Raw genomic sequence first — 72,089 nt, forward strand, 5'->3', positions numbered from 1 at the left:
TCATCAGATAAAGGAAAATTTCTTCGAAACCAACCTCGTCGAAATTCTTAGCAAGGATCCTACCAAAAGTCATGGCTTGAATCAACTTCTGAAAAAGGTGGATCTACTTCTGGTTTCGAAAGAAGTCTCAGAGGTGATTGTTTTGCTGGGTTCTCTGATCGAACAACTTCAATCAAACATTCTTCGACGTCGCAATGTTGAGGAACAACTTACTACGAAGGTGGCTTCTCATAGTTCATCTTGGAAAGCCGCTACCGATGCGTCGAAGAAAGGTGATGCTCTCAAGCTTAAACGCTCAGAGAAACAAAAAGAGTATGATGAATGTGAGCGGAATATCCAATCCTGGAAACAGGAAATTGTCCAGCTTGAAGAAAAGATAAAGGAGGCCGAATCTCGTAAGGCAACCATTCAACAGTCCAATGAGCAGGAATTGACTGAAATTGCACGTTTAGGAATCCAGCATTTCGAAGCTGCACGAAAACTAGTTCCCGAAATTGACGAACTGAAGAAACAACGGGCCTTGATTGAACTTCGCATGTCTTCCTGGGAGATTCAGTATTCAAAGATAAAAGACACTCTTCCTAGAGATTTTAATTAGTCCTTTCGAATCTTGTAATGACTTTTCTGTAATGCGCATTGATTTATCTTGTAATCGAATTCCACCAGGAATATATCTATGTAGACCTTTTGTTTTCCAGTTTACATACTCCATTCCATTTTGCAATGATCATGTGTAACACTTTAGCAATTCTTCAAATCTTGCCAAAATATATTTAATTGTCACAGTAATCTTAATAAATGCAAGCACGTGACCTGACTATCCTTCGCACTCCTTTTAGTCTAGACTTGACGTTTCCACTCCCTTAGGCGTAACCATCATTTAAGTGTTGACGTCACTTCCTCCAAAATGTCTCTTTTAAGACGTGCGTGCACCAATTTCTCATGATTACATTTCAACTTCCCAGGGCGGGAAACGGCGGAAGCCATAACTCCTCTTTGGAATACCAAACGCAGTCTAATCAATCATTAAAATTAAACCGTTCCTCTATTGCCCCAGGTTTATATAAAGGATTAACATCACACTTCTTCTTTCACACTTGCTTGAAACCTTTTGCTCAGAACTTTGTTTCTCTTCCTCCGTTTTCTCAAAAAACACAGAGTCTTAAAAAGAACAATCTTTTCAACCTTTCCTTCTTCACATGGCGCAACCTCTTACTTACAACAAAATCAGAGCTTGCATAAAAAAGGAGTTCAAACTCTCTGAAGAAGAGTTTGATGAAAACTTCATCAGCATCAGTGCTCTCTTTGCCAATCAAGAACTCGATTTCTATTATGAAATCTTGGAGGGACCTGTTTATCCCAACATGCTAGCAGATTTCTGGATGTTTGCGTCTCTACGCATAGATCCAGAGGGCAGAACTACTATAGTTTCTGAGCTTCGACATGCCCAAATCAGAATCACTCCTTCCACCATCTCTAACTTGATGAGATGTAACAACTCTGGTGAAACCTTTGATGATAACAGCTTCAACATGACGACTCACCTCCTTTTGAGGACTCTCATGGACAACGATCCTTACAGTTCCAAAGTCATCAGGGTTTGGCATCAACTGCTCGTGGGTAACTTTCAACCACGAAACCATGACCAAAACAACATTATGGTGGAGGACTTGGAGTTTATCCTCTGTGCCCTTCGTGGGAAGAAAATCAACTTCCCCTTAATGATTTTCAAAGGGCTTGTCGAAGCCGTTTCCATGGCTGCTGCTCGTCAAGGGGTTGTGACCTGTCTTCCATATGGAAGGCTCTTGTCTTACATATTCCTTAAAAAGGGGATAGTGAGAAGGATGCGCAACTCTGGATCCATGAACATGTTCGAGGCAGAGAGCTTGCCCCTGTTGCCCCTAGAAGGCTTAGACCAAAGAATCAACTAGGAGGTGGTTTAGTTTAGGTTTTTATTTGCTTTAGTTTTTTGTAACCTTCCATGTTTTGGAAATCAAACCTCCTGTTATGAATGTACTCTTCTCTTAATATTAATGGAAGATGTTTTGAAGTTTCTTTGCCTTCTTCTTTTATTCGCTATACATGTTTGTGTGAACACACAGAGCCATTTTGGTGTTAGTTTAACAATTTTGGCTTACGTAGTATACCTTAATATCTACGTTTTTGTAATCTTTACTTCATGCATGCTTGGTTTGTATCTCTTTAGATACTTCCCGTTTACTCTTAGGATCCTGCGATCTTCTGCTAACTCTTCTATCTCGTAAGCGTTATTCGAAAATACTTTCAAGATTCGAAAGGGTCCCTCCTAGTGTGGGGACCATTTACCAAGTGCTTGATTCTTTCGATCTATAAGTAAAATAACTTTCCAAACTAAGTCATTATTGATAAACGTTTTACCTTTCACCTTTTTGTTGTATGCTCTGGATACTCTTTCTTTTTGTCTTTTTATCATCTCCAATGCTCGAAGTCTGTCTTCGTCCAAATCGACTAATTCATTCATCATCAACTCCCAATACATGTTAGGAGGGATTTCTGCAAATATATCTCAACTGGGAGTACTGCGTCATGTCCAAATGTCAATTGGAAAGGCGTAGTATTTGTAGCTTCTTTTGGAGATGTTCGACAAGCCCAAAGCGCTTGGTCTAAGGTTTTGTGCCAACTCTTAGGCTTTTTTCCCACATGTTTCTTTATGAGACCGATTATTATTTTGTTTGCTGCTTCGACTTGTCCATTTGCCTGAGCATAGTAAGGTGTAGAGGTGAACAACTTGAAACCCATTTCTTTGGCGAAGTCTTGCATTTTCCGCCCAGTGAACACTGATCCTTGATCTGTGGTTATACTTTCTGGGATCCCAAATCTGTATATGATGTGTTTTTGAATAAACTCAATCACAGCCTCTTGGTCCACATTCGCTAGTGGTATCGCTTCGACCCATTTTGTGAAGTAGTCTATTCCTACTAGTATGTATCTTTGACCCTTAGAGGATTTAGGGTGAATTTCTCCAATTAAGTCTAGTGCCCAACCTCTGAAAGGCCATGGTTTTATTATTGGACTTAACTCATTTGCTGGAGCGTGTTGAATACCTGCATGTTCTTGACATTCTTGACACCCTTTTGCGAATTCTATGCAATCTTTTAACATAGAAGGCCAATACATTCCATATCTAAACAAAAGCCATTTCATTTTGTGCCCTGCTTGATGTGCCCCACATGCTCCACTGTGTACATTTGAGAGAGCCAAATATGCTTCTGCTTCACCCAAGCATTTTAACAAGACCCCTTCAGGAGTTTTCTTGAACAATTCGTTCCCCATCAGGAAATATGACAAGGCTCTATATTTCACCTTTCTATCCGTGTCTGTCGAAGGATCTTTTAGATAGTTCACAATTGGACTCCTCCAATCTGTGTCTGCTAAGGAGTCTATATTTAACACTTCGAATTCTTCTTTGCTGGCAAAGCCTAATTGTGAATTCTCCAGGTCACTTGGGGAAAGTTTGGTAGCCATTGCTTTTCCTCTGACTTCGATCAGTTCTTCTAATTTTTCTTTCGATACCTTATATCCTGAGGCTAACTGTGCCAAATCATTTGCTTCTTGATTCTTGGTCCTCGAAACGTGATTTAACTCCACATATTCGAATTTTTTAAGCAGCCTATTTGCTATGACAAAGTACATGATCAAGTTTTCTTTGATGCATTTGTACTCCTTTGTTAGTTGCTTAATCACTAGTTCGGAGTCTCCTTTAATTTCGACTCTGGTTGCCCCCAATTCTAACAAAGCTTCAAGTCCAGCAATCAGTGCTTCATATTCAGCTTCGTTGTTGGAGCATAGAGGACCTTCAATCTTGTACTTGAGCTTTGTTGGAATTCCATCAGGAGAAATTATCAATATTCCAACACCAGTTCCCTCTCTATGAGTCGAACCATCGAAGTATAGCTTCCAAGGCTTCAAATCTACATATTGTTGAGGGTTCTCAACTACTGCATGGTCAACAATGAAATCTGATACAATCTGACCTTTCATTGCCTTGAGAGGTTGAAATATCAATGAGTACTCAGTAAGGGCTAAAGCCCATTTGCCAATTCGACTATGCAATATTGGCTTTGATAGCATATGTTTGATAACATCACAATGAGACGAAACATAAACATCAACTGGCTTTATATAATACTTGAGTTTGATACAAGAGAAATATAAACAAAGGCAGAGTTTTTCTATTGCGCTATACCTAGTCTCTGCATCATTGAGTACTATACTTAAATAATAAATGGCTCTTTTGATGCCATTTTCATCTTCTTGTGCTAACATACTGCCTATTGTATTATCTGAAGCTGAAATATACAGGCGCATGTGCTTCTTCCCATTTGGGGGAGACAAGATTGGTGGATGGATCAAGTATTGCTTGATTTTATCAAAAGCCTCTTGATGCTCAGCACGCCATTCGAATTTTCCTTCTCTGAGACGAAGTAGAGGGGAGAAAGCTTGCGTGCGTCCACTCAAATTAGAGATGAATCTTCTCAAGAAGTTTATCTTCCCCAGTAAGGACTGCAGTTCTTTCTTCGTGGATGGAGGCTTAGTTTCCATGATAGCCTTCGTTTTATTCTGGTTAATTTCTATTCCCTTTTTATGAACCACAAAGCCCAGGAAATCTCCAGCCTGCACAAAGAAAGCACATTTAAGGGGATTCATCTTTAAGCCATGTTTTCTCATTCTCTCGAATGATTGGCTTAGATGATCGAGATGATCGTAATCTGAGACAGATTTCACAACGATGTCATCTATGTATACTTGCATGAATGTTTCTATAAAATCATGAAATATAGAATTCATTGCTCTCTGATAGGTTGCCCCAGCATTCTTTAAACCGAAAGGCATTACAACCCACTCATAGGTGCCTATTGCCCCTGGGCAACGAAAAGCTGTTTTAGACACATCTTCTTCTGCAATGAAAATCTGATTATAACCAGAGTATCCATCCAACATACTTAGATATTCGAAGCCTGCAGCTAAATCTACTAACATTTCTGCCACAGGCATGGGATATTCATCCTTAGGAGTTGCTGCATTCAGATCACGAAAATCTATGCATACTCTTAATGAACCATTCTTTTTAATAACTGGTACAATATTAGCAATCCATTCGACATACCTTGTGGTTCTGATGAACTTACATCGTAGGAGTCTTTCGACCTCTGCTTTAATCTTCGAATGAATTTCTGGTGCGAACCTTCTAGGAGTTTGCTTGATGGGCTTTTTTCCTTCCTTTATGGGTAACTTTAATTCGACCAAATCGCGCCCTAAACCAAGCATCTCATCGTAATCCCATGCAAAGCAATCTTTGTTCTCCTTCAACAACGCGACCACTTTTGACTTCAGCGTTGGCGCTAGTTTCGCACTGACGTATGTTACCCTCTTTTGATCTCCATCTCCGAGATTTACTTCTTCGAGTGGATCTTGGGCTAACATTTTGATATTTGATCCCATTGGGTCCTTCTCGAAACCCAAAGGCTCTTCGTCGTAGATTGCATCCAATCTTTGACCTATCTCTTCTCCTGAAATCTCTTCGACTTGGATTGAATCTTCAGGCAGTTGAGGGATCATATATATCCCCAAATCTGGAGTTTCTTCCTTTTTTAGACCTTCATTAAACAACATGTTTGACACTTCGGCTTCGAGAGCCGTCTTTCTTTTATTCTCGGCTACGTAAGCCGAAATATTTTCGAAAAATGATTACTCAGACATCATCAACTTCGTCATCCCAGCCTGTTGGCCGTATCGTTGGATCATGCTCTATTGGTGCGGTATCTTCTGGGCCATCCATTATTTCTCTATTCCACTGAAATCCATTTGGGTGCAAAGATAAGTAATACAATGCATTCTTATTCGGGGTATATATATCTTCCGCAACATGGCAAGGCCCTATGTTTGCCAAGTTCCTATCAAAGTTAGTTTTATTAACCTGGTTAACTTCAGCCATGTAGTAACTTTGGTCTCCCTCAATATTCTCTACTATGCCATCTTCTCTCCAAATGGTTAACCTTTGATGCATTGTCGAAGGGACAGCAGCAACTCCATGGATCCATTCCCTTCCGAGCAAGAGGTTATAATTTGCTTTCGCTAGTATGACCATAAACATAGTTGGCCTTGTGACTGATCCCACCGTGAGATTTACTTGGACAACTCCCAAGGTTTGCCCTATTTTGCCTTCATAGTTAGACAAAACCATGTTATGTGGCCTTATATCAGTATCAAACATACCAATTCTTTTCAGCATGTATTAGGGCATTAGGTTCACTGCTGCCTCTCCATCTACCAGGACTTTATTGATTCCAACATTTTCAATCTTAGCCCTTATGTAGAGTGGCTTCAAATGGTTTCGCATACCTTCATCAGGCCTTTCGAAGAAGGCATTCTGCTCCTCAACTGCACCGTTGTTCAGCACATAGTAACACACAGGTCTGTGTTTTGCCATCTCTTCGACGTCAGCCTCCTCACAATCTTCAACTTCAGTTTCTTGATTAAACTCGTGAGGAAGTACAGATACAACATTGCAGTTTAGGTTTATAGATGATACTCCATCAGAGTCAAAATCATTTGTCATTCTATCATCTTCTTTCCAAAGGCTTGAATGCATCCTCTCCTCTTCTTTCTCGTTCTCAGAATCGAACAACTTGCGCTCCAACGGAGGTTTGCTTGTCTTTGCCCCCTGCATTGGGATTTGATTGCTACTTGTCTCTCCAGCCTCCCTTGGTTTGAACTCCCTTTGGGCTTTCTTCATCCTCTGATGCCTTCTCCATTGGGATCCAGACATAGGATTTTTCCCTTTGTAGTTTTCCAACCTGTACATCTCTCGATTGGAGGTCTAGAATTGCTTTCTATATGCCATTGCGGTTCTTCCTCCTTGGTCCCAACTTCGCCATTTGTTGGTTCTGGCACCAGCTTGCATCCATCTATCCCTGGGTATGTCTGCAGGAACCTTAAATGTGACCCTTCGAGTTCTAGGGTGTGGGCTGTCAGGCCTTCTCGATGGGGTTCGATCAACGTACCCAAACAGGTTAGGACGCAGTCCCTGGGTCTCCCGACCCATATAAAGATACACCCTTTCGAATGATCCTGCTAGCAGTTCGTCATAGACTGCACCACATCTAGGGCATAGTGCAACTTCAGAATTGTCGCTGTGACACCTGACCAAGAAACCAACCAAGCTTTCTTCAGACCTTGGGTACACTTTCAACAGCAGGTTTCCTCCTCTCCAAGGTTGCTCTAATCTTTCTTGCAAAGCCCTCTCGAAATTGGCCTGGATCCTCCGATTTGTCATAATTGAACATCTTGGGCACATCACCCTTTTTCCTCCATTCTTTATATGACAATTCCAAAGATAATCTTTCAAACTGTTTCCTCTTGGCGGAATCTCAAGGTTTGCTTTCTCCCACATCAACCATTTTTCTAGTTCTTCGATTTCAGATAAGGGACGTCTAGCATTGACCATGTTAACAACCGCCGGAGGAACTTCAGAAATCTGTATCTGCTGAAGCTTCACCGTGAGGTCTTCAGTGGCCTCACTTGTTTTTTATTTCGGATCTTCAGTCATTTCAGCATCGAAGGATCCTTCAACATCAGCACTGAGGATCGTATTGGAACTTAGGCTTTCAGTAGCCTGCTTTCCATCTGAAATTGTCTTTGATCCAGCAGCATGAATTTCAGATACTTCCACCATGTTGACATCAAATGGTTCACACAAGTTAGTGTCAGCCACGTTCAAAGGATCGGCGTCAACCTTCATAGGGTTCTTGCTTTTGTCAGCGAATTTCAAACGTCCATCCTTGATAGCATTTTGGATTAGATCCTTGAAAAGAAAACATTGTGAGGTTTTGTGGCCTAGGAAACCATGATATTTACAAAAACCTCTCTTCTTCCATTGTTCTAACGGAGGAATTTTAGAATTAGGAGGCACTATCATTTGGCCATCTTTTACTAGTAAATCAAATATTTCGTCACACTTAGTGACATCAAACGTATAAGTTTTCTTGGGAAATCTATCACTTTTATCATTATCTACTGGATTTCTTCCATTAGAAGGGGTGAGTAATTTGCAAGCATAGGGTGGCGCTTCTTTTAACTCGGCAAGATCTACTTCAACCTCTTCCATGTCGCATGAGTCTTTGAAAGGTTCTCCATCAACTTCGTCTGCTTCGACGTATGCTACTCTTTCCTTCTTATAACTCTTACTTGCTCTGGCCTTTTCTGCTTTTAACCGTTCGACTTGTCGAACACTATCTGCCAATTGGGCCATATCTCTCAGGTATTGAGTATCCAGTTTCTTTCGAATTGAATAATCTAGGCCACCTGCAGCCATTTCAACTAATTCATGCTCCGGGACAGTCGTGAAGCATCTTGATTTCAACAAACGGAACCTGTTTAAGTAATCGTCAATAGACTCCGAGAATTTCCTCTTGATGCTAGCCAATTCTTTCAAACTTATCTTGGTTTGACCCATGTAAAATTGTTCATGGAATAATCTCTCCAAGTGGGCCCATGCATCTATAGAATTTGGAGGTAAGGTAGTAAACCAAACAAACGCATTTTTTGTCAGCGAACTAGGGAAGTATTTAATCCTTAAATCCTCATTCCCTGCTAAGTCCCCGGCTTCTGTCAGATACCTGGCAATATGTTCCACCGTTGATTCATTTGTGTCCCCTGAAAACTTAGTAAATTTTGGCACTTTGGTGCCCCTAGGCAACTCTGTTTGCATGATATAATCCGCTATGGGAGATGTATAATTTGGACGTCGAAGTCCAGTACTGAGGCCATTATTGGCCATAACTCTCTCTATCATGGCAGTTAAGTTATTTTCTGTGGCTAGGTTTTCTCTCCTGACTCTCTGAACTACTTCGTCTGGGAGTTCATCCCTACCTACTACCCTTAATCTGGGCCTTTCCTCCTCAAACTCTTGTTGAGCTGGGATAGTTCTTCAGTTCGAAGCCTCTAGATCTATTACCCGATTCCTTTCGCCCGTTGTTGTTCTCTGTGGAGGAATTACGCCAGCAGTGGTTGCACCAGGCAGAGGCACTGCATTTTGGACACGTTCTAGAATGGGGTCTCCTTCTCGATAAGAGGATTGATTATTTCTCCGCTTGGGTTGTGGAACACCCATGAATTCTGCCATTCGATTCATTTGGGATGATATCTTTTGAAAAGTTTTCATATTCTCCCGATTAGTACTAGCAATATTTGTTGCTAAAGGATTTAAGATTGACGATAATTCTCTGGCCAGGGTTCCTAACATATCGTGATTACTTGCGTCCATCTCTTGTCGGAATGCTGCTTGATTACTTGTGGTAAAATTGGGTATTTGGGCAGAGAAGCTAGTATTTTGTGCGCTTCGACCTACTAAACCAACATTTGGCGAAAATGTCGCGGGGTTAGTTGTAGTGTATGTAGGTCCCGCTCCTCGTGTACCTATCATGTATGGATATGGCATTCCATATTGACTGTTTGGTCTCCATTCGAACGCAGATGATCCAGGGGAGAATAATTGGTTTGCAGCATTCGTCGAAGTAAGTTGCATCTCGCTTGCACTTGAGGATGGAGGTGCGGTAGTCGATACCGAAACTGGAATAGTCCCTGTCGTTGCTGTATTGTTTTCAGGTATAGCCTATGAATATGGGTCTCGATCCATTCGGACCTGATATGTTCTGCGCTCCTTGAGTATAAGTCGAAACATGCGTAGAATTTGCCGCTCCTGTTCCTGAACCTTGTGGGGGATCTTGATCTCCCCCCGCACTGGTCGTAACGACCATTTTCTTGTTGTACCTTCGTTTGGGAATCGGTTGTGCACTGTTTGTTAATTTACCGTTCCTAAGGTTCATACAAGGTCTTGATATTTTCTAGACAAAATAAAACAATCGATTAATAACAATCTGTTTGACACTGTCCCACTGGGCGTCCCAATTTGTTTACGGTGATTTCCGGTAAACAACCGCTAGTCTTCCAAACTATAATAAATATGATTTGGTTACTCGCAGGATCGACTAGATTGATCCTAGGACATAGTCAAATAGGTTGTTATTCATGATAGTTCGAATTATGTCTATGATTGGTGTGTCTCGAAATAAGAAGTACTTGATCAAATAAATAAAGATTAGCAATCACCTTGTTATACACGTAAATATAACATCAGCGAAAGGTAAGTTAAAGATAAAACATAAGACAAAACTGTAAAAGTGCAAGAACCTTAAAGTGCAAAAAAATAAAATGCTTCGAAGATAAATGACATGAAAATAAAGAGTGCAGGAATGTAAATGACAGAAAGTAAACGAAACGCTGTAATATCGAAAGATACTTGAATAAAGGAAAATACACATGTATTTAAGTTGGTGTTGGTGTCATACGTACATTTCTCAGCGAACTCTTTCTCTTAACACTTGATACTTGAGCAATATGTGAGTGATTTGTACAAAATGAACACCCGGAATCCTAACATTAAAACCCTTATTTATACTAGTTTCGACCCTAACGGTCCTACACTAATCTAACGCCACGTTGCCCACAGAAAATCCAGGGATGCCATCTGTCTTCGTGCGGTTACATAAACTGTTTCGAAATTCAAACCATCCCGCCTGAATTCTCCTTCGACGCGTGGCAACATAATTATAATCGAGAATGCCACGAAAACACGCTAAGCTTCAGTACTTTGCATATTTCGCAAAGACGTCTAAGTCTCAAAGACCATTCTTCTCGAATTTAGCTTCGGTGCTCACTATCTTTGTTTCAACTTAAACATCATTCTCGAAGCATGGCCATCAGTAGCCATTCTTTATCTTCAAAGATGGTCATCAGTAACCACCTCCTTCGAATTTCAGACCTTCGAAGGACATTTCTTCCCAAACGAAATCTTCAGCTAACAGAGATATGATTTTGTCAATATGCCACCATGAACACTTGAAAATGAAGAAGAACATGAAGAAAGTGAAGAAGTTATGAACCAAACTTGTTCAAATTTGAAAGATTTATTTCTTGCAGCCCATATAACTTGTTCAAAGCACCATAATCAGAAGATTACACTTGCTTTTGAGCTATAATTCAAGTGTTTAAGCCATTATCCAATTGATCATTCCATTAATGGCATAAAGATCACACTTCCATTTTGATAAAGATGCTTTATGCACAAAGTCCACTCTCCTTGAGCCACTACAATGTCTCTTCTGCACTACAAGCAATTTGAATCTCACAAGCAAGCCTCTAAGATCATATCAAAGTCCTTGCAAGTATGCTTAAAGCTTGTACCTCACCATTGAAACCATAACTTTCTCATTTCTTCACAAAGAAGCAACATGGTACAAAGTCACATGGGAGCTTCAAAATTCTAAACTTTTTCTTCCCACAAACCCTAATTCTTGCCTATAAATAGAGGGCATTGCTCATTGCATCAATTACACCAGAATTCTCCAAGTCATACCTCACTTGATCTGTAACACCATTTTCATAGCACATTAACCATAACTTTTTCAGGTTTAAGGTGAAATCGAATTTTGAGTTGCATGAACTTTCAAGCAAATCTAAGCATTGCAATAGCTTCCTGGTAGTTTGTTGAAGCTTTCTGAGTCCTTGAGGCATTCCCAGGTCCTCTGAATCACTCTCCAGACCTCCATTTTCAGAGGTATTTAATTCAACTTTGAGCTCCCACAAAAGGAGCTCAATTTATGTGCTTCTTGTTACCAAAATGCTCGTTTTTACATGTTAATTAATAGCCCTAACGTTTTAGGGATTTATTGTTAAAATTCATAGTTTAATTTTGAATCTTAGTTTTAGGGTTCTTCGTTTTTCTCCATGAATTCGTGCTTATCTTTAATTGTTAGTTTTAATAAGTCACGTGGTTGAATTCCTGATGAAATTTCAATGAATTTCCATGTTTACATTTTTGTAAACGGATGAGAAATGAAGGAGTTGGAAAATCAGCCATGGTTGATGTTCTTGTTATCTCCACGAAGAAGATGAAGATGGCCTTCGCGCCATTCTTCAGTTTAAAAAAAACAAGTTTAAAATAAAACAAATTAGAAGCGAGTGTTAAACGACTACATCGTTACAGCTCACTTGGTTCTCCTCTTGCCTCTTAAAGCGCCTATGACCCCCATGGTCTGGGGTTTGAATCCCCCTCGCCCCAGACCTTTTTCCTATTTTTTTTAGTTTTCAAACTCACTTGTTTTCATACAAAACCAATTGAATGCAATCTTTAGTCACTACATGCGCGTTGGCCCAGTGGTGTGTGTTTTATGTGGTAAGAGTAAGGTCCTGAGTTCAAGCCTTGGTGACCACAAAGTATTAATTTTTATCACTTGTTTATTTACTCTTTTCATTAAACCTAAAAAATTCATAAAAAATAGTAGAATTATTATTTTTAATCCCTTCTTTTTTGTGTGTTTTACTTTGAGTATTTTAATGGCGTGTTAAAAAATCACAAAAATATTTATTTTATCATCATTTTAAAATTAATCAAAAATAAGTCTTTTAATATATGAAAAATCTACAAAAATATGTTTCCTTTTGAATATTTTTCTAAAGTGACTTAGTATATTTTTGTGAATACTTGTTTAGGGTTAGGTTAGAATGTCATTGACATTCTCATGTACCCTTAGACCAATTCTCTTAAAGAATTTGGTATTTAACAATTAAAATCAATTAGGTCTAGGTATTTCATTAGAAACCCTAAATCAAAACCCTAATTTGAAAACGCTAATTTAAAAACCTTAGGTTTAAAACCCTAATCAAAAAATTTGCAACATGTTGATCTTTGTTTATCCATGTTTATTTGTGCTTGTACATACTTGTTGATTTTAATCCATGCTTTGTACTTAATTGTTATTTAAATATCATCTCTTATTTATTTTGCTTTGTAACCCCATGTTTAATCATCACATTAATAATTCATCCTTCATACATTCTTTGAATCCAATGGTTTAGATACATCATATCTTGCTTGTTAACACTCACTTATTTGTTCTTGTACATACATGAGGCATTTATTGTTAATTGTTTAAGCTTGATGTTTTATCCAAAGGATGGGAATGGTATTGACTAAATTGTCAAGGTACTCAAATTCTCTTCCAATCCCTTTTATTTTTGTGTCAAGTATTGTTAAAGCTTTTCACTTATTTATGGTTTAGTATTGTTAAAGCTTAGCCAAAACCATTTTGTTTTGAAACCTTGGTATTAAGAATAGAATTATTCCCGGTGAAACTATTCTTGATCCATTGATCTTCTTTTTTAAACCTTGGTGTTAAGAGATGAATTATCCCCGGTGAAACTTAACCCATTGACCTTGTATTTTAAAGCTTGGTCCTTCATTGATTTGTTTTAAAGTTTGTTAAGTATTTTAAAGCTTAACCTTTTAAAACTTATTAGGTATTTTAAAGCCTAATCCCTTTTCTAAAATTGTTAAGTATTTTAAAGCTTAACCTTTTAAACTTATTAGGTATTTTAAAGCCTAATCTTCTTTTAATCTTGTTAAGTATTTTAAAGCTTAACCCTCTTTTAAAGAAAAATTTGTGAGTATTTTAAAGCTCACACCCAAAAATATTTTGGCCACTTTGGCCCCCTTTTTTCCTTTTTTAAAAGAGGAACTACAGAAGCTCTGACTTCCCTATTGCACTTAAGGGATATGTAGGCCTAAGATGCGATATCTTATCGAGCTCACTTTCAAAAACTTCTCTTCCCATCCCCACCCTCTATTTCAAACAAATTTTTCACATAGGATTTTCACAAAAAAAGTTATTTATAAACAAAAGACAATAACATAAAAACAAAGAGGTTCCCATGGAGTACCATGGATATGAGGGGTGCTTAAAACCTCCCCCTTGTATAACAAACCCTTCGTAGCCAGAACTCTGATAAGTTTATTAGTTTTGATTTTAAAAACTTCTGTGGGTTTTATTCGCTCTTTCACCCATTCCTTTTTGAAAATAATAAAGCGCGGTGACGACTCTGTTTAAAATGAGCTAAGTCTTTCCCTGACTCTATTCTCACCAAATTCACCGCTACAGCTGCATGTCGCTGAGGTTTCTCTAAAATAGCGGCATTCCATTAAGCCTTGGAAATACAATTGTACTTAAATGTTATTCTATCGAATGAAATGGATATATGTTCATTTAAGAAATTATTATCTCTATTATTCTCATTTAGTACCTTTGATCCATGTACCACATTCTATTCCAATTCTATTAGAATTGCTACTTGAATCCTAAGATCATCCTCGGATCCTCTCATTGAATATCGAAATCCGGTTATAATTGGTATCATCGAGACTTTGAATCCGCGACCATAACTAGGAACCGATCTTTAGCTAAGCTTGAACAACGATTGACAAATGCTAAATCAGAGAGTCAATCGAGGTTCGACAACATAACTATCGGCTTGGATGAAATACATGCGATGATACAACAACTAGCTCAGTCATCTGCCAATTCCTCACCTCATGACGACTACCATCGAGAGGAGTAACACCCTCCGCACACTTCGTCAAACCCTTACTCCAATCATATCGCGAAGATTTATTTCCCTCAATTTGATGGCAAAATAGTGAAAGAATGGTTGTATCACAACGACCGCCATCAAGAGGAGCAACACACTCCAGCAAACCCATACTCCACTCGTATCACGAAGATTGATTTACATCGATTTGATGGGAATAGGGTGAAAGAATGGTTGTATCAATGTGAGCAATTCTTCTCTCTTGACAATACTTCCATTCACCTTGATGGTAGCACCCTTCAATGACGTCTCAACTATATATGTTCTAGATTTGACAATTACCCCACTTGGCAACAATACATCACCGACCTTATATATATATATATATATATATATATATATATATATATATATATATATATATATATATATATATATATATATATATATCACCAAGGTGTCAAACTTAGTAACATGATACCTTCGATAATTCTCTACCCTATGTTCGTATAAGAAAATCCGCAATTGATTGAAAGCTATTATTATATAGATCACGCCTATAAAATTTCAAATCAATCAAAAATCATTTAATATGTTAAAGAGAATGATAAAAATTAATGGTTTTCATGAAGTTTTGTAAGGTGTTAATTTTTATGCACCTGGTTGACATATCAAATGATTTTCGATTGATATAAAATTTTATAGATATAATCTAATGATAATAACTTTCAATCTAACGGTAAATTTTGTTATACGGATATGCGGTAAAATATTATCTGAGATGTCATGTTACTAAGTTTGACACCTTGGTGTCATTTGATCTTGATCATATGGTTAGATTGAAAATGTAGTAGCATTAATGTAGTAGCCTCATTAATGTAGTAGCATTCTCTCTCTTGATGAATCCAATGGTTAATATTTCTTCCTCTCATCTCTCATTTAAAAATGCTCTAACTTGATATGCTCCATATATATATATATATATATATATATATATATATATATATATATATATATATATATATATATATATATATATATATATATATATATATATATATATATATATATATATATATATATATATATATATATATATATATAGGAGCGGAGCTATGGCCAAGCGAGCCCGGACACGCGCCCGGGCTCAACCCCTCTTTTTGTTGTATACTTCTCATCTAATAGTTGATTTTTAGACAATATCGGGGGCAAAATTAGTAATTTTTAGACAAAATTAAGGGCAAAATTATTAAAAACAGGGTAAAAAATTTTTGGACAAAATCAAGGGCAAAATTTTTAGACAAAATTAAGGGTAAAATTAGTAGAAACAAGGTGTAAAATTAATAAAAACAAGGTGTAAATTTTTTGCCCGGACTTCCTAAAATTTCTGGCTCCGCCATATATATATATATATATATATATATATATATATATATATATATATATATATATATATATATATATATATATTGAGAATAAGTAAGTTATATGAGAATGTGAAAATGAACATTAAATCATTAATTATATTTTAAAAATATCTTTTAATCTCAACCATTAAATATAAATTCGAGGGTTAAATATATTTTTAGTCCCTATAACATTAGCAAAAATGAATTTTAGTCCCTATAAAAAAAAGTCGACTTTTAATATTTATAAAATTACTTTTGTACGCAGATTTAGTCCCTCTAGAGGAACTAAAACTGCGTGCAAAAGTAATTTTATAAGGACTAAAAGTCGATTTTTTTATAGGAATTAAAAGTCAAAATTGAAATATTTATAAGGACCAACAACATATGTAACCCTAAATTAGGTTGTTATTAAATTTTTAAATTTTTATATAACTTACTCATTCTAATTTCTTTTATAGGTGTAAATTTTTCAATAAGTAAAAAAAATATAAAAGTTAAAAAAATGTTAAAATCGCATTTTATGAGTCAAATTTATGCTAAAGTAAGTATGGTGAAATCATTTATTATTTTATGTCTGATGTTATTTATAATTTAAATAAAAAATAACTTTTTAAAAAATTTAATTTAGTTTATTATGACCTTATTTTAATAATTAGAAGAGAATCTCAAATTATTTGATACGCCAAATTAATGATTACATATATGATCACCACCTTTCTTGTCAATAAAAGTCACCTCAATGCAAAAGTTGATGAAACAAGAGTCAAATAGCTCAAAAGTATTGCCATTAAAACTAGGGATGACAACGGGTCGGACGTGAATTTCACACTACTCAAATCCGCACTTAAAATTGACATCAGAACTCAAACCCAAAAACTGTTCGAGTGACAAAATGATACCCACACCGACACCCGTTGAGTTCGGGTTTTTTTCATCCGAATCCGAACCCGTAACAAAAATACATAAAATACAATTTTCCTCCTATTTTTCAATATATATATATATATATATATATATATATATATATATATATATATATATATATATAAAAGCAGGTGTGATTTCGGATTTCGGGTGTGAGTTTCACACTACCCAAACCCGCACCCAAAAAATCAGGTAACACTCGAATCCGAACCCAAACTCAGTCAACTCAGATTCGAGTGCAGGTGGATCCCGCAGGTTTGTGTCTACTTGCCATCCATAATTGAAACCATTCACACTTGTCAATAATTAAGACCCACTTGATAAAAAACGTATGTTGCATATTCGATGCAAGCAGCTACAATTAAATTTGCTTACTCCCACGTTGAGCCAACCAATGTCTTGAAATAGCGGAGCTCAACAGAAAAATTGCTACTTGGTGTTGGAAACTACTCCTTCAACTGCAAGAACATTATTCCAACTCCAAGTACATCATGGCTTCCAATCTTATTAAAACCTTAACCTTTGTCATGGCAACTTTAGTTGCTTTCACACTTCAACTCTGCTACTTGTCACCCATAGATCCAGTTGTACTGGACATACCACCTGCTGCATCTTCATTTTCTTCAGCCAAAAACAACCAATTACAGGTCAATTTCTAATGGATACTTGTTGCATACTTTCATTATAATTTATATTTAACTGATTATTATTGTTTTCTGATATATTAGTTGTAATTTCTTGAACAGAATGTGATTAAACTTGGAGAAGGAATTATGAAGAGACCAGAGGATGTTTTAGTGGATAAGGAAGGTATTTTGTATACAGCTACAGAAGATGGTTGGATTAAGAGATTGGATAGGAATGGAAATTGGGAGAATTGGAAGCATATAGATAGCTCTACTTTGCTTGGAATCACAACATCAAAAGACGGTGGTCTCATTGTCTGTGATGCTACCACGGTAAGTACTGTATATATCTATTAAATTGCATGAAAAATATATATATTAATGGTGCATGCATGATTAAGAAACAAATAATTATATTTTGTAGGGTTTGCTGAAGGTTACAGAAGAAGATGGTTTCAGTGTTATCCTTTCACAAGTTAATGGTTCTCAATTACTGTGAGTTTTCAGACTAATAATTCATATTTGCATTTCTTTTAATTTCTGTTTTGTTTTGTTCTTTCAGCATTTTATTTTCATATAATAATTTCATATTTGCAAGTTACTATTCTTTGTCAACTTGGAAAAAGATGTCGATCACTTCCTCTAGTCCATGTGGACCAGCTCCATTATATCAATTAGTAACCAATAAATAGTTTGACACATGCATGATATTTATAACACTTCATGTGAAATCTCTTACAATAGAATTGAAAACATTGTAATTAATGAAGATATTAATTTATTACACATAATCATCGGTGTCTCAATAATAAATGATTATTTTGCAAATGAGTAAATGATATCACATTGAAAATTTAACTAACATTAACGTTACTTATATAGAATTGCACACATTATCTCATCAAGGAGCTTAAATAGGAGAGAGTGTCACATAAATGAATTTAGTGGTCCCTAATCTTAATGCTGCTTGACACATGTTCAAGTCTAAGACAAAATAGAGTGTTTCAACTACTATTAAGAAATTGTTTGAAAACACTAAGATAAATGTGTGTTTCACACTTCTTCTCTTTCACAACTCTAATGCTTCTAATTTCTTGCCACATTGTAATTGACTTTACCATTTAACTAGAACTCCTGAATTTTTTTTGACGAGGCTTGAGATAACTCTTCAATATAAATACCACCATTAGACAAACCACTTGATTAGAGATCTTAGCTTATTTCACTAAATTCCGCTTGACATTAGGTGTTGTCCTTCTCAGATATCCATTCATAAATTGATCTTCAAGCACATTTGATCACCACAACTTGATCTTCATAACTTGATCAACACAACTAGATTAACATAACTTGATATTCAAGTCTATTCACTTAATCGTTGTATCAGATGATCTCTAGGCTTCATCTTGATCAACATACGAAGAACTTCAAGCACCATCACTTGATCAAATTAGATGTCATCACAATATTCAAGTAGCATCACTTGACCATACTTTAATCTTCAAACACCATCAGTTTATCCACATATCAAATACCATCACTTGATTAAGATAAGACTTTCTATGCAAAAGCCTAATTAAAAAGTCTAAATTGTACGCGGAGGTACATTTGTATTGTTGAAGTTGCGTTGAAGTCTTACAATGCTTAGATTTTCAAATTGTTGAATGTTTGAATATGTGAGAACAATGTCACAATTCTACTATTGAGTTCACCACTTTTTAGCATCCTAACATATGGTTTTTCTAATTTTAATAATTGATCTAGGTTTACAGATGATGTAATAGAAGCATCAGATGGAAATATATATTTCAGTATTCCAAGTACCAAATTTGGTGTGCACAATTGGTTTCTCGATGTGCTTGAGGCGAGACCTAATGGACAAGTTCTAAAATACAATCCTATCTCAAATGAGACAACTATTGTCTTTGACAATTTAGCCTTTCCCAATGGTGTCGCACTATCTAAAGACGAAGATTATCTTCTAGTTTGTGAAACTTGGAAGTAAGTAACTTTCTAATGTATCATATTGCTACAACTTAATTTTTATCTTATTTTGTTTGATTTGTTTTCATGAATCAGATTTAGGTGTATAAGACATTGGTTAAAAGGAAATAACAAAGGAAAAACAGATATCTACATTGAGAATCTCCCCGGAGGACCTGATAACATTAATCTTGCCCCTGATGGCTCATTTTGGATCGCTCTACTTCAGGTAAATATATACACAGATGGAGAATTTTAAGAACACTCTCTTTTCAATGTACAATTCTATTAAGTATTTTAATTTTTTTTCATAATTTTTTACTTCTATAAGCTTGGAATATTTGGAACTAATAAGGCATAACAATGAATTGATGTTGTAGATGACTACTGAAAGGACGGGGTTTATGCACACCTCTAAGGTATTCAAGCACTTGTTAGCTTCATTTCCAAGGCTAATTAACATGTTTAATAGTGCAATTAAGTCTGCAATGGTGGTAAAAGTGGATACTGAAGGCAATATTATAAAAATGTTTGGTGATAATGATGGGAAGATTATTACTGGTGTAACTTCTGTTGTTGAGTTTGAAGACCATCTTTATTTAGGTAATATAAATACTGACTTTGTTGGAAAATTTCAATTGTCAAGTGCATAGATGGAACTAGTGAAGTAATTTATGCATTTATTGAATAAGGGGTGAATAATCTGCTTGCATGAGAAAACATCTTATAAGTTTTGGTATGTATGAGTTAGATGAAGCACATATATATTATGTAAATTTAGTAGTGAAAAATTATGTGTGTACTTTTGCGTGCGTAGATATTTGTTTTTTTGGTTATTTTGATGCTTTCCCAATATGTCTCGTATTGAAAAGAAGAGTTTGACAAAGAAAAAGAAGAAGGATTAATGAGCTCTCTCACAGGGATGGATCCAGACATTACATATTAGTGTGACTAAATCTAAAAGAAAGTATGAACTAAATTATATCGAAAATAAAAAATAATATTGTTTAATGAAATACATTTACAATGAAAGTCGTCTACTATTCGTTTCTTGAAAATGAGATAAAATAACATCATTGTTAATTGTTAGTGCTTTTATTGGTTGATTGGCATCTATGTTTGGCTAAAACATAATAGCAGTAAAACATAATATTAATGTGAATCTTGCAAGTTTAAAATAAACAAAACAGGTATAAGCAATATGTTAGATGGAATGTCATGACATCAACTCATGACATCGCGCCTGCAAAATTGGAAGGAAGATTCAGTTTGTACTTAACAGATACAGAATATTCTATGTGAATATTATGTAATCCTATGTGGCGCATATTTAAAGGTCAAAAGAATAATTGAAGAATCAGATCAGAAGATTGAAGATTCAGGAAGAATCAGATCAGAAGATTGAAGATTCAGCAGTTTCTAATTTAGGAAACTCATGATTGAAAGACCTTATTTGTAGCAAAATATTTTCTGCATATTTGTAACAGCAAAAGTGCTGCGATTTGTAAGCCCAAATCCAATTGGGATCAGGTTATAAATAGGAAACTTTTGTAACCTAGTTTGAGATAGAAAACCTGGTTTTAACGATGTAGTCATTAGGGTTTCTATAGGTAGACCACCAAGGTTGTGGGATGGCTGCCTTGTCCTTCTCAAAACCTGTTGGTTAGAGAAGTGATTGTCCTCACTCGAAACCTGTAGGTAAGAGTTGAATATTATAATCTTGATTGAAGCTGTGAAGCAAGATCAAGTATGTGTTCATTGTTAATTATGTAAATAGCTGTTGTAGGGTTGTAACTGTTAGGTATCACCAGGGAGTGAGCAGAGGTTTTCTTATCTTGGATGGATTTCTGAGATAAAGGTTGCATTAGGTAGTGACTAGGTAAACCAAAGGTTGTTTATCTGTAAACCAGAGGTTGGTTATATAAAATAGTACTATTGATAGTGGAATCTTCTTCCTGGCTTGGTAGCCCGCAGAGTAGGTAGTTAGACCGAACTGGGTTAACAATTAACTGTGTTATTTATCTTCTGCATTATTTGTTCAGTTATGAATGTTATGACTTTGTCTATAACATCAGGTTCAGAAGTGTTATTTATTCCTATACAGAACCATATAAAATTATAATCTGGTTATGTATGCTGAACATGTGTGATCCCAGGTCTCATTGACTCTTTTCTAAGAGAAATTAAATAATGGGGGATCATTATATTCTGCTTGTGCTACATGAATAATAGATCAGATGTCTTGACATCGGGATTGACATCCGAGTCTGTCATACCAGAATTTTCAATGGGTATCAGAGCAGGCATCCGGTCTATTTCTGGATGAGATCCATAAGGGATAAATTCTGGTTGTGGTAAAAGTAGAAGAGTGTTTGAACAAAGAATGTTCATATTGTATGGTCCCTTGAAGTGGAGGATGGACCTATATGATTAGACCAACCTGACCTAAGAGCTGTGATGCTGGAACGAGGAGTGTTAAGTCCAAGGACTTCATACGGGAGTGAAGAACTTGAATTTAAAAACAAATTCGACTGGTATCTATGAATAGAGATGAAGCTCATCAAAACCTTCATGCGGGAGTGAAGATATTGATAAGGTAACCTCTGTTGTTTATGAGTTTGACAAGTCAGGATTTTGGTTTAGTCAGTTGCTTGGTGCAGAAGCAAGCATTGTGCAAGGTTGAGTAGCAATCAATCTGTAGTTGTCATGCTTACTACTAACACTTAAAGTAAGCATTGTGTGAATTCTGTTGAAGTATGACTATTTTCCGCTGCATAGTCTCTGAGAAACCCTAGGGTTATCAAGGTTCAACAGAATGTATGGCAGGTATTGACAGCTATAATTAAAGTGTCAAAGATACTTGAGTATCCTCTCAAGTCCACTCATAATGGCATGGTTTATTAGAGCTGATGAATGTCAACTGATCAATGATATTCATAATTATCTGCAAGTGTGTACCTTGAAATCTTCAAGGTTGAGGTGTTCCTAGAAGGAGGAACAGATGTCCTATCTGATGTTGGGACATTAAGAACTGGTATGCAGCTACCAGCTGAAGAACAGATGTTCTGGTGCTAAACTAATGAAGTGTGAGAACATTGGTTTGGAACCTACTCCTGATCTGGAAGAGGAGACATCTGGCTAAGTTAATCAGGACACGATTAACATGTGCTCTGTTCCACTAAGAAAAACTCATGAAGGTATTCCTTTCTAATCCTCTATGTTGTACTTTTGAAGAGCCTATATCAGTAAGTTTCCTCTGATCAACGAAACCAGAAACCATAGAGCAGTTGTTGGAGCTGAATACTGTGTCTCAATCATAGTGAAATATGGTTAAGAATGTGTACTGCCCTAGTTGTTATCCAGAAAGGGTAGTATGATTTGAAATCAAGGAAGTCAGATGGATCTGACTAATTCAGTGTCATGCTATGACTAAGTCTGTTCCAGAAACCTAGCTGAGGGAATCTTCTCTATAGGTACAGACCATGGCATCCTTCATCTCAAAATCATAATTAAAGTCTGAAGAAAAGGTTATTGAGATGCTGGCTATTTTATCCCTTGATGTGTCTGGATATTGCTAATTATTGTATTATTCTGCTACTAACATGAGTGTTGTCAATTTGACATTAAAGATGTTAACCAAGAACCATGAAGGATGATGTCACATCTGATGTTACAACATCTCAAGATCTTCAGTTATTTTATTTATTTGCCAAGAACAGAAAGTATAAATGTGAAGAGGTAACCAGTCAGAATGACCTAGTGTGAGTAGCAAATTCTAACTAAAAAGCTGGTAAGTACTTTGAAGGGAGACTTAGTACTTATTAGGTTTAGAACCTGGATGCTGAGAAGAAGTTCTTTTAACCATGAGTTCTCAATTATCTTCACACATCAAAGAAGAAGGCAAGAGTCTCTGATGTGGGATACTGATTTTGTTAAATATCTTGATGGGAGCTAGATATTTACAAGATCTGTATAAAACAACTCAAACGTGTATATTGAAGATCAATTTATGGTTATACAATCATAGTTTCTTCTATTTCAAGTTACAGAATGTGGCAATCTGGATCTTGTGTAGCAAGCAAACTGAGGTTTCTAAACTTGGAATCTTTGGCAAATTCCAAATGAAGGAAACTTCAAGGACGAACATCGAAGATGTCCTAAAGTTGTATATCTCAGGGGAAGTAAAAGAGTATGAAGATCAGCAAAGACAATGTTTTTCTACTTCTATCCATTTGAAAAGTCTCTCAAAACTAATCTTGAAGAAAGAAGAACAAAGTCACACAAAAAGCTCAGAACATAACTCAAGTCATGTTTATTCTCAAAGACCAGCAAAGAATATTCTTTGCATTATCATCTGACGACATGAATTGATGGTGTGCATCACTTGTTCTAATCTAAGTGCATGATCCAACCTATGCACAAGTCCACCTGGTGCAGTTTGTTCTCAAATAAAATTTCTTGATTAAGACTTTGGGTAATGTTCAGGTATGTTGTTTAAATTGCTCAGGTTTATAGAGTCTTTTCGTTTTGTTTGAGTCCCTCATGTTCTTCTTTCAGATATGAGAAGTGTCTAGAGTCTAGGTTATGATTGTCTAATTGAGTCAATCATAGGGTTTAAGGGTAGTGTTCAGGCATTGTTAAGTCTGAGGTTATTCTTTACAACTGTTTGGTAAAGAATAAAGAGTCTTGTTTCAAGTCGTGAACACAATTCGTTTCTTGTGTTCCAAGTCCTCTATAGAGAAGTGTTATCTCTATGGGTAGTCAGAGTTTGTTTCAGTTCAGATGAACTTGTGTCTTAGGTATCAACATCACAAAGTACATATTTCCTGGTAGAAGGACTGGGAATATACAAAAGTTTGAAAAAGCAACATTATTGTCTAGAGTGGCAGTTTGGGCATAATGTGGATTAGAATGGGCAGGTTCTGATCTGGATGTAAGTAATATGTTCTGGCCATACATAAATACTTTCATGATGAAGACTTCACTTAGTGAAGATGACTATGAAGACCAAATTTTTATGATCAGATCAACACAGCTAAGGATAAAGGAGAATCTCTTCTGTTTAAGGAGTATGTAAATCAATATGTGAGATTGAAAAACACCTTATCAAGAAGGATTTCGAAGTGTCTTAAGCAGACCATGATCTGATTCAAACATGGTAGGGTTATGCTCAACAAAATTCAAGGAGTGGCAGTTCTGTTTGTTGAGATTGTGGCAACCTCTCTGTGTGTGATTCTAGTATCAAGAGGTCATTTGTTGATCGTTTCTGAAGGAGATAAGTTCCTAGCAAGGGTCTGTTGAAAAAAAAAGGATGAAATTTGTGAAGAATACTAGTAGTACAAATGTCAGACACAATGTTATGACATTCTACTTCTGGTGTAAGTATTTAGTGTGAGGAACAAATTTGCTATAATGAGTGTGTTCAGCAGGATTGTTGAACAGAGGGTGCGGCTCTTGAAGATATGAAGATGAGTCTTATATTTTCCATTCATCATTTCAAGCTATTCCGTTGGGGAAGCTCAAACTATCTCGGATAGGGGGAGTGACTTCTTTTGTCAATAAAAGTTCTTGGTTAAAAATACTTTTACATCATGAAGAAAATGTGATACTTTTGTCAATTATTTGAATGGTTCAAGTTAACCATGTACAACTGGTAACCACTATTCCTTCTCTATACTAATGAGGTAGCTGTGTGCTAACAGTCTCAAGGTGTCCAAAACAACAGAAGTCTATGTCTATGACTAGTGAGTAAGTAGGGAGTTTGTTAATTGGTCCAAATGATGCTTTGTCTTAATCTTTTACGGAATCTTGGGCTATGTGCCTGAAGGAAAGGAAAGTGACAATGTCTGACATAATGTCATGACATTTTTAAAGACATTGAATCTTCAAAGTCAAACAAGGAAATCTGAATTGAAGTTTATCTACACATCAGCGGTCGGTGTAAAGTTCATTCAATGACTATGCATGCACTGGTAATTCAAGATAACTCCTATAAAAATAACAGTCAAAAACTGCTTTGCAAAGAGTAATAGCTTTTGGAACTGTTTCCTAATTAACCATTTGACCATTGAACAAGACCAAAGACCATCGTTATTTACTATAATCTCCATTTGCTATATAATAGCATCTCCATGAATTGCAGAAATCAAACTCTCTCAAAATTTCGTTCGTGTGCGTTCTTGTGAGTCGAGTCTGGGTTTGGTATTGTGATGGGTTGCTATACCAAAACCATCTCAGAAAAAGAAAAATACGGGTTGGGGATGTTGATGGTCTCTACCATGGATTTTTCTGCAATAACAACAAAGATGTTCCTCTATATACAACCTTCAGTATAGGAATTATTTTCGTTGTGATTTGTGATCTGAGTTATGAACACAGTTGTGATTTTTGTTCTGAGTTACTAGGACTGGTGGACAATTTTCACTCAAGTCCTATCTCGAGGTCTATGCTAGGATTTGTTTTCTGGTACAAGACTAAGGAAGGGGTCTCTTATGCCACCATTGGTCCTCCAAGACGCAGGGCTTCTCCCATCGTCTTCCTCGTGAACATCAGTGTTGCATGAAGGTGTTCCACTGCATATTATGACATCGGTTCTATCTTTGTCATATTGTGTCTAAAAAGGGGGAGAAGAATACCATCTTCTGATCTTGCTATTGTAAAAAGGTTTTGTAGCAGACTGGCGATGTTATGATGTGGTTCAAGTCCTGAAGAACAGAAGGTAAACCCAATTCTGAGAATGTAAATTCTGTACTTCCTTGGTGTCTTGAAGTTTTATGTTTTTGATGCATTTTTATATTTTAGCCAAAATATGCCAAAGGGGGAGATTGTTAGTGCTTTTATTGGCTGATTGGCATCTATGTTTGGCTAAAACATAATAGCAGTAAAACATAATATTAATGTGAATCTTGCAAGTTTAAAATGAACAAAACAGGTATAAGCAAGATGTTAGATGGAATGTCATGACAACAACTCATGACATCGGGCCTGCAGAACTGGAAGGAAGATTCAGTTTGTACTTAACAGATAAAGAATATTCTATGTGAATATTATGTAATCCTATGTGGCTCATATTTAAAGGTCAAAAGAATAATTGAAGAATCAGATCAGAAGATTGAAGATTCAGCAGTTTCTAATTTAGGAAACTCATGATTGAAAGACCTTATTTGTAGCAGAATATTTTCTGCATATTTGTAATAGCAAAAGTGTTGTGATTTGTAAGCCCAAATCCAATTGGGATCAGGTTATAAATGGGAAACTTTTGTAACCTAGTTTGAGATAGAAAACCTGGTTTTAACGATGTAGTCATTAGGTTTTCTATAGGTAGACCACCCAGGTTGTGGGATGGCTGCCTTGTCCTTCTCAAAACCTGTTGGTTAGAGAAGTGATTGTCCTCACTCGAAACCTGTAGGTAAGAGTTGAGTATTGTAAGCTTGATTGAAGCTGTGAAGCAAGATCACGTATGTGTTCATTGTTAATTGTGTAAATAGTTGTTGCAGGGTTGTAACAGTTAGGTATCACCAGGGAGTGAGCAAAGATTTTCTTATCTTGGATGGAGTTCTGAGATAAAGGTTGCATTGGATAGTGACTAGGTAAACCAGAGGTTGTTTATCTGTAAACCAGTGGTTGTTTATATAAAATATTACTACTGATAGTGGAATCTTCTTTCTGGTTTGGTAGCCCGCAGAGTAGGTAGTTAGACCGAACTGGGTTAACAATTAACTGTGTTATTTATCTTCTGCATTGTTTGTTCAGTTATGAATGTTATGACTTTGTCTATAACATCAGGTTCAGAAGTGTTAGCTGTTCCTATATAGAACCATGTAAAGTTATAATCTGGTTATGTATGCTGAACATGTGTGATCCCAGGTCTCATTGACTCTTTTCTAAGAGTAATTAAATAATGGGGGATCCTTATATTCTGCTTATGCTACATGAATAACAGATCAGATGTCTTGACATCGAGATTGACATTCGAGTCTGTCATACCAGAATTTTCATTAATTGTTCCAAGAACATCTCTTTCTATAAAAAGTTACAAGATGGTCATTTAACCACTAATCACTCATTTTGTTACATAGATAACTCTTCACAAACTTCATAGCTGAAAAAACATATTTCACGCTTGCAGTTGCCACTTGAAAGACTAAAGTCATCTTTAAAAGCTTATAAACCATATCAAATGTGTTGCACTTATTTGTTTCCACAAGTTTTTCACAAAGATCTTAAAGTCATTTTAACTTTACAAAATTTGGGTCCCAATGAATATTTCTAACATAATTCGGAAGCTGGTGTCACACCACCACTTTCGTCACATCTACAAAATTATTTGGATAAAGTTCAACAATCCTCAATAATTTTTTCACATCAAAAGCTGAAAATGGCGATGAGGGACTCAAACATGAAACACATTGTAAGAGTTCAGTATTCTCTTCATCAAACCTAGCATAAAGCTCATGCACTTGCAAATCTAAAACACTAAACAAAAAATCATGCTTATAATGATTCAAATTAGAAACACCAGAAGTTGTAGCATGTCACCTAGGTTTCTTCCATTGCACATACGGTGCATTCATATCAGGCACATCAATATCATGATTATTACAAATTTCCATAACGTTGGATATAGCTTCTTCCCATCCATCATTCCTCATTTCTTGTAATTCTTGTTTGGTAGCATTGACAAGTGACAAAACATTCAAAAGATCTTGCCCTCGCTTTTGTACCAATTCACTCAAATCATTTATACATCCTAAAATCTCAACCGTCATATATAACGGGAAGATAAAATCAAAGGATTGGAGCACATCTGGAAAAAGCATAGTTTCACCATATTTTTCAAATGATGTATCCTTCCCGACTTCTTAAATTGCCCTAATAATGGTATCATACAAAGTCATCAAAATAGCTAGAGTTCTAAAGTGGAAACCCAAACGAGTGTCACCCGCTCTAACAATAGATTATCATTTATTTAATCCATAGCCACTCTCTATCTGGCCATCTTTAATCAATTTAGCAAACTGAGTTACTTGTTTGTCCCAAAGCAATTCATGTATCTTGTTAAAAGATCGTATGTAATTAACAAGCATATTGACCTTACCGGAAAAAAATCACTAATATCTTTGTGAGTCTTAGCACATACAAAAAGTGCCAATTGAAGTTGTTGGACGAAACAACGCACATAATAAGAAGATGGATTCTTATTTTGGATTAAAATTCTCAAACCATCAAACTTACCTTGTATATTACTAGCTCCATCATACCTTTGGCCACTAATACTAGATAAATGAAAGCCATTAATATACAACAACTTCTCAAGTTCCTCCTTAAGTGACTTAGCACTTGTTTCTTTAACAATTACAATTCCAAGAAAACTTTCTTTTACCAAAACTTCACTATTAACATAGCAAATAACAACAACAAAAATTTCTTTACCAGCAACGTCACCAGATTCATCAATCAAAACACAAAACATATCATTTGTAATATATAATTTATTTTATTTCACATGCACAAGCAGCAACAAGATCCCTTCGAATCTTAGGCGTAGTCATAAAGTTAGTTCTCGAAGCACAATCTATTACATTAGCTATCTTTGTGTTAATTTCTTTTAGTGTACAAAAAATCAAGAAATGGCCCCTTAAATAAAGAGTTAAGGGACTCGTCACTCCCTCTAAATGGCATGCCACGCCTTAAAAGAAACTTAGTATCCATAAGAGACGTGTTAAGCAATCGTAAATGGACTTATGTAGAAGTCGCACCTATATGAGGTTGGTCAATAGCAATTTATGTGCCATACATGTTAGAGGAACGATACAAAGTCATTCTCCTAAAATAATGTAACACAATGAACAAAAGCAAAAGAAAAAGAAGTAGATGGAGAAGGAGAGATGATCAAACACAAAGGAAAAAGATCAAGGGATCATCTATCATCAATTTCAACCATTCCAATTCATAACACAATGGGAAAAACTTATCACCTATCCAAAGTAACAAAAATGATCAAATGATCATTTGATCATAATGTTTGAAATGGTGAAAGTTCATACAACCAAAGTATCATCCATGGACCATTTGAAATTGATGAAGCATTAACTAGCCAAGTCATGATCCAAGCAAACAAAAAGTCAAACAAAAAATAATTTAAAAAAAGATTAAAAAGGATTTTAAAATGATTTAAAATGGAAACTAAATGAAAAATTCAAAAGTAGCATCGAAACATCAAATAAATCGGAGAAAAATTGAGAAATTCAGAAATATTCCAAGTAATTAGATATCAAAAGTTGCAGAGAAAAAATATTTGAAAATGTGTAAAATTTAATTATCATATGGAAATTAAAAAGAAAATAACAAAAAATACTAAAAATTATTTTTAAATTATGGAAAAATATATATAGCTTATAGAAAATATTTTTATTGATTTATGGGAAAAAAATTGGAGTCAAAACGATCAAAAGAGCTATTTAAAGTAAATCAAAAAGAAAGAAAATATTAAAAATGAATTTAAAATAAAAAGGAAGTAAAATTAACAACGGCTAGCTGTGTGGCACACTCTCATTGGCTGGAATTCAAATCTTCCCACAAGAGTGCGTGCACTTCTGCATTGTCTTCAACCTTGAGTGATTTCTTCAAATCCATGAGCTCTGAGTTTTAAGCTCAAACAACATACGTTTAAGTTTCTACACATGTCATCGTTCACATCTCTTTGCTTCAAAGCCATTGATTGGCTCTGAGCAAAGAGAATTTTCTCAAGAACACAAAGAACCCTAGTTCTTCAAAGTAAAATTAAATGACAAATACGCAAGATAAATTCCAAGTAAGATAGGGCTTTCAATCAATGAATCAAGATGAAGAGTGTGTTAACTTGTTTGCTCAAAAATTTAACTCGTAACTACCTTTTTAGTTGGAAGCTTCGAAGGTCAACAATGGTGGAATCGAGTTGAAGGTTGCAGGTAGTTTCAAGATTCAACAATAGTTCATTTAGCTTCAGATGATGCCGATGAGTGATTTTGGGCAAAGAAACGAAGCAAAAACAAGCTTAATTTGGGAAAAAGATTTCGGGTTTTTGAAGTTTTTCATGAGTGAAAATGGCAGAGGTTTTGTGGCTATTCAAGCTTGCAAATGAAGGCAAAATGGTCCTCTATTTATAGGAAAACTGTTAAGGTCATGGTACGTGTGAAATCAGATCTAGAACGTGTGAACCAAGTTAAAAGTTTTCATTTTTGCAATCCGTGTGAGAATGAGGGTGAAATGTGTGTGTTTGGAATGAAACATGGTCGTTTTCACTTCATTCTTCGTGTTTTGCATCAACAAACAAGTTTGCACATATGCTGGTGGTCCCAAGTGAAGATTTAGGTATTTTAGGTTTTAGGTCATGCGTGAAATGAAGAGTCCATGGTGCCATGTTTCAGCTTAGGTCAAATGCAATCTACTTGTGCGTTTTGAGATGTTCTTTGTACCAAATGATCACTTGATGATTAAGAATCAAATTCAAAAAGAATCACATCAAAAGGAGGCTTAAGTTGAAAATGGCATGGATAACATGTTCAGGTCATGGCCTGATTTCTAGATTAGGCAATAGGTCGAACGAAGTTCTGGACCTGCTTTTGTGCACACATGGGCATCTTGGCCAAATCTAAAGTTGAGGTACTTAGAGTCAAAATTATGTTTGACCCTTGAAACAAAGTTGTAGAGGAGTTCAAATGTGATATTTGGCTCAAAGTAGATTTCAATAATGTTGAGAAATGAGAGAGTTATGGTATTTAGACCAAGTGACATGCCATACTTGAATTTAGGCCAACCAAACATGCACCAACATGTGATTTTTAATATCTTCTTGCATCCAAACGCCTAATGATGACACTTGAATACCAAATGAAGAAATCTTGATTGTCCCATGAATTACCTTGATAATTTCTTGAGAATTTGATGAGGATGGCATAGAAATAAACACATGAACCATACTTGGATCAACCTGGAAATCATGCACAAAACTTTGAACTTCTCTTGACCAAATGAAGTTAAATGAAGTTTGAAATGATTATGACTTAAGATTATATGTCATGCCTTAATGTAAAGCTTCTTGGACCATTTGCTTACCAAAACCTTGACTTTGGGAACCAAAACCCTAATTTAGAAACCAAGCTTTATCTTTTGATATCTTCAACAACAAACCAGGTAACCTTGAATCTCCAATCATTATTGACCATTGAATAATGTCCTTTGAGAATTAAACACACTTTTCTCCCTTAATTGCAAGTCCCTACCTTGTATAATAAGATAAGAAAGCAACACATATTTTTATATTTTGAATAAGGTTAGTATAAGTTAAAATATAAACAATCATAGAAGCAAAAAGAAAACAAATGGTGCTTGGTAATCTCCCACAAAAGAAAAACCAAAGGGGTTAAGGATTAGGAGGATACCATGCTTGTGATCTTTGGTTGGATGCAAATGATATGATAGGTGGAATCTTAGGGGTAAAAATTTGGGTATGACACTCCCCTTTATTATGGTTGCTCTTTTGCAACTTTGGTTGTTTGTAAATTTTTGTAACACCAGGGTTCGCTTGGTATCTTTGCAATGGAAGATCCATGGACCACCGGGCATATCTAGTGTCACTGATGAGTTGCGAGTCTGCACCTTGGCATCTTTGAAAGATTGTATGCTTAGGGTGTGAGAACCCTGGTTGCTTGCCTTTAGGAGGAAATGAGGTGTCTCGTTGCGACGAGGTACTGGATGTGCTCTTCATACTTTCTTGACAATTATCTTCGAGATTTACAAGCATCTTGTATTTAACACATTGAAGGTCATCTACCATTTTTGCCTTTTACATTTGTCTAACGTATTTAGCATTTACAAACACGTCGTACTTAGCATTTTATGTAGTAGCATATTTCTCTACGTGTCGCATTAAGTGTGTTGCTTGTGTTTCCTCCAGTTGGGTTCGTAATCGGTGGGACTAATGAGATGCATTCGTCTCGTTGGACTCCACTCGTCGTCACAGAGGACTGTTTCCCGACCAAGTGTCATACCCCAAAATTTGCCCATAATATTTTCAGATATTTTTACTCACCTGATTTTAAAATGCTTAAGACAATACAAGAATTGGGCACACATACCTGGCTCCTAAGCAATTAACCCACATATAGGGTTTTGCTTCTCTAAAGGTGAAATCAATTTCTGATGCCTCAAATGGACCTCATGGATTCCCATATGCTTCAAAGGATACTCATGCCAAGTTTCAAGCTCTGATTCACAAGATTGCTCAGCTAAAAGCTCAGAAAGTCAACAGTCGACTAATTTGACCTGAAAGTCAACTATGGTCAAAATACAGTCAAAATTCCTGATTTTTGGTCAGCATCCTTATTTTAAAGTAATATTCATCATTTGATTAAGGTTTGATCATGATTCATCAAGGAAAGATCAGAAATCAACTAAACTCAAAGTTTCTAAATTAGGGTTTTTGACCTAAAAGTCAACTGAATTTTGACCATCCATAACTTTCACATGGAACATCATAAATTTCCCAACCAAAGCCTAATTTGAAGGAAATTGAATTCTCTACAACTTTGTCTCTCTAATGCCAAGGCCAAAAATGAAAGATAAAAATTCTCAAATGCAAAATATGTTCCAAAGTGGCTTGTAGAGGACATCTTGGGCTTTCCAAAAAGTCCTAGAACACTTCCATACAATAAAAATTGAAAGAGTTATGATTGGTATAAGTTGGGCTATTTTTGGGAAATGCTTGAAACCATAATTGGCAAAAATTAGATTTTTGAGTGGTGGGCTTATACTTTTGAAATATGAACGTGACAAAGATCCCACAATAGGCCCATTAACAAATTATCCTTTATTTCTTGATTTTATTTCATTTTTATTTGAATTAAATCACTTAAATTCAAATAAAATCAAATATAATCATAATTAAATGATAAATGATGGTGAGAATATTTTCTAATTTCTTGATCAATCTAAAAGTCACCTTGGGGGGCCCATAAAATAATCTCATAATATGTTATGACTTTTATTTCTTTATTTTTGAATTTATTCATATAAATCCAAAATAAAATGAAATAAAATCATTCAAAATTGTGTGATTAATCTTTTAAGATCCTAATTGATTTATAAAGCTAAAGAAAGCGTGGAAAGGAAAGATTAGAATGAGATTGGATCAAAATTAGTATGATTTTATACAAATAAAATCAAATATTTTCTCTATACTCCTCTCACCAATTACATGGCTTTCTTTCCAAGTTTATAAACCCTAATATCATCATTATAAAGGGCACAACATCTTCAGTAGCAAGGGCACGAAAAATAGGAAAAATTGGAAAAGGAGGCTAGGGTTCCAAGACTTCAAAATTCTCTCCAAACTAGGGCACGACCAAAAGAATTTTCTAGCGAGTTTCAGCTAGATCCAAGAATTCAATCATTCTCCTAAGGATCCCAGGACTCAGTCTATACCATCATACAAGCCCATAGCACGTGGAAAAGTAACACACTAGTCACTCACGGTTTATACATGTTCTTGAAATTCACGCCTTTAATTCATGCCTTTTAAATCAATTCTATGCATGTATACTTATTCATAATCATTTTAGAGTTGTTTGGAACGTCTGTTTTTGAGTATTGGTACAGGTATGATCATTTGCCATTGTTAGGGCATACACGAAGGTGTTCATCGTTTTCATATTTACAGGGAGTTTCAGACCAAACTAACACTACCAATCAACTCCGGAGATCTTAACTAGTGGATCTGGGCCGGTAGCTTTTTTGTTTCCAAGTGATTTTGCAGGTTTCAAGTTGGTGCCATGGAGAAGGACGAACTCGCAACAAAATCCGCAAGTATCTGCATAGCAAAATCTGCAGGTAATTGCGCAGATATAGAGGTTGAAGATGATGATATGGAGGGCAAACTTTTGACCACCTGCGTGTCTTCTTTCCATTCGTTGGTCAATGAAGGCCTTTCCTCTCTCCTAATGCTATTGGCTGGTCAAAGAATATTGGACCCCACGCTTGACTATTTCATTTAATGTTCGTTTTCATGTTTAATGTTTTTCAACCATTCCACTAACGACTTAAAAACCTGGCGCAGCTGGCAAGAGCGTTGTTTCCATCACACCATAAACCTAGGTTCGATCCCTGGTGTTACGACCGACTTTAAATTTTAAGTCTATTAATCTAAAATACAGAGTCGTCACCTATATTATTTTTTATCCTAAGGATAAGGTTAAATGCGGGAAAACACCTAGTTAGAGAGATTCTAAGTAAGTCGAGAAATTAGGGTCAAGGGAAGGTGTTAGGCACCCTTAACCCTTCCTTAAGATTTTCTAAATGCCTCTAAGGTTTGTAAGAGTATTACGGTAAGATTTATGGTTTGTTCAAAATAGGGTAAAGGATAAGCCCTTAAACCTATTTAGGTTTGGGGAAAGGAGACTCGTTCCGGTTGCCCAGATGCATACGTACCTCCTTATTGGAGGATCAGAGTCAACGTAGTTCGTGGTGTTTGTTGGTATTTTTATGGGATTATATGATTATTGAAATTGGAATTGGTAGGCTGTTTTGAAGTGTACGTAGTTCGCGGTTCATAGATTCGCAATTTACAAATAAATTTTAATATGACATATAATCCCTATTTTTTTTAGTTTTTTGTATGTAGGAAATTAATTAGATATTTTAATTGAATCAGAAAATTTGTGTATTATAATGATAAATAGAATAGCAAAAGTAGTAATATTAAATCGATAGTTATATTTATTAATTAAATACTTTAAATAAAATTAGACGCATTATTAGCGACATACATTCAATTATCGCTCGAGGCATTAATCAATTTCGTATGATTTTTGTGTGTATAGGATATTTGATCGATGTGACATAGAAAGTCGATCGATTCGAAGACGCGGTGAAATTTTCATTCACTCGTCGTCGTATTATTCGTGGAAGGTTGAATTAATATTTTTTTATTGTTTATAAACTAAAATTAAATGAGACCAAATTACCTAAAATTAATAGACTCAAATTAATTAATTAAAATAATCTAACCTAATTGTTTAAATTAGTCTAATTAAAAAAATGGAACTAAAGGGTGCTAATTAAGAACAGTGGTGATAGTTAGAAAGATGACCCATGGCCCAAACCAAGTGTAAACCTTAATTACAATTAACAATTAAATTACACATAACTAATGAAACAATATAAATAAAAAAAGTAAAGTAAAAAAAAAATGAAAAAAAAAACAGTAGAAACAAACGTGGGCGGATAAAAGTGTAAACCTTAATTACGATTAACAATTAAATTACACACACCAATTCAAAAATGAGATCGTAGCCAAAGAAGGGCTGACACGTGGCGAATAAAAGAAGAAAAATAAAAATAATAAATAGAAAATGAAGCTATTATATGGAAACAAAACAAATATGGAGACACAAATATATCACTTTTGCATCAGCTTCATTTTTCCTCACATTTTTTTACCACCATCACCTACACTTAAATTATTTTTCCAGATCCAAAAATTAATTCACAATCTATACAGCACAAAATCATGAAAACAACACATAAAAAAGAAATTAGATATTGAAAAAATGGTATCTACAAGTTCTTAATCCTTTTTGCTTAGTCCCTAAGACGTAGGAAAATGCTAGAAATAACACAAATCAAATTGAAAATTTCCTTTTTTGATTTTTGACTAAAGAAAACGTGAAATGATAATTAAATAAAAGATAATATCTATTTTTAAAAAGTTAAATAATAAAGAAACGAAAATTAATAATAAAAATGTAAAAAAAGTACATTTTTTTGTGTTTTTTTTAGACTACAAATGAAATAAAGTTTGTAACAAACAAAAAGTAAAAACATTAAACAAAGAGATTTGAACCCATGACTCGCAAGTTCTTACTCTATATCAATTAGGCTATCTTGTTTATTTAAAATAAAAAAGCACTTGAAAGCATATATAGATCAATAGAATATTTGTTATTTTAAAAATATAAATAATTTAGAGTAAACTATTAATATTAAAATGTTAGTATAAATTCAAAATTTTGTAAAATATAAAGTTTAATACAATTTGACTGTTAGAAATATGGCGGACAAATTTTAGGGTATGACACCTGGGTTTTGCATATATTCATTCTTTTTTCAATTTGTTTGCACCTTGTAGATCCAGCGCATCCAGCCCAGGAACGACCACGATGCATGTAACACCCCAATTCTACCCAAAGCATTTAGGCAAGAAAATATCAGAGTATTTAAAATTTCATACAACACAATTAGGATGTTACACTAAGTAACCAAACAAACACCTAGAAAAACAAACGGGCATCAGCGATGCCAAAAGCATACACACCTGCCAATAACATGATACATAACACACGGAAGATGTGAACATATTTATATACATATAGCTCTCGCTCTCAAAGAGGAGTTTTCCAAAATAAAGCGTTTACTATACACATCAGCACATCATCACATATACATGTTCAAAGAGTCATATACAAATAAATAACAACAGACTCCCGACTCCCCGGTGTTACGTATCAGAGCGACCGACAAGACCAACTGGAGAACTACCTCTTCCAAAAGACTCCCAAAGCGGCTAATCTGCAGGATGCCACTCAAGCATCAAATCAGCAGAAGGGTGAGAATATAATTTATAATGAAAGCATGACAATTATAGTAATGCCAACAAGTATCATCAAGAATCATACAACAAAGTAATCCACTAAGTCAACCACAACAATATATAAGTAATGCGACACATGAATGGTAACATAAATTATAAGGACTGACGATGATGAATGAGACTCGACTATGCATATGCATGTGGTACCAAATCCGGAGTAAAACTCCTCCTTGTCATTATGACAAATACACCTGCCAAGCATTATGCTGGGACTTTATTCCACTCAGGAAGCCCGCAGGCTGTCGTCATCGAGCACGCAGCTCCCACTGATGACCTCTTGCCAATAAGGCTCATTCCGTTACCGAGCATTAAGCCCCTACTGGTAACCATGCCCGCAGGCCATCTGTTAACAGCATTCCGCCATTAACGTATTGAAATGTTATGCTGTGCAAATATAAGACTCTTTTACACGACAACAACATCATCAACAATATAACACGATCATACACTCACGTTACATCGTTTATATTCTATCCAAAAGGATACATCACCAATTAATAACATCGTTATCAATCACATCACACCATAATTACCACACAGGCATTAATAAGCACACAACACACATTCATCGTCAAAACATACTAGCCACATCGGCATAAATGATCGCATAATTGCATCACATTAAATTAATATTGGACAATTGGCCCACAACTCCATCAATACATCATCAACAAGTTGTAATAACAACAATTCAACAATGATAATACATCATTCTCATAACAACAATTACTTGCCATAAGGCCACACATCATGTTAATAACAAACAACCAAACATTGTCACATATTAAGAATGAACATTCATTAATACATAACACATATGAACATGACCTCATGTTATCGACAACTAATCACATACCTCGTACCAATACGATAACATTCACACAACAAATCATCATGATTTATCATGCACTAGTTCACAAAACCATTTATAAAAATCAACCAACCACTACTACATCCTACATCATTAACAATTACAACTAAGCACTATGATTATTTACCAATCATATCGCGCATATAAACAATTATGTGTTTTCATCAACAACCCTCATAACCAATTAATAACAAGCTAACCAAGCCTATACTATCATATAGAACATCCAACTAGCTTCCTAACACTTCGAACGGCGTACGAAACGGAGCTACGGATCAAAAGTTACAAGGTTCCAAAGTTTGGATAACATAAACATACTTCATAAGTTAACCCTACATAGTTCTATCACTAAATCCTAATAAAAATAATAGTATACTACATCCTATTAATCATTTCATTAAATCATAGTATAGTTCATTGCGTTAGCTTTCCAACGCTTCGAACGGCGACAAAATTGGAGTTACGGTTCAAGAGTTACGAATTTTCAAAGTTTTGGAAAAACAGAAAAAGCTGTTGTCCGCTTCAGCTCCGCTCAGCGGACCTTCGCAGAGAATTTTCTGCAACAGAACCTCCGCTCAGCGGACCCCCCTCCGCTCAGCGGACCTGCGTAAACCCAGAAAAAACCAGAACGAACCAGAACAGTTTCAGGCCCCTTATACCCACCAAAACCACTCCCAAACATCATTATAACACCAATACAACACATACAAACCATAGAAACGACCTAACATCAAACTTTTCATGGTTGATTCATCAATCTATCTCAAAACCTAACATTTTATTCAAACTCAATCAAGCCATGGAAAAGGAAAACAAACATGATCAATCACCATAACACAACAAGGATATCATTTAATCATCATACAATCATTCTCAAACAAACTTAGATCAAACAAGGACCACACAAGAAAATTGTGGAAATTGGAACAAGAAGAACAAGAACAAGAACAAGACTATAAGAATCATACATCCAAGATAAATTAGATTCACCCCCTTACCTTGCTATAGCAACGATCGGAACTCGATTCGGTTGAGAATCCTCCTTTTTCTCTTGTTTTTCCCCTTTACTCTTCTTCTTCCTCTCTTCTCTTTCTTTCTTTCCTTTTTCTTTCCATCCCTTTCCCTTCTCACAATATTTCTTTCTTATAAAGAAAATATCTATCCCGCGGAAATGACCAAAATGCCCCTACGCTCAAATATCGTTCAAACGCCCCAAAACGCGGAATATTACCTTAATGATATTTCTAGTACCAAAAATATGAAAACCTTCAATTAAATATTAGTCCGCCATCCCGAACTAATACCGACTGAAACGACTCCAAAAACGGTAAAATTCCAATAAACGTCACAAACGTCCAAATTCAGCATATACTTATTTTTCCGGGCGTTACAACTCTCCCCCACTTAGAAGATTTCCGTCCTCGGAAATATCCCAAACACAAACGAACCTGGATACGCTCTCGCATCCGACTAACCAACTATCAAGCCACGGAATGCACGACACAATCAGCACCAACAAAGAATCACTCTAGCTAAAATCCAAACAACCAAAACACAACATATAATCAAGACACAGACAACAACCCGGTCGCACAACATCCAAATAACCATGCCAAGACATAGCAGTCAAACATGTAACCAAAACATCTGGTGGTCTTATAATTCCTACCACATCCACTGTCCATAATTTGAACTCTAACAATTCATACACGCACATACGAACCGCGTCATTTCACGCTTCCGATGCGCACTCTGATTTCCCACAACAAACAGATTTACCAATTCCATAACCATCTTCCAGCTCCTTCTAGTATTCACCAGAAACTTATTGTTCTCTCTTATCATACTCAACCTCTTAATATGCTGTGTCAGCTTACACACCAGACAAAAGTCTTTGTATTATCCAATTCAAAGGTAAAAAGCTAATCTAAACACATCCTTGTTTCACAACACAAGCCCTCATAGATCCTTAAGTGACCAAATCATCCTCTCAGTCTGACCATCCGCTTGAGGACGAGACGCCAAACTCAACGCAACTTCGTACCTAAAGTACTTTGTGAACCCTATCAAAATTTCAAAAATAAACCTCGGATCTCAATCTGAACAATACCTTTTGAAACACCATGCAAACAAACAAACCAACAAACAACTTTATCAACATACCACTCGCCAGTACTTCCATCGGTTAATCCATTCTTATCGAAATAACGTGAACAATTTTCGTCAATATATCCACAATGACCCAAATCGCCTCACAATTACTCGACGTCCTCGGCAAACCAGAAACAAAATCCATAGAAATGCTATTCCACTTCTACTCAGGAATGGATAACAGCTACATGAAACCAGACGACTCCTGACAAGTCAAACACAAATAAACAAATCCCTTCATATCCTTCTTCATTACCTTGCCACTAAAAATGACCTTCTCAAATCTTGATATATCTTAGTACGTCAGGATGAATACTCAAATCACTACGACGCACCTCATCCAAAGTCCTCTTTTCAAATCCAAACATTAGGAATACAACCTCGATCATGACATCCCATGACATTGCTCTTATCAATCCGAAGATCACCATCTTTATCTTTGACTAATAAATGTCATCTTATCAACCCATTCAAATCCGATTTCTGACCTTTTCTAATCTCATCAAGAATACCATAAGTAAGCTTTCACATAAAAAGCTCAACACTTGAAGAAGTCGCTTTACGAACCAAACTCAAATCTCACAACTGTTTCAACAATCACCATACTCGAATCATCAACATAGACGTATGCAATGGTTTCTCATATTCAACTCGTTCTGATCAAACGAATACTTCAAACTCTTGTAGTCACGTACACACACAAATCTCGATCCGAATAATTAGTGCCTTCAAGTTTCCCAAACAGAAATAACAACTGCCAACTCTAAATTTTGTGACAGATAAATCCTTTCAAAAATCTTAACTTGCATAAAAGCATAAACCACCACTTACCCCTTGAACATTCACTTCACTCGACCAAAAACTCACATAAGGAGACTTAGCAAACAACTTCTTCTTCCCAACACGGACAAAACAATTCTCAAGTACTTAGCATGATCATCTTCACACTGATGATACCCATACCTCAAATCAAACTTGCAAAACAAACAAGCTCAAACCAACCCGATCCATCAAAATATCAATCCTCGAAAGTGGATACTTTTCCTTAATTGTCTAAAATCGACACAAAGCCTCGTAGAACCTTCCTTCTTAACCAACAAAACACATGCACCCTACGGCGACACACTCGAACGAACAAACCTCTTCTCAGGAAATCCTTAAGTCGACTCCTCAACTCTTTCAACTCAGAAGTTGGCATCCGATACGGAACCCTCGACACAACAATAGTTCTAGGAACTAAATCCGTCAAAATAGAACTCCAAGACAAAATTCCTCTTTTCGACGATGAATCAATGAAACCTTCAAGAAACACTTATACAAATGCACAACTATCCGCAATTCCCACAATTGCTCTTTCTCAAGGACATCTAAAATCGTCGACAACATAAACAACGTCGTACCACCTTGCACTGACTCATTCACTTCCAATATTATCAAACTAGTCAGATAAGCCTATCACGTCCAATACGATCCCGTCTACTATCAACAAGAGATTAAGGGTGATCAAGTCCTCAATTTGTCAATAGGTAGCCGACAATCATAATAGAGTATAAACTATCAGTACTAACATTAATAATATTCTTTTCCAACTTTTGCTCATAGCACAGAAGCACTATGATTCCATAATTCATAAATCTCCCAAGATTATCTGAACCAGCTAACACCGACGTCTTGCAGCTACGTACCAAGACACTTCTAACCAATATCTCAAAACAAAATACCTGAGATCCTACTCATCTCTTCATACTCCTAATTCTTACTCGAGTTCCAAAACGTTTCCAACAACGTCAATAACTCCTACAACAAAGTCTACCACAAAACTTTCCTAAATCACTGATCCAACAAAGACACCTCACACAAGGCTACTCAAACAACAACTTCACAGTCCATCAGTAGCGTTAGAGCATCACAACTCTCTAAATTACATTCCTTAGAAATAACAAAATCTACTCCAAGACACTCCAACTCGATTAACAACCGAAGTCTTAAGTCCAAGTCGCCTTTACTTCAGAAAACAACAAATTCCAACAACACTAGTACTGCTGCCCTCAATAGCATACTAACATCTTGCAACTGGAACATATCCGAGAAGCATATCTTCTCCCCCACTTAGCTTCAAACCATTCCTGCACACAACCGACTAGAGGCACAACAAGTACTGACAGTGCTCCACACACTTATCACGTACTGAGGAATTAAACACATTAGACAACACTGGCCAGACAGACCGACCTGCTCTGATACCACTAATGTAACACCCCAATTCTACCCAAAGCATTTAGGCAAGAAAATATCAGAGTATTTAAAATTTCATACAACACAATTAGGATGTTACACTAAGTAACCAAACAAACACCTAGAAAAACAAACGGGCATCAGCGATGCCAAAAGCATACACACCTGCCAATAACATGATACATAACACACGGAAGATGTGAACATATTTATATACATATAGCTCTCGCTCTCAAAGAGGAGTTTTCCAAAATAAAGCGTTTACTATACACATCAGCACATCATCACATATACATGTTCAAAGAGTCATATACAAATAAATAACAACAGACTCCCGACTCCCCGGTGTTACGTATCAGAGCGACCGACAAGACCAACTGGAGAACTACCTCTTCCAAAAGACTCCCAAAGCGGCTAATCTGCAGGATGCCACTCAAGCATCAAATCAGCAGAAGGGTGAGAATATAATTCATAATGAAAGCATGACAATTATAGTAATGCCAACAAGTATCATCAAGAATCATACAACAAAGTAATCCACTAAGTCAACCACAACAATATATAAGTAATGCGACAAATGAATGGTAACATAAATTATAAGGACTGACGATGATGAATGAGACTCGACTATGCATATGCATGTGGTACCAAATCCGGAGTAAAACTCCTCCTTGTCATTATGACAAATACACCTGCCAAGCATTATGCTGGGACTTTATTCCACTCAGGAAGCCCGCAGGCTGTCGTCATCGAGCACGCAGCTCCCACTGATGACCTCTTGCCAATAAGGCTCATTCCGTTACCGAGCATTAAGCCCCTACTGGTAACCATGCCCGCAGGCCATCTGTTAACAGCATTCCGCCATTAACGTATTGAAATGTTATGCTGTGCAAATATAAGACTCTTTTACACGACAACAACATCATCAACAATATAACACGATCATACACTCACGTTACATCGTTTATATTCTATCCAAAAGGATACATCACCAATTAATAACATCGTTATCAATCACATCACACCATAATTACCACACAGGCATTAATAAGCACACAGCACACATTCATCGTCAAAACATACTAGCCACATCGGCATAAATGATCGCATAATTGCATCACATTAAATTAATATTGGACAATTGGCCCACAACTCCATCAATACATCATCAACAAGTTGTAATAACAACAATTCAACAATGATAATACATCATTCTCATAATAACAATTACTTGCCATAAGGCCACACATCATGTTAATAACAAACAACCAAACATTGTCACATATTAAGAATGAACATTCATTAATACATAACACATATGAACATGACCTCATGTTATCGACAACTAATCACATACCTCGTACCAATACGATAACATTCACACAACAAATCATCATGATTTATCATGCACTAGTTCACAAAACCATTTATAAAAATCAACCAACCACTACTACATCCTACATCATTAACAATTACAACTAAGCACTATGATTATTTACCAATCATATCGCGCATATAAACAATTATGTGTTTTCATCAACAACCCTCATAACCAATTAATAACAAGCTAACCAAGCCTATACTATCATATAGAACATCCAACTAGCTTCCTAACACTTCGAACGGCGTACGAAACGGAGCTACGGATCAAAAGTTACAAGGTTCCAAAGTTTGGATAACATAAACATACTTCATAAGTTAACCCTACATAGTTCTATCACTAAATCCTAATAAAAATAATAGTATACTACATCCTATGAATCATTTCATTAAATCATAGTATAGTTCATTGCGTTAGCTTTCCAACGCTTCGAACGGCGACAAAATTGGAGTTACGGTTCAAGAGTTACGAAGTTTCAAAGTTTTGGAAAAACAGAAAAAGCTGTTGTCCGCTTCAGCTCCGCTCAGCGGACCTTCGCAGAGAATTTTCTGCAACAGGACCTCCGCTCAGCGGACCCCCCTCCGCTCAGCGGACCTGCGTAAACCCAGAAAAAACCAGAACGAACCAGAACAGTTTCAGGCCCCTTATACCCACCAAAACCACTCCCAAACATCATTATAACACCAATACAACACATACAAACCATAGAAACGACCTAACATCAAACTTTTCATGGTTGATTCATCAATCTATCTCAAAACCTAACATTTTATTCAAACTCAATCAAGCCATGGAAAAGGAAAACAAACATGATCAATCACCATAACACAACAAGGATATCATTTAATCATCATACAGTCATTCTCAAACAAACTTAGATCAAACAAGGACCACACAAGAAAATTGTGGAAATTGGAACAAGAAGAACAAGAACAAGAACAAGACTATAAGAATCATACATCCAAGATAAATTAGATTCACCCCCTTACCTTGCTATAGCAACGATCGGAACTCGATTCGGTTGAGAATCCTCCTTTTTCTCTTGTTTTTCCCCTTTGCTCTTCTTCTTCCTCTCTTCTCTTTCTTTCTTTCCTTTTTCTTTCCATCCCTTTCCCTTCTCACAATATTTCTTTCTTATAAAGAAAATATCTATCCCGCGGAAATGACCAAAATGCCCCTACGCTCAAAAATCGTTCAAACGCCCAAAAACGCGGAATATTACCTTAATGATATTTCTAGTACCAAAAATATGAAAACCTTCAATTAAATATTAGTCCGCCATCCCGAACTAATACCGACTGAAACGACTCCAAAAACGGTAAAATTCCAATAAACGTCACAAACGTCCAAATTCAGCATATACTTATTTTTCTGGGCGTTACAATGCACCTTCCCCTGTCAACCATTGGATTCATCCTTCACCAGATCTGAAGGCCCGGGAGCGCTATTCCACCATAGACTCTCACCAGCATGCAACACAGGATCCATGCCTGGTCTTTCTTTCCTTCTTTTCTTGTTGTTTGTTGTTTTTTTTTTAATTTTGTTTTGTTTTTTTGTCACATAGTTTTTTTTTTATTTAGAAAATTTTAATTTTTTAGAGTTTTGATTTAATAAAATTAATTTAGTTAATTATTTTAGTTTAATAATTTAGTAATTGATCTTAGGTTAAATAGTTAAATAATTTAATTTAGGTTAATTAATTAAATTAGGATAATTAATTTAAATTAGGGTTAACTAATTAAAAATAGGTTAAATAATTAGGATTAATTTAATCAGGATTAGTCTAATTTTTAGGTTAAATAATTAGAATTAATTTTTTAATAGGTTTAGATTTTAATTTTAGGTTTACAATTAGGTTTAGTCTTCAACTTCACAAACCATAGATAACCCTAAAAACCTTAAGGTAGGTGTTGCCCATTAACCGTAGGTATAGGTTTACCCCTTTGTAATCAAACATTGAATTTCTTCAAGCGCGATTCTCTTCTCACCTCATACTCCCTTGATTGTCGCATGCCTTTAATTTTAATTGTCTATTTCATTTAAATTTCGATTTTATTATTTATTTATTTAAATTATTTGCCTTTATTTTAATTTATTTATTTTCTGCCATTTAAATTCTAGAAAATGTGTATAGGTCGCAAGGTTTTTTTTTTATGTAATAGTAATTAGGACTTTATACTTTCCGCATTTTACTTTCCACACCCATAAACTGTTTTAAATTTCTGTATACTATTAACTGCACGGTTAGTAAATAGGGAGTGCAAGATAATTAATTGAACGTAACTCACTAATTCAAGATAAATATCTGAATACAATCACATGATTGGTGCACACACACCTTTAAGGTAATCCCTCTTGTTGCCTGTTGCCTTTCGATTAAAAAATAGTCAAGTCCCCCGAATTCGAGGATACCTAAAGCAAATGTTACTCTCAGTTCATCATCATAAGATCATAGTCCCTTCGAAGTTCCCTACGATAAAAAATGATCTTGTCCCTCGATGTTGCCTCGGTAAATGATGATTTGTCCCAATTGCTTAGGTATCCTCGTTGGTTGCCTAAAGAATAATGACTATTCTATCCTTCTCTATAGACTACCTACCTCTACATGGTAGGGACAGTTTTATGGTGAACGACATTTCCTCGATGACCCTTTTTAAATCCAATGAAAGGACTACCTTCCATCTTTATGGTATGGATAGCCCTTTCAAATGAAATACTTAAAGAACAAGAAAGACAAACTTAGGGTAGGTGCTTTAAATTGCTTACTCACTATTCAAACTTCAAAATCTTTTTCCACTTCTTTTCAAAGAATCAATTCAAAAAGGCCACGCTTATTTACAAGCTAAAGTCCTTGTCTTTTTCCTATTCACACACGACACTCTTTTCAAACAATTCAAACAAAGTGAGCTAAGCAATTAAGAGCTCACGGATAACCATGGATACAAAGGGTGCTTACTCCTTCCCTTTGTATAACCTACCCCCCGAACTCAAAATCTTTTTAAAAGGTCTTTTCCTGTTCTTTTAGCCTTTTTTATATTGGATAAAATAAAAGTCGGTGACGACTCTTGCTATCCGCAACATTTTTAAAAGTCAGTTCTCCCACCGTGTTACACCAAGGGTAGGATCTTTGTCCATACTTATGAGGCTTGGCTCTGATCGACGTAGACGTCTCCAGAATCCACTACCTATGCCTTGGATTGGCTAGATCTAAAAGGGGATCCACCAGCCACGCAAAAATATGTTTAATCCGTACCAGATATGTAGAAATGCATATATTTTGTATCAGACACGTAATCATGCAAGAAATGTGTTTGAGTCATATCAAATACACAAAAATGCGTGTATTTTATATAGACACACAATCATGCGAGAAATGTGTTTAACTCGTATCAGATACGTAGAAATGTGTGTATTATGTATCGAACATGCAAAAGTGTGTGTAATCTTTATCTCCTCGCCCATAGAATCTTAAAGAGAGGTAAACATAAAAAAGTGCAATAGATGAAAAATAATAGACAAGTATTTTCATTCATAATGAAGTAAATTTGTTGCAGCGAGACAATAAAATAACTAGATAACTAAGATAAATAAATCTTCAATTATAACACTAATTTAGCTGACCTCTGGGGCCATGGTCGGATCTCTTAGGGTCGAGAGTATGATCGGACGAAGTTGAAGTCCCTTGAGAAGCTCCCTAGACCGATACGAAAGAAGTATGACCAACTCTCTCTTCATCTAGTAATCTTTCTAAGGATCGGCGATGCTGGGTGGAGGACCAGAGATGATTTCTGATCGAATGTGTCTTTGAGGAAGACTTGGTTTCCTTGTTGCCATAGTCTAGGGGTCCCGTTTACTTTACTGGTATGATCATGAGGATTTGGTAGTCGGCTACTCCGGGCAAGGTGATAATGTTGGGAGAATTTTGCTTACAAGCCACCTCACCTAGACTCTGGCCCCAGTGGAAACCACTACACTTATCGGGCGGCCTGAGGCTATAGTTTGTTAGTGTTCTTGCTCTTCGATCGTATTTTTTCCCTGGCGTCTCTATTTCTTGAAGCAGGGCCCCAGAGTCATATATAAGAGGAAGATTGCTAGAAGTTCGACACTGAAATCACATGCTCTTCTGGTAAGAACTGAAGCAAGCGATAAGGAAAAAATGTAGTAGGGTCGGCATGCTCCATCATGACATATTGGATTTGGTCTGAGAAGGTCTCTTCCACCGGTCAAAGATCTTTTGGTACCTATAGGAAGCACTCCAGTACCGGATCTACATTGGTCATTAGCTATGAACTCGTCGTATCTTCGGCGTCATCACGGTAAGTATCATGTCAACAACATAAGATAGCGGCAATGTTAGATTGGAAGATAGACTGTGAGTCTTTGGCATTATCTTCGAGAATATTGCCTTCACTTTTTGGTAATTTCATTGCAGATTTGGATCTAGGATCTTTTCTTTTACTTAGCAAAGTTCCAGAGGGAATCATAGATCTGGAAATTTGATGGATTGTGGTTGAAATGATACTTGAGTCGATCGAATGCGAGGGATCTCAATGTTTGATTCCAAATGTTTCTGATTTGGTGACCTGGGGAGGTTACGAACTGGTAAAGTAGATATTGGATCTGAAAATCGTGGAAATCGTAGGAATCGAAAGTCGTTTCTCATAGACGGCGTCATTGTTCCATTCTAGATCCAAAAATAGATGGACTTGATGAACTGGATGTCTTGAACCGGTGGTACTGATCTCTTTCACGACGGCGCGAGATGGACCTGCATGATTAGCACTCTGACACCTTAGTCAGTTCAAGATTTAAGATGAGAGTAGTGAAATTGGAGATCAAAAAAATATACCTTTTTTTTTTGTGTGGACTGACTTTATTTCTTATTTCTTAGGTCAAGTGGGGTGAATTTGAGGCGAATTGGATCTTAGCTATTAGAAGCTCATTCTTAATTTTAGAAGAGGGTCTCTAAATTTTTGAGACGTTCCTGGTAACCAATTAGTTAGTAGGATAAGACTTAGTTGTTGTATATTTTATTTCTCAAATTAATTTTAAAAAACTGATTTATAAAAAATATTTTTTTGAAAACTAAAAAGCAAAAGTGATTTGAACAATTCATGAGAATGCTATAAATAACATGGGGACAATTTCTCTACCCATCACAATAAGTTGGATAGTGTACCTCTAACCAATCACACGATTCCATCTCATTTAACACATTTAATTATTTATTAAAATACGAATAATTATTATTTTCAAAGCATTTAACCTTATCCAACTTTTTGAATTGGATAGATAAGAATTCATCGAATAACATTCAGTATAGGATACATAAAATAGCAGAGCAACACGACTCCAAGAGCATGGCTTCTAATACGAATAATCATCCTCTCCCCACGGGAAACCATTGTGTAACACTTACATCAACCTTGGTTCTAACATCTTTGCTTGCTCTCACAGTTCAAGTCTTCTACTTCTCCCCCATAGACCCTCTTTTGTTTGAACCAACACCTTCTGTATCTTCATCCAAAAACAACCAATTACAGGTGTGAAAACTTCGTGAATTAACACTAATCACATGAACCGATTATCGTTTTCTGATATATTAATCATTTAATCGTAATCTCTTGAACAGAATTTGATTAAACTCGGAGAAGGATTTTTGAAGCAACCAGAAGATGTTTGTGTGGATAAAGAAGGCATCTTGTATACAGCTACACGAGACGGTTGGATTAAGAGATTGGTTAGGAATGGAAACTGGGAGAACTGGAAGCATATAGATAGTTCTTCTTTGCTTGGAATCACAACATCAAAAGATGGTGGTCTCATTGTCTGTGATGCTACCATGGTAAGTACTGTATATATCTATTGAATTGCGTGAAAAATATATATATTAATGGTGCATGCATGATTAAATAATATATAATTATGTTCTGTAGGGTTTGCTTAAGGTTACAGAAGAAGATGGTTTCAGTGTTATCCTTTCACAAGTTAATGGTTCTCAATTACTGTGAGTTTTACTTTTTTATCTTGTTTTGTTTTGTTTTGATGCATGCAAGCCACTACAAGACTATTACTTCAACTTTTTGTTTTCTTTTGCATCGATTTTGTCCATACACTTAGAATAGAGTTTTTACACGTAAAGTATCATCAATCTGACTTTAACATAATTGATTGTGACATTTATTGAGATTATTTTTTTAAGCTGTATTTATGATTTTTGTTATGTTAATTAGGTTTGCAGATGATGTAATAGAGGCATCAGATGGAAATATATATTTCAGTGTTGCAAGTACAAAATTTGGTTTACACGATTGGCATCTGGATGTGCTTGAGGCAAGACCTCATGGAAAACTTTTGAAGTACAATCCTATGTTAAATGAGACAGTTGTTGTTCTTGATGACTTGGCTTTTGCAAATGGTGTTGCACTTTCCAAGGATGAAGATTATGTTGTGGTTTGCGAAAGTTGGAAGTAAGTATACATTTCTGAGTTGTGCTATACTTACACCAGATTTTTACACCTATTCAATTTACACCGTATAAATACAATACATTCAGCTTTGCACAGATTTTAATGCAAGAGAAAAAATTATTAAAAAAATAAAAAGTATTGATTTATGGTATAATACAAGGTGTAGGTGTAAGTTTGAGTGTAAAACTAGCATTTCTCATACATTTCTTGATCAGACAATAAAGTTTTAGAAAAAAGGAAAATGAAAATTCATGACTTTGATTGGAAGGGTGCTTTGAAAATGATAGGAAGAAATATTTATAGCTAATAATTTCTCTGGCTAAAAAGTATTATAAAGGGATAAGATGGGGTGGAAAATTTATTCAGACAATAAAGTTTTACATTTAACCTAGATGAGTTGCTATGTTGAGTTCCATAAATTTAAACTATGTATATGAAAGAAAAATAAAAGGAAAATGAAAATTCATCATTTTGATAGGAAAGGTGCTCTGAAAATGATAGTAAGAAGATATTTATAGCTAATATTTTCTCTGGCTAAAAAGTATTATAAAGGGATAAGATGGAGTGGAAAATTTATTCAAATAATTTTGAAACCTTATCTTAATGTAATTTTTTCAATGTTTCTAAAATTTGATTAAGGTGGAATAAGTGAGACATTTAGATCACAGTCAATAGATTTGACATTGATTGAACTAAATGATTAACAAATAAAGTAAGTATTAAATAAGATATTTTGAAGGGGGAAAATGAACTCATTGAGTTAAGTAGAGCTCAATTCAATTATATCTTACTAAGAACTTACTCCCTCTCTCCCAAATTATAAGAGAAATTTATTTTTTTGATTCATTGAATAATTAATGTATCTGATCTATATACAGACCATATACATTAAATATTCAATTAATCAAAAAAGTAAATTTCTCTTATAATTTGAGACGGAGGGAATATGTTTGTAAATTAACGAAGAAAAATCAATTTAATTGGAGGCAGGGGTGAAAATAGAAAAAATTTAATTTTTAATTACAAAGGCGGAACAGGTATAAGAAGACGGAGGCAGGTGTCACTTGATATTGGCTGTACAATTTAAAATGGGTCCTTAAAATGTTATCATTGGAGATGTTTGCAATGTCTAGAAATAGGGCTGGAAATGAGTTGAGTCGAGTCGAACTCGCCTCAGCTCAGTTCGACTCGTTAAGAATTGGCCGAGTTCGAGTTCATGACGAACTTTTTTTTCATCTCAAACTCGACTCGTTAAGAATTGGCCGAGTTTGAGTTCGAGTTTGAGTTTATCACGAACTTATTTTCAGCTCAAACTCGACTTATTAGAAGTTCACGAACATCTCAGTGCAACTCTTTAGGTTTATCTTGTTAGGTTCAACTCGCTTATTTCACGGACTTAAAAGTAATTTTTTAATATATATATATATATATATATATATATATATATATATATATATATATATATATATATATATATATATATATATATATATATATATATATATATATATATATATATATATATATATATATATATATATATATATATATATATATATATATATATATATATAATATATATATATATAATATATTATAATATAATATAATATAATATAATATATATGTATGACATTTTAAATTAATATTTTATAAATAAAAAATATAAAAATAAAATAAAAGTTATAAGATTGGAATTTATACGATGATAATTTTATTTGTAGAAATATTTTACTCACTTGAGAATATAAATTATCAATTAAAACCATTAGATTAAAAGAAAATATGATACTAAGATTTAGAGCAAATCTTTAAACCTACTCTTAAAGATAATATAATCTATCTTATATATAATAATCGAATTGACTCATGAGCCTAACGAGTCGAACTATGCATAGTTCAAGTTCAGCTCATTTAGTTAACGGACTTAGTTTTTAGCTCATATTCAGCTCATTTGGTTCATGAACCTAGTCCAACGATTAAATTTTCGAATCGAATTTCGAACTATTTTCGAGTAAGTGTGGTTCATTGCCATTTCTAGACTAGAAATATAAACTATTTTTTTTTATGAACCAGATTTAGGTGTGTGAGGCATTGGCTAAAAGGAATTAACAAAGGCAAAACTGATATCTTCATTGAAAACCTCCCTGGTGGACCTGACAATATCAATCTTGCTCCTGATGGTTCATTTTGGATCGCTTTGGTTCAAGTAATACTATATTTACTTAAATAACATGAAAAATAAATTTAATCTAAGAATCCATTTAAATAAATTTATTAAACTTAATAAGGCATGACAGTGATTTGTTTTTCTTCAATATTGATGCAGCAGTTTACTTCTGAGAGACTTGGGTTTGTGCACACCTCTAAGGTGTCCAAACACTTGGTAGCTTCATTTCCAAGGCTATTTAATCTGATCAATGGAGCAACAAAGTCAGCAATGGTTGTAAATGTTGGAACTGAAGGCAATATTATCAGAAAATTTGGTGATAATGAAGGGAAGGTGATTAGTTTTTTAACTTCAGCTGTGGAGTTTGAGGATCATCTTTACCTAGGTAGTCTTAATACCGACTTTGTTGGGAAATTCCCACTGCTGTCAAGTGCAAACTAGTGTTGTTCAGAATTCAGAAGTGTATTGATATATATGGTTTAGACCAAGCACATCTAGTAGAATACTATCCATGTAATTTAAATTTCTGTGTCAATGATCTGAAGAAAAATAAATGCAAAATTAGTATAAAAAAAATAAGACAGAAAATCAATAAGATGAAATTAGAGTACCATCTTTAGTATTTCTCAAATCCCCCAAAGTTGGCACTTGATGCATATTGTAACTAAATCTCAAACATTAATAGTGTACATGCAAGAGTTAATCTACTGTTTCCTCATCTTCTTTTCTATTCTTGATGAGTGTTTTTTTGTGTCACCTGATTGGTCCCTTTTCGCTTTTCTACTGTTTACGAATTCAGAGAAGGATGGTATTGGTGGCAAGTTTGTATTAAAAGAATTTTCCGTTGGCACGTCACATGGGATTATTTCTGTCACGGCATTGCCTGAGACCTCATTGCTAGATTCTTCTTTTGCGCAAGGAGCTGAAGCAGGAGGCGGTGTGAGGGAATGTTCAACTTCAGAGAAAACATTCAATGATGAGGAAACATCAGCTGCATGAAGTCGGTTCATTAGATTGTCGGAACTTGTAGTTGTCAACCACCTGATAGTACTTGCCACTTGGGAATAATAGAAGGATTTGCCAGTCTTGCCATATTTCTTGTAGCATTCATCTTCGAGAAGAGATGCCGAAGCTTCCATTTCAATCCTGAATGAATGTTTTAAATTAAAAAATAAGGAAACAGCTCACCCCTAATTGAAATTGCTGATTAGGGTGCTATGTCAAATATGCAGCACATTGAATATAGCAAGAAAATATTGAGAAATTTTAAGTGGCTAGTTTTTCCTTTGTGCGCAGACTGAGTTGTAATATGAAAGAACTCAAACTAGCAAGAAAGACGTTGTACATACTTTAAGTCGTCAAGCCGCTCCTGAGCCTGTTTTAAAGCATTTTGTAATCTCTGCCTGCTTGCCACTCGTAATGCATCAGAAATTGCATTCTTGTCAACTTTGTTGCTCTGTAAATCATATTAGATAAATTGAGTATAAAGAAGGGAAGATAGGGGAGGTGTAACAATTTCTGATGCATTGATCAGAACAGTACTTTGCTAGGAATATAAATAAGCAGAGACTTGAAAATAAATTATTATGCATTTCTAATTACAGATTGCAAATCATAACAAGTTCTGTTATGGTGTCAGCCAAAAGATCTAACCATGGGAAATATAATGAGGCATAGAGCAAAAGAGAGCACATGCTTTTTTCAACGGGGTGGGTATAATGCATAAAATCAAACCTGTTTATTAGTGTTCTCATTTCGATAGTACTTTTCTTCTGCTCTCTGTAGCAAATCAAGCTTTTCGTTTATTCCCAATCTGGATTGAACCTTTGACCTGGCTAGATTGTTGACAACCTCATTACCGTCTGCCAACCAAAATTCATCCACATTCAGTCTACTAACCACTCCATCACCCCAACAGTATAACAAATGCAATTGAAATTAACTTTCTACTACCATCTAAGTCAGAAATATCTTCCTCTGATCCACTTGCTTCCTCGTCTCGATTCCAGAATTCAGATGACTGTTCTCCAACAATTGCATCAGTGGAACTGAAAAATTAAAGTGGTAGATAAACAAGAAAACTAGGCATTGTTTAACTGGATTAATTAGCATGAGGGAATCACCACCAACCTAATTTATTATAAAACACAGAACTGCAGATCATGTACTCCCAATATGTTTTTTGGTTTATCAATTTTAAGCTAAACTTCTAATGCATAAGGGTCTTTTACCTGGTGATGAAAACTCGAGAACCTCCTTTCTGCCGTAGAGAACAAGCAGCAGTGAGATCCTCCAAATTTCTGGCAACTAGGTTTGGGTGTCTGCAGGCATCACATGTTTTTCCACATAGTGATGCTGTTACCTGTTCGGAAGAAAGTAAAATATCCACTTGTGTCAATATGAATCACACCACATAATACCAAGAGCTGTATATTTCATTACCTGCTCTCCAAAACTCTCAAGAATCGTTTTCCTACGACATCCAGATCCCTCACAATATTCAAGCATCTACATATTTTACATAAAGATTCCATTACTTAAATGCATAATGGCATTCATAGATACCATGTCAAAAGAAGCATGTGAGGATTTATATGTTACCTGATTGAAAGCAGTCAAGGATATTCTGGTTGATTCTTCTTGTGAGTTTGATGATTGTGACTTCTTGCTACCTGAGTTTCTTAATATAAATTCCTGAAATAGATTATAGTAAGAGAAAACAAGTCCTAATAGAAAACATGATCAAAGCATCAACTTAAGTTAGTCAACCATTTTTTTGCGATCATCTACTCCGTAGTACAAGAGACTTGTAGAGGGCAACTGATCACGACCGGCTCTGCCTGACTCTTGATAGAATGCTTCCATTGACTTCGGAATATTGAAGTGGCACACAATTCTCACATCCTTTCTATCAATGCCCTAGTAATGTGAACTTAATCAATTAATAGCAAATAACATAGTATAAAAAGATTATAACATTGAAATTTCTTAAAGAAGTTTGAATCAAATTTATTATAAATGGCCACTTACCATCCTGAACAAACACCAAAGGCTCAGTAACGGTATGCAATAGAAACGCTCCATGCAGAGTACAGAAAGAAAAGAAATAAATACATCACAATCACAACTAATTCATAAGTTAAAGGCATCAGAATAAAATTATAAGATGTTGTGTGCATATATTAATATCTTTGATACATTTGTGCCTATTTGCAACTCTCTTTTTTTATTAATCTCACTTGGATTCATATTTATTGATAGATTAGATTCACTTTAATACTCCATTAAATAAATCCAAGGATACCATACACTCTTAAATATTTCCACAAAGTGAGTCATAAATAGCCTGAAATAGTATTCACAATAGTACCGCTGTAGCTTTCAGCAGGGATAGTTGTGTCATGCTATTCTGTAGCATTGCAATTTCTGAATGTGAGTCAATGGTGCAAACTATCTGCACCATTTACTGGTTGGGAATTCCTCATCCCCTTCTACATGCACTTGCATAAAGACTAGTAAAGATTGAAAAGCATATAAAACAGTCATGCACAGTTTAATACAGTATCCAAACATGCCAGCATCTACAGAGGGTTGAGACTAGTAAAATTGAAGTTGTTTCAATGTGTATAAATTAATACAAAATAAATTTATGAGAATAAGTAACCGACTATTTAAATCACAATATTGTATTCTATAGTATTAGAAGGTAACTTGGCAAGTGTTCTGCATCACTCATGCCAATGTTAAAGCATTTTCAAATACAGTATACAGTAAATATCCTCAACCAGGATTGCCAACATAAATTGGAGAGATATACAAAAATTACAAGGGAAAACATACCCAAAAGCAACAGTGGCAACAACAACTTGTGTTTTTGAAGAAATCCAATCATCTAGCACGGAAGTTCGCATTTTATTATTCAGTCCTGCATGATAAGCTGGAAAGACCAGAATATAATGAATATTGTGAAAATTAAATCAAGGGATGGATCAACTTATAGAATTGTGGGGAAGCTTCACCTACAATAATTTTATTTTTATTTTGGCTTAGCATTACACGCATAATGTGTATTAGTTGCACGCAACATTTGACCATAATATTTTTAATGCCCCTCAATTTCTTATCCCACATTATCTACAGATTCATTGTACACATTACATTTTTTATGGTTTAGAAAAGTATGACTTCCAATCTTTTACCCTATTTAAAAAGTTTAGTCCTTACTTCTTTATTAAGCATGTTGTTGAGCATAAATTTATTTTATTTTATTTCATTTTGTTCTTTTCACTCATATCTTATGTGTCTCTCTTTTTCTCATTCTTATTTATTTTCTCTCATTTTGTAATATCTTATCCTACGTGGCTGAATGATTGTTTGGTTACTTAGATAGAGAACTTGATAGTGATGAAATAACGAAATCATCTATGTTCTCAAATTATAAAACATGTACGGAACTATTCTAATGCACACTTTTAGTATATTATAATGCAACAGATTTACATATATTATAGGTCCAGATAGTTGCAGTAACATATCACCTGCACAAGAAATGCCGTTTTGAGATAGATGAGCTGACAAGTCATCACACATGGAACGTTCAAGGCAATAAATTATCGCACAGACATCTCCCATAGATTTGAGTGTATCAGATAAATCAGCATATGCATCTTCCAGTAGATCTTTATATCTAACTGTATCATGAAAACATCAACTTAGATTTGTCTGAATTTATATATAACAGCATGCCTGCATATCATGCAAAATAAACATATAAAGCAATTCACCAATAAAACTCCGAGTTACTGAAATACTCAAAAAAGCACTAAATTTACTGGAATGGAATTGAAAGGATTTCTTCAAAGATGTTTATATTTGCATCTTATCTATTTTAATGAAAATCTTAGTTTTTCAAAAATAGAAATTAGCTTGTAAGGTTTTTGCTTTCTTTTATCTTCTCTTTCATAGCATCTTCATCACCAAATGTAAGTTAGCATGAAGTATTTATATAATGACTAAACTGATTTATTATTTGTGTACCCACCCACCACATTACATTTGATAGAGGAAAGTGATGATTTTTCATAACTAAGATGGAAATTATGACCAACAAGCAGGCTGAAAATGAAATCTGAATTTATTTATAGCTTTGAATCAAACTGCAAGCAGAACTGACCTTCATAATATATATTAGGACGATTAAAAGAAGTCTTCAACATTAATGCATTTTGCATCTTCAAGGAGTCCACTACATCCTTCTGAACCCTGAAGAAAGGAAGAATATAAAAGATCATGCCTGCTTCAAAAATACTACTCAGAATGTGCAATGATTATAGTGATAAACAGAGCATACTCTATATAAATGAATATGTTTAAACCAATATTATCATAAAATAATCTGATAGATCCATAATAGAAAGAAATCCTATCATGATACTATACACACACATAACAGACATAACTACATACATATTACTAATAAGAAAATAGATATTTCAGAAATCCACATTAATTGGAATATTATTTTTCAGAAGAATTAATAGAAATACATAGACATAGGATTGCATATGAAAATTGTTCATACCCAAAAGTTAAAATTATAAAAACAAGTGAATTCTTTAAAAGAAAGTAAATTGAGAAAACTCACTTAGGAACAGCAGTAGCAGTGAGAGCTAATATTGGTACATCTGGTAGGTGGCTTCTCAAAGTTGAAAGCTTACGGTAGCTAGGTCTGTCCTCAAATACAAAAGGAAAAGGGAATAGCACGTCATCAGAATAAACTCCATGCAAAACTGTGTCATCACATGAAAACTTGACCTTTTAGATCAGTTATTTCAAGGGCAGAGCCTAACAAGTGCAAAACTGTGGCATGTTTGAGAGAGCGTGTTTTCACTATTAAATCTAATATTAATAATCAAAGATTGAGATGAGTGAACAAGATCATATCAAAATCACATAAAAATAACAAAAAAATAAACAGATATAAACAGATAGGCATCAGTGATCTGTTTAAATCTGGATGACGTGTCAAGTCCATAATGACCCAGCACAATTTATTGACCAACCAATCCCTAATAGAAAACCACACATCTCAGTCCTCACTCTCGCATTGTTCATTCTCATTCTCATATATATGCTCTTGCCACAATCCCTCAGATTCTCACTTAGCAGCTCCCATATCTCTTCTACCATCTCAGCCATATTGCCCTTCTCTTGCACATGACCCATTTTTTGCAAACCACAGATCTCTGATAATTGTCACATTCTCTTCCTCCTTTCCTTATCTGATTTTCCTTATTTTCTAAGTCCCAATCTCTGCATATCATTCCCTTTTCTCTTTTCCTCTGTCTATTTCTATTTCTCTATCTGTTGTGTCCCATTTGTTTCTTGCATTATGACTTTTTCCTTTTTGTTCAAATGGTTCAATTCAAGGGTTGCTAATAATGAAAATTTTGGGGGAATTCATCTATCTCAATATTTTTTTAGTTAAATATTCTTGATACTAAATGTCAAACTTTTACACTCATAACAATATAGCACAATAACAATATTACACTTGTAGCACTTAACCATTTAATAATTTTCTGTACGACAAAATTAACCAACCCAACTATTGGATTAAAAGTTCTGGTGAGGTATATCGAATTCATAAAAATTCACATGAATCAAAAACTAATTGATATGTTACTGTCATATATTCTTTTAATGTAGAATACATTTTAAAATATAGGTAAATAACTGGATTTTCACTAATAGAATAAATAACAGTCCAAACCATTGAAAATGTGATATGTATGATGATAGATTAAAGAAGCTAAGAATGAATAAATGCAGAGAGTAAAATGTGAATCTGTAATTGTATTGATGAATAAGACAAATTACAGATTTAAGATAGAGAATGTATTGATAGTGACGACTACCAATCCCAAAAGCACTAACGGCTTCCCTCGTAAAAAGGTGATTTCCTTTCTCTTTCCAAAACCGAAATTCTCGGGGTGTCCCTCTCCTCCCCCCACACCTCCACTATATACTAACTAACTTATTCCTTTTTCCCTCAAGCCTCTGCCAGCTCAGCATCCTTCAATGCCTTTCCACGTTTCCTCTTGTAAACTCTCCAAATCTTGGGCCTATTATTATTCATCTCAAGGTCCACTTCTTTACTAAGGTTTCTATCAATTCCACCCTCCTTAGCAACAGCCTTGTCCTCAAGGCTAAAATCAGGAAACTGTCCCTTAATGAATGCATCATCTTCCCACGTAACATCATCACTGGACTTGTTCTTCCATTGAATAAGACTTTGAGGCACGGAAACTCCTCCCTGAGTGATAATTCTGGAACCGATAATCTTCTCAGGATATATTTCTTCAACAGGATTGATTTCTAGCTCCTTAGGAAGTTCTCCTTGCACAGAGTAATCGCCAATAGCTTTTTTCAACAAAGAGACATGAAAGACAGGATGTATCCTTGACTGTGCTGGTAACTGAAGCTTGTAGGCAACCTCCCCAAGTTTCTCTATGATCTTGAAAGGTCCATAAAACCTTGCTGCTAGTTTCGGTGTAGAGAATTGAATATTTGGTAAAATGCTTGAGTTCCTAATGCACTCAAGTAATTTGATTATATACACATTAGAGAGTAAATACAAGATAAGATTTTCAAGGATGTTGCTAGTTCCTAGATACATGTATGTAATTTTCTAGGCATAGACTCCTAGGTACATGTATTGACTCCTAAATACAAATTTATAATTCCAATATTTTATAATTCCAACACTCCCCCTCAAGCTGGTGAATGGATATCAATCATTCTCAGCTTGCAAGTCAATTGATTGAAACGATCAGGTGGCAAGCCTTTTGTTAACACATCTGCTAGTTGATGCTTAGAAGGAATGTAGGATGTAGCTATTAAACCACTGTCTAGTTTTTCCTTGATGAAATGGCGGTCAATCTCAATGTGTTTGGTCCTGTCATGCTGAACAGGATTATGAGCAATACTGATTGTTGACTTGTTGTCACAGAACAACTTCATAGGCCCTTCACATTGTATTTTCAGATCATTTAGAATGATCCTCATCCTAAGTAACTCACAAATTCCTTGAGCCAAAGCTCGAAATTCCGCCTCAGCGCTTGATCGAGCCACTACATTTTGTTTCTTACTTCTCCATGTGACAAGGTTCCCACACAAGAGGGTGCAAAAACCCGAAGTGGATCTTCTATCACTAATTGATCCTGCATAGTCAGCATCGGTGTAGGCTTCTATAGTTAAACTTCCACCTCTTTTGAACAATAGTCCTCTTCCTGGAGTAGCCTTGAGGTATTGCAAGATGCGATCAACAGATTGTAAGTGTCGCATTCTCGGGTCATGCATAAATTGACTCACTACACTGACTGCATAAGCCAAGTCAGGCCTAGTGTGTGCCAGGTAAATCAACTTCCCTACCAACCTCTGATATTGGACTCTGTCAACTTTGGCACTTTCTTCTTCAAGGCTCAACTTGTGGTTTTGCTCTATGGGAACACTTGAAGGTTTGCATCCTAGTTTCCCAGTTTCCTGCAAGAGATCGAGTATATACTTCCTTTGAGATATGAAAATGCCTTGGTTTGAGTAAACAACCTCAATTCCCAAAAAATACTTGAGTTGTCCAAGGTCCTTCATCTCGAATTCTGCCGATAGTTTTTCCTTTAGCAATTGTTTCTCTGCCTGATCATCTCCTGTAATAATAATATCATCAACATAAACAAGAAGGATAGTCAGTTTTCCTTCATGCGAGTGCTTAAAGAAAAGAGTGTGATCTCCTTGACTCTGCTTGTAGCCTAAGTACACCATTGCTTTTGTGAATCTTCCAAACCATGCTCTAGGAGATTGTTTTAGCCCATATAAGGCTTTCCTCAATCGACACACCTTGTTGGATCCACATGAAGGGCTAAATCCCGGCGGGATTTCCATGTACACCTCTTCTTCTAAGTTTCCATGCAAGAATGCATTTTTGACATCAAATTGTTGTAATTCCCATCCATAGTGAGCAGCAAGAGATAATAAGATTCGAACAGTGTTCATTTTCGCAACTGGAGCAAAGGTTTCCTCATAATCTATGCCATATGTTTGTGTGTATCCTTTTGCTACTAGTCTGGCTTTGTAACGATCAAGAGTACCATCTGATTTGTGTTTGACTGTATAGATCCACCTGCAACCAACGGGTTTCTTGCCTTCCCGTCTATCAACAATCTCCCAAGTTCCATTTTTTTCAAGAGCTTTCATTTCCTCACCCATGGCTTGGACCCAATTTCTATCTTTCAATGCCTCTTGAACAGATGATGGGATGACCACAGAGTCAACTGCAGAAATAAAACTTTGATGCTGCAAGGAAAGATTTTTAGTGGAGACAAATTGAGATATAGGGTATTTGGCACATGACCTTTTCCCTTTCCTTAAAGCAATAGGCAAATCATCTGTATTAGTGTCGCAAGTGTCAGAGCTATGGGAATCACTAATAGGATTATGAGTTTCAACACTTACCTCCGGTTCTGGCAATTGGAGTTGTGTTTGGAGCAGGTCGGGCTTACTTCTTCTTTGATACACCAAGGTTGGCTCACCAGCCTTAGTTTTTGTTGGTATAGAAGATGATGGTTCCTGCAAAACAGACGACAAAGGAGGGACAAAAATAGAAGCAGGCGACTCAGATTCTGTATTTGGAGAAGCAGGATCAATAATAGGAGGATCAGTAATAGGACTTGACACAGGATTCACAGCCGACTCGGGAGACTCAATTGTAGGACCGATAATAGGACTTATGAGAGGAGTCATGGGCAACTCTGGTAGGACTAAAAATTCGGAATCAGATTCTACATTCTGAATGCTCTCCCCCTGAAGCTGAGGACGAGAAGTAGGCTAAATTCTCATGAAACGTGACATCTTTAGAGACAAAGTACTTACGACTAGGAGGATGATAGCATTTGTATCCTCTCTTGTTTGGGGGATAGCCAACAAAGATGCATCTGGCTGCACGGGGGTCCAACTTACTTCGGTGTTGTTTATGGATATGGACAAAGGCAACACAACCAAATACTCGAGACTCGAGACTCTGCAAAATAGAAACAGAAGGAAACCGTGAAGTCATAAACTGAACAGGACTGACATTACCTAACATGCGACATGGAAATCGATTAATCAAGTAGGCAGCTGTCAAAACGGCTTCTCCCCAATATGAATTGGGAACTGCCATTTGGAAGAGAATGGCTCGAGCAACTTCAAGTAAATGACGATTCTTTCTTTCTGCAACACCATTTTGTTGTGGGGTGTCGACACATGTAAATTCATGAACTATTCCCCGTTGACTGGTAAAATTTGAAAGGATGTGATTGGCATACTCTTTGCCATTGTCAGAGCGGATTCTTTTAATCCCCTTGCCAAATTGTGTTTGTACCATATTTAAAAAACTAATAAACAATTCCGGTGTTTCTGATTTATCCTTCATCAAGAAAATCCAAGTTGCTCGAGTACAATCATCAATAAATGATACAAACCATTTAGCACCCGAAATATTAGAAATAGGTGCTGGTCCCCATACATCAGAATGTATGAGATCAAAAGGTTCAACACTTCTATTGGAACTAGGAGTAAAAGAGACACGATGATGTTTAGCTAACTCACAAACGTCACATTTAAAAGACTCAACTGAATGATGTAAAAATAAAGAAGGAAACATAGACTTAACTAAAGAGAATGGTGGATAACCAAGACGTTTGTGCTGAAGCCAAATTTGTGCGGCGGAATGAGAAGAGGACACCGAAGACTCAGTCTGCAAGTAGGAAGCCAACACCTTCGAACAATTTGGTTCATTAGATAGGTAGTACAACCCTCCCTTTTCCTTAGCAACTCCAATTGTCTTCCCCGTGGTAAGATCCTGAAAAACACAATAAGAAGTGAAAAATATTACTTTACAGTTCTGATCACGGGTGAGTTTACGAACAGATATTAGGTTGTGAGAGAGTGTGGGAACATGTAGCACATCCTGTAATTGAAGTGAAGGTTGCAAGTTAACACTCCCAGAGCCATCAATACGAGCATAAGAACCATTAGCAACCGTAACATAACGGTTCTTCTCAGAGGAGGTGTAAGATGAAATCCAACTGGGATTGAATGTCATATGGTCGGTGGCACCAGAGTCCAAAATCCAAGCATTCTTAGGGATTTTATCGCAAACACTAAAGGATTGAGAGCATACGCTCAAGCCGGTCGTCGATCGAGAACAACTACCAAAAGGCTTACTGACAGAGTCAAGTATAACCTTTAAATGAATCACCTCATCCTCGGTGAATGATAAAGAGTAATCAGCATAATTTTTTTTAGCCATTAGAAGCAAGCTAAAAATAAAAATAACAAGAAGATGAAATATTCCTCAAGAGGGGCCTACAAGACAGCAAAGAAGGGTTGACAGATGAAAGAAATAAAGAGGGGTTTGAGTGAGGTGTTTCGGACAGTGTAACAAGGCTGCAATGAAGGCAGAAAAAAAATTGCAATGAAGGGTAACAAGGCTGCAATGAAGGCAGAAAAAAAAATTGCAATGAAGGGTAACAAGGCTGCAATGAAGGCGGAAAAATTGTCACGATGAAGGTGACTTAGGATTTACCGAAATGAAGACAGCTAGGGTTTATGCGGAAGCAAGTCTCTCAAGATCGAGAGCTCTTGATACCATGTAGAGAATTGAATATTTGGTAAAATGCTTGAGTTCCTAATGCACTCAAGTAATTTGATTATATACACATTAGAGAGTAAATACAAGATAAGATTTTCAAGGATGTTGCTAGTTCCTAGATACATGTGTGTAATTTTCTAGGCATAGACTCCTAGGTACATGTATTGACTCCTAAATACAAATTTATAATTCCAATATTTTATAATTCCAACATTGGGATTAATTCTCTTTGCCACTGATTGCTGCCTGTGAGGTCGTAGTTTGAGAAAAACCCATTCACCAACCTGAAACTGTACCTCTCTTCTTCTTTTGTCTGCATATTTCTTCATTTGCTGTTGTGCCCTCAACAAATGAGATTTCAGTTGATTTAAGGCCTCGCCTCTTTCGCTCAGCTCCATAGCCACTGCAGCAACTTTAGTCTCGTTGCTCAAGAAGCGAATGATATTTGGTGGTTGCCGACCATATACCACCTCAAAAGGTGTCTTACCAATAGACACATGAAAAGTGGTATTGAACCAGAATTCTGCCCATGGTATCCAATACGACCATGTCTTGGGTTGCTCAGAAGCAAAACAACGCAAATAACTCTCTAAACATCTATTAGTGGCCTCGGTTTGCCCATCGGTCTCTGGGTGATAGGCTGAACTCATCTTCAGCTGAGTACCCTGCAACTTGAATAACTCCATCCAGAAATGGCTCACGAATAAAGGGTCCCTATCACTAATAATAGTCATGGGAACACCATGCAATCTGACAATTTCCCTTACAAACAACTCTGCCACAGACTTGGCAGTGTAAGGGTGCTTCAACAATAGAAAATGACTATACTTAGATAGTCTGTCCACTACTACCAATACAGCCTCAAATCCCCTAGATTTAGGTAAACCGGTGATAAAATCTAATGAAAGATCCTCCCAAATGGCATTTGGAATAGGCAACGGTTGAAGAAGACCTCCAGGTGAAGTTGCTGAATACTTCTGTCTTTGGCATATATCACATGCCCTTACAAAATCTCTGACCCTTTTTTGCATTCCTGGCCAATACAGGTTGGCTGCTAATCGTCGGTAAGTTCTTAAATAACCTGAGTGTCCTCCCATCTGTTAGATCAAGATTTGTTATGATCAATTATCTTAGTTTTGATGATAACAATAATATGAATTTTGCTTAAGATAATATGGTACTCTAATCCAATGCAATTTCCTTTTCAGGAAATATATAAAGAGTATGCATAATTCAGCGCTCAGAAGCTTTGTCTCAAAGGGTTCAGCATGCAACATCAGAACATGGTCTGGCAAGACATCAGAAGATGGTCGAAGCAGAATCAGAACATGGGTCTATGGAAGCATCAGAAGAACAAGAGAACAGAAGCACTGAAGTTCTGATGGTATCACGCTCAGAAGCACTTCAAGGTCAGAAGATCAGAAGATGCTATGCACCAAGCTGTTTGACTCTGATGATATTCAAACGTTGTATTCACAAACATCAGATCAGAAGAAAGTACAAGTGGCAAGCTACGCTGACTGACAAAAGGAACGTTAAAAGCTACTAAAGGCTACGTCAGTAGACACAGCGTGAACAAGGCTCGAGGTAGTTGACAAAAGCGTATAACATTAAATGCGATGCTGTACGGAACACGCAAAGCATTAAATGCACTCAACGGTCATCTTCTCCAACGCCTATAAATATGAAGTTCTGATGAGAAGCAAGGTTAACGATCCTGAACAAAACAACGCCTATTAACTTGCTGAAACTCTGTTCAAATTCAAAGCTCAGAATCTTCATCTTCATCAAAGCTCACTACATTGCTGTTGTAATATATTAGTGAGATTAAGCTTAAACGTTAAGAGAAATATCACAGTTTGTGATTATAGCTTTTAAGAAGCAATTGTAATACTCTTAGAATTGATTACATTAAGTTGTAAGGAACTAGAGTGATCGTGTGGATCAGAATACTCTAGGAAGTCTTAGAGGTTATCTAAGCAGGTTGTAACTAGAGTGATCGTGTGGATCAGTATACTCTAGAAAAGTCTTAGAGGGTATCTAAGCAGTTGTTCCTGGAGTGATCAGTGTGTGATCAGAAGACTCTGGAAGACTTAGTTGCTGACTAAGTGGAAAACCATTGTAATCCGTGCGATTAGTGGATTAAATCCTCAGTTGAGGTAAATCATCTCTGCGGGGGTGGACTGGAGTAGTTTAGTTAACAACGAACCAGGATAAAAATAACTGTGCAATTTACTTTTATCTGTCAAGTTTTTAAAGCTACACTTATTCAAACCCCCCCCCCTTTCTAAGTGTTTTTCTATCCTTCAATTGGCATCAGAGCGCCGGTTCTAAGGTGCAAGCACTTAACCGTGTTTAGAAAAGATTCAGGAAGAGAAAAACGCTTCAGTAAAAGATGGTTGATGAAAGTGAAAAGTCTACACCTGCATCTACATCTGGCTCTGCTGAGCAATACAACGGTAACAATGGTTATACTAGACCGCCGGTATTTGATGGTGAAAACTTTGAATACTGGAAAGATAAACTGGAAAGTTACTTTCTTGGTCTAGATGGTGATCTATGGGATCTTCTGATGGATGGTTACAAATATCCAGTAAATGCCAGAGGCGTAAAGCTGACAAGGCAAGAAATGAATGATGATCAGAAGAAGCTTTTCAGGAATCATCATAAATGCAGAACTGTTTTGCTGAATGCTATCTCTCATGCTGAGTATGAGAAGATATCTAACAGGGAAACGGCCTATGACATATATGAGTCCTTGAAAATGACTCATGAAGGAAATGCTCAAGTCAAGGAGACTAAAGCTCTAGCTTTAATCCAGAAGTATGAAGCCTTCAAGATGGAGGATGATGAAGACATTGAAAAGATGTTTTCAAGATTTCAAACTCTTACTGCTGGATTGAGAGTTCTTGACAAGGGATACACCAAGGCTGATCACGTAAAGAAGATCATCAGAAGCTTACCCAGAAGATGGGGTCCTATGGTGACTGCATTCAAGATTGCAAAGAATCTGAATGAAGTTTCTCTGGAAGAGCTTATCAGTGCCTTGAGGAGCCATGAAATAGAGCTGGACGCAAATGAGCCTCAAAAGAAAGGTAAGTCTATTGCATTAAAATCCAATATCAAGAAATGCACTAACGCTTTTCAGGCTAGAGAAGAAGATCCTGAAGAATCAGAATCTGAAGAAGAAGATGAACTGTCTTTGATCTCCAGAAGGCTAAATCAACTCTGGAAAACCAAGCAAAGGAAGTTCAGAGGCTTCAGAAGTTCAAAGAAATTTGAACGTGGAGAATCTTCTGATGACAGAAGATTTGACAAGAAGAAGGTCATGTGCTATGAATGCAATGAGCCTGGACACATCAAGAATGAATGTCCAAATCTTCAGAAGGAAAATCCCAAGAAGAAGTTTCATAAGAAGAAAGGTCTTATGACAACCTGGGATGAGTCAGAAGATGATTCAGACTCTGAAGATGAGCAGGCCAACTGTGCGCTGATGGCGACAGAAGATGACGGATCAGAATCTACATCAGAATCAGATTCTGAAGAGGTATTTTCTGAACTTACTAGAGATGAGTTAGTTTCCGGTCTAACTGAACTTCTGGAACTCAAGTCTCAGATTAGTCTCAAATACAAAAAGCTGAAAAAGCTATTTGAATTTGAAACAAAGAAGCTTGAGTTGGAGAATTCTGAATTAAAAGAAAAACTTTTAAAATTATCCAATAATATTGGATCTCCTTCTGATTCAGAAAAATCCACTCCTAGTCTAAACCATATTCTGAAAGAATATGATTTAAGTTTCAGGAAGTTCTTATCTAGAAGTATTGGCAGAAGTCAGCTAGCTTCTATGATATATGCTGTGTCTGGAAACAAAAGAGTCGGCATTGGTTTTGAGGGTGAAACCCCATACAAACTTGAACCTGTTGATGAAATGAAATTCACATACAAGCCATTGTATGATCAGTTCAAGTATGGCCACTCCCATGATATTAGGCACACTTCACATGCTCAAAGTTTTCACATAACACACACCAAAAGGCATGTGACACAACCTAGGAAATATCATGAAACTCACATTAAAAATTATCATGCTGTTCCTCCTATTGCTTACAATGTTAAACCCAAGTTCAATCAGAACTTGAGAAAATCTAACAAGAAAGGACCCAAGAAAATGTGGGTACCTAAGGATAAGATTATTCCTATTGCAGATATCCTTGACTGCAAAAACGACAAAGCACAACATGTCATGGTACCTAGACTCTGGATGCTCACGACACATGACAGGAAGAAGGTCTATGTTCCAAGACCTGGTGCTTAAGTCTGGAGGAGAAGTCAAGTTTGGAGGAGATCAGAAGGGCAAGATAATTGGCTCTGGAACTATAAAGTCTGGTAACTCTCCTTCCATTTCTAATGTACTTCTTGTAGAAGGATTAACACATAACCTCTTATCTATCAGTCAATTGAGTGACAATGGTTATGATATAATTTTTAATCAAGAGTCTTGCAAGGCTGTAAATCAGAAGGATGGCTCAATCCTATTTACAGGCAAGAGGAAGAACAACATTTATAAGACAGATCTGCAAGATCTTATGAGTCAGAAGGTGACTTGTCTTATGTCTGTTTCTGAAGAGCAGTGGGTCTGGCACAGAAGATTAGGTCATGCTAGTTTGAGAAAGATTTCTCAGATTAACAAACTGAATCTGGTCAGAGGACTCCCTAATCTGAAATTCAAATCGGATGCTCTTTGTGAAGCATGTCAGAAGGGCAAGTTCTCCAAACCTGCATTCAAGTCCAAGAATGTTGTCTCTACCTCAAGGCCATTAAAACTCTTGCACATTGATCTGTTTGGCCCAGTCAAAACAGCATCTGTCAGAGGGAAGAAATATGGATTAGTCATCGTAGATGATTATAGCCGCTGGACATGGGTAAAATTCTTGAAACACAAGGATGAGACTCATTCAGTGTTCTTTGATTTCTGCATTCAGATTCAATCTGAAAAAGAGTGTAAAATCATAAAGGTTAGAAGTGATCATGGTGGTGAATTTGAGAACAGATCCTTTGAAGAATTCTTCAAAGAAAATGGTATTGCCCATGATTTCTCTTGTCCTAGAACTCCACAGCAAAATGGGGTTGTAGAACGAAAGAATAGGACTCTGCAAGAAATGGCCAGAACCATGATCAATGAAACCAATATGGCTAAGCATTTCTGGGCAGAAGCAATAAACACTGCATGCTATATTCAGAATCGAATCTCTATCAGACCTATTCTAAATAAGACTCCTTATGAATTGTGGAAGAATAAAAAGCCCAACATTTCATATTTCCATCCGTTTGGATGTGTATGCTTTATTCTGAACACTAAAGATCATCTTGGTAAGTTTGATTCCAAAGCACAAAAATGTTTCCTTCTTGGATATTCTGAACGCTCTAAAGGCTACAGAGTATACAATACTGAAACATTGATTGTAGAAGAATCAATCAATATCAGGTTTGATGATAAGCTTGGTTCTGAAAAACCAAAGCAGTTTGATAATTTTGCAGATTGGAATATCGATATATCAGAAGTTGTTGAGCCAAGAAGCAACGCATCAGAAGCAGAGCTTCTCAGAAGCAAAGAATCTGAAGATCAAGTATCAGCTTCTCTGGAGGATCTAAGCATTTCTGAAGAACCATCTGTCAGAAGATCATCCAGACTCATCTCTGGTCATTCAGAAGATGTCATTCTTGGAAAGAAGGATGATCCAATCAGAACAAGAGCATTCCTTAAGAACAATGCAGATTGTCAATTAGGTCTTGTATCCTTGATCGAGCCAACTTCTGTTGATCATGCTCTAGAAGATCCAGACTGGATAATTGCTATGCAAGAAGAACTAGATCAGTTTACAAGGAATGATGTTTGGGATCTTGTTCCTAGACCAGATGGATTCAATATAATCGGCACAAAATGGGTCTTCAGAAACAAGCTCAGTGAGAAATGTGAAGTGGTAAGGAACAAAGCCAGACTGGTGGCTCAGGGTTATAGTCAGCAAGAAGGGATTGACTATACAGAAACCTTTGCACCAGTGGCCAGGTTAGAATCTATTCGTCTATTAATTTCATTTGCCACTCAACATAACATCACTCTCTATCAAATGGATGTTAAGAGTGCCTTCTTAAATGGTTATATAGATGAAGAAGTTTATGTCCATCAACCTCCTGGTTTTGAAGACTCTATGTCTCCTAATCATGTTTTTAAATTAAAGAAATCGTTATATGGATTGAAACAAGCTCCCAGAGCTTGGTATGAACGCTTAAGTTCTTTCCTTCTGGATAATGGTTTCACTAGAGGAAAAGTGGACACTACTCTCTTTTGTAAAACCTTTAAAAGGGATATTTTAATTTGTCAAATATATGTAGATGATATTATTTTTGGAACATCTAATGCTACACTTGGAAAGGAGTTTGCTGAGTCTATGCAGGCTGAGTTTGAAATGAGCATGATGGGAGAACTCAAGTATTTCCTTGGAATACAAATAAATCAAACATCAGAAGGAACGTATGTTCACCAACCCAAGTATGTGAAGGAACTTCTGAAGAAGTTTAATCTTCTAGACTGCAAAGAAGCCAAAACTCCTATGCATCCAACATGCATCCTAGGTAAGGATGAGGTAAGTAAGAAGGTAGATCAGAAGTTATACAGAGGTATGATTGGATCTCTTCTATATCTGACTGCTTCTAGACCTGACATTCTGTTCAGTGTTTGTTTGTGTGCTAGATTCCAATCAGATCCTAGAGAATCTCATTTAACTGCTGTTAAGAGAATTCTAAGGTATCTGAAAGGTACTACTAATGTTGGCTTAGTTTACAGAAAATCTAAAGAATACAACTTAGTAGGATTCTGCGATGCTGACTATGCTGGAGACAGAATTAAAAGAAAGAGTACTTCAGGAAGTTGCCAATTTCTTGGAAGTCATTTGATCTCCTGGTATAGCAAGAAGCAAGCAACTATTGCTCTATCAACGACAGAAGCAGAATATGTCGCTGCTGCTGGTTGCAGTACACAGATGCTCTGGATGAAGAGTCAGCTGGAAGATTATCAGATATTTGAGAGTAACATTCCTATATTCTGTGATAATACTTCTGCTATATGTTTATCTAAGAATCCTATTCTTCATTCAAAGGCTAAACATATTGAGATTAAACATCATTTCATAAGGGACTATGTTCAGAAGGGTGTTATATCTTTAAACTTTGTTGATACAGACCATCAATGGGCTGATATCTTTACAAAACCCCTGGCTGAAGATAGGTTTAAGTTCATTCTGAAGAACATCAGCATGGAGTTATGCCCAGAATGAGAAGATGAGAAGTTCTTATGTATGAGTATCTTCTGAAATGATTGTGAATTTTTTTGTTAATTAGAAGTTCTGATTGAAATCTTTTAGAAATTATGATTCTGTTATTACTAACGTTTCATTGTCTAAGTTGATTCAGAACCTCTTTTAAAGCAAAACAGCTGTAACGTTTTATCTCGGGATGGTAAACCTGTCGTTACTATTCATGGATAAGCGCGCGTGCAGTTGAAGGGACGCCGACCATAGGTAACTGTGCTAGTCACCTCATTTGTCTTTATTATCTCTCCTCATGTCACGTAACATTAAATGCTATTCATCATTCGTTTCATTTTATTCTTTTTTTAAATACTCTTCAAACGCTTCTCCTTCCCTCATATATGTTCTCTTTTTTACACTCTATCTGTGTTCTCTTTCTCTATCTCTTTGCATTCCTCATCAAGTTTTTTCTCTCTCTCTCTTCCGTTTTCGTCTCTTGCTCAAACTAGTTTTCTCTTTCTTTTAAAAATCCTAGCTCAAACCTAGCGTTCACCCTAAGCCTGTTGAAGATCTATGACTCAAAGGCGACAGATCTCTGCATATCTCGGGATGGCTCTCCTAATACCTCTCAAGTCAGACCTCTTCTTTGATGTGGTTATCAACTTTCACCCAAAGACAGAAGACTTTCTTGAGTTATGGGAGGAGGTTAAGAATGATATTCTTA

General features: G+C 35.9%; 3 protein-coding genes across 4 annotated transcripts; 2 read left to right on the plus strand and 1 right to left on the minus strand.

Moving 5' to 3' along the window:
• The first annotated feature begins 17,138 nt into the window (after positions 1–17,138).
• On the plus strand, positions 17,139–20,241 carry LOC131632539 (protein STRICTOSIDINE SYNTHASE-LIKE 4-like). The gene is made up of 6 exons (XM_058903279.1): positions 17,139–17,443; positions 17,543–17,755; positions 17,847–17,917; positions 19,187–19,423; positions 19,502–19,634; positions 19,786–20,241. Exons 1-6 carry the CDS (start codon positions 17,288–17,290, stop codon positions 20,056–20,058), a joined length of 1,083 nt encoding a protein of 360 aa, XP_058759262.1. The 5' UTR covers positions 17,139–17,287; the 3' UTR covers positions 20,059–20,241.
• Positions 20,242–27,696: 7,455 nt separating this feature from the next.
• LOC131632536 (uncharacterized) lies at positions 27,697–28,877 on the minus strand. Its single transcript, XM_058903277.1, has 3 exons — positions 28,640–28,877; positions 27,968–28,154; positions 27,697–27,880 (listed from the first exon to the last, which is right to left on the minus strand). Exons 1-3 carry the CDS (start codon positions 28,875–28,877, stop codon positions 27,697–27,699), a joined length of 609 nt encoding a protein of 202 aa, XP_058759260.1.
• A 20,142-nt stretch (positions 28,878–49,019) lies between these two features.
• LOC131632544 (protein STRICTOSIDINE SYNTHASE-LIKE 4-like) lies at positions 49,020–53,099 on the plus strand. Of its 2 annotated transcripts, none has more exons than XM_058903284.1 (6): positions 49,020–49,272; positions 49,362–49,574; positions 49,666–49,736; positions 49,963–50,199; positions 52,276–52,408; positions 52,532–53,099. In XM_058903284.1, the coding sequence occupies exons 1-6, from the start codon at positions 49,090–49,092 to the stop codon at positions 52,808–52,810; spliced, it is 1,116 nt and encodes a 371-aa protein (XP_058759267.1). In that variant the 5' UTR covers positions 49,020–49,089; the 3' UTR covers positions 52,811–53,099. The 2 variants fall into 2 exon arrangements, with proteins under 2 accessions (XP_058759267.1, XP_058759266.1); XM_058903283.1 differs by having other exon boundaries at positions 49,022–49,272; positions 52,529–53,099.
• Positions 53,100–72,089: the final 18,990 nt, after the last annotated feature.

The sequence above is a fragment of the Vicia villosa genome, unplaced genomic scaffold (genome assembly GCF_029867415.1).
Source record: "Vicia villosa cultivar HV-30 ecotype Madison, WI unplaced genomic scaffold, Vvil1.0 ctg.000958F_1_1, whole genome shotgun sequence".
In the NCBI taxonomy this organism is placed as follows: domain Eukaryota; kingdom Viridiplantae; phylum Streptophyta; class Magnoliopsida; order Fabales; family Fabaceae; genus Vicia; species Vicia villosa.

What these genes read in the sequence shown, in the direction of transcription:
- LOC131632539 (XM_058903279.1), top strand. Translation starts at nt 17,288, where the DNA reads ATGGCTTCCAATCTTATTAAAACCTTAACCTTTGTCATGGCAACTTTA. An exon ending in CTAGTTTGTGAAACTTGGAA is followed by an intron (nt 19,424 to 19,501) that starts GTAAGTAACTTT and finishes TTCATGAATCAG; the next exon opens with ATTTAGGTGTATAAGACATT. An exon ending in TTTGGATCGCTCTACTTCAG is followed by an intron (nt 19,635 to 19,785) that starts GTAAATATATAC and finishes TTGATGTTGTAG; the next exon opens with ATGACTACTGAAAGGACGGG.
- LOC131632536 (XM_058903277.1), bottom strand. Translation starts at nt 28,877, where the DNA reads ATGTTTTGTGTTTTGATTGATGAATCTGGTGACGTTGCTGGTAAAGAA. An exon ending in TGGAGCTAGTAATATACAAG is followed by an intron (nt 28,155 to 28,639) that starts GTAAGTTTGATG and finishes TTGAGATTTTAG; the next exon opens with GATGTATAAATGATTTGAGT. An exon ending in GTGCCTGATATGAATGCACC is followed by an intron (nt 27,881 to 27,967) that starts GTATGTGCAATG and finishes TTTTTTGTTTAG; the next exon opens with TGTTTTAGATTTGCAAGTGC.
- LOC131632544 (XM_058903283.1), top strand. Translation starts at nt 49,090, where the DNA reads ATGGCTTCTAATACGAATAATCATCCTCTCCCCACGGGAAACCATTGT. An exon ending in CCAAAAACAACCAATTACAG is followed by an intron (nt 49,273 to 49,361) that starts GTGTGAAAACTT and finishes TCTCTTGAACAG; the next exon opens with AATTTGATTAAACTCGGAGA. An exon ending in TTTGGATCGCTTTGGTTCAA is followed by an intron (nt 52,409 to 52,528) that starts GTAATACTATAT and finishes ATATTGATGCAG; the next exon opens with CAGTTTACTTCTGAGAGACT.